The 72,089-nt window shown below is 25.9% G+C and overlaps 1 protein-coding gene across 1 annotated transcript; it reads left to right on the top strand.

Annotated features, from left to right (window-relative positions):
* The first annotated feature begins 22,479 nt into the window (after nt 1-22,479).
* On the top strand, nt 22,480-26,862 carry LOC124945781 (pectin acetylesterase 9-like). The gene is made up of 10 exons (XM_047486277.1): nt 22,480-22,502; nt 24,559-24,655; nt 25,117-25,203; nt 25,282-25,406; nt 25,495-25,555; nt 25,670-25,726; nt 25,798-25,875; nt 25,965-26,070; nt 26,142-26,290; nt 26,378-26,862. The coding sequence occupies exons 1-10, from the start codon at nt 22,480-22,482 to the stop codon at nt 26,480-26,482; spliced, it is 888 nt and encodes a 295-aa protein (XP_047342233.1). The 3' UTR covers nt 26,483-26,862.
* Nucleotides 26,863-72,089: the final 45,227 nt, after the last annotated feature.

Consider the following 72,089-nt stretch of genomic DNA (forward strand, 5'->3'; position numbering starts at 1 on the left):
ATGCAGTGCATTTCATCATCCTACTTTGTTGTTAGCGTCAATGGTGTCCACGAAGGCAATTTCAAGGGTGAAAATGGGGTAAGGCAAGGGGACCCCTCAATTCTTATCTTTTCGTATCTACCATGGAGAAAGAATCATCCATACATCTTTCACCCATTTTGTGAGGTAGAGGAGGTAACCCATTTATACTTTGCTGAAGATTTGTTCATTCTAGAGCACGTAGAAGTTGATTCCATTAAAACTATTAGGGTTACACTAACATTCTTTTTTGAGGTATTTTATGGAGGCGTGAAGGACGAAACAAAACAGGACATCTTCAACATCATGGGCATTAAGGAAGGCAGTTTTCCCGTATGATACTTAAGAAATCCGTTAACCGCGAAACAGATCGAAATCTCACACTACAACCCGCTGATTGAAAATGTAAAAAATACGATATCTGGCTGGGCAGCAAAAAAACTTTCTTATACAGGGAGGATTGAACTTATCAAAATCGTGGTCATGGGCATAGTTGGCTATTGGGCGCAGCAGATGGTCATTCCGAAGAAGGTAATGAAGGAGCTCGACACGCTGATGAGGAACTTTATCTGGGGCAGTAGTAGAAGAGGAGGAAAGAAAGTCAAATGGACCGCTCTCTACAAACCGAAGGACGAGGGAGACATCAACTTGAAGAACTGTATCGAGTGGAACAAGGCTTTAACCTTCAAGCATTTGTGGGCTTTGGAGCGCAATCAGGAGTCATTATGGATCAAATGGGTGCATACGGGGTTTATGAAACAGGAAACCAGCATCTGGACCTGTAAAATTCACGAAGGTATGAGTTGGTCACTAAAAAAGATTCTTAAACTAAGAAGCGATATTGCAGATCTTTACAACATCCGTCTAGGGGACGGGAAATGCACTTTATTCTGGCACGACCCTTGGTTCGAAACCATCCTATCATCCACAATGAGGAGTTTTAAAATATCCGTATCAGAAGTGACTGCAAAAGTGAAAATCAGAGACATCAAAGACATGAATTGGAACTCGCTCCTAAGAAGAATTCCATAAGGAAAGAGGATACTTGATCATATAAGTAACATACAACTATACGACAGACCAGATATTCATGAATGGAAAGCTAAGGACAATGGGAAACTGGTATCGAAGAAAATATTGGAGGTAACCCGGGAAAAAGTATATAAAGTAGAATGAGCTCCTCTTGTATGGTCAACGAAGATTATCCCTCGATACAAGTTCATCCTATGGCTCGCCTTCTAGGAATGACTCAGCACTCGTGAACGTATCAACAAGTATATGAGCATCCCAGACGCGAGCTATCTTCTATACATATGAAATGAAGAAACCATAGATCACCTATTTGGGAGCTGCTGTATTGCTTCGGAGTTTTGGGACAGATTCTATAAAAACCTGGAGCTGATCAGTTTCCCGAGCGAAAGGAATGAAATCAAAGAAGCATCACTACTCAAAGCTAAGAGAAATAGATTTGCAACAAGATTGTTCAAGTGCGGTTTTGGAGTAGTGGTGTACAACATTTGACAAAAATGAAATGCAATGGTATATGACAGAACCCGCATGAGCGTTGAAGAGTTATGGAAAGATATTGTACCGGATTGTAACGCCCTCATGGGAACGTAGAGAAGAATCCCAAGTACAGAGTAGAACTGGAATATCTGTAGGAACTGGAATTTACCATTTTTTAAACTCACTAGAATTGAAAGTATTTTAATGAGATAATTCATTTACGTTTTTATCTTTTTAGCTTTTATTCAGAATGTTACGACTTCAAAATCATTCTAATCCTGTCTAGAATGATCTCTTAAACTCTTGGTTTTTTTCCCGTTTTGGGGAATTTTTAATGAAATGATGCTAAGTCGTTTTTCCCAAAAAAATATATAATATTATATATAAATATAAAAATTATGAAGGTAGTTGCATTTGTAACAACAAAAAAATTGTTTATATCTTGAATTAATATTTAATAATAAATTCAATTAATATAGATAATTTTTTTAGATGATATATGGTAAGGAAATATATATATATATATATATGGTAAGGTAAAAAAAATTAATGAAAAAAAGAGAGGAGAAGAGAGGAGAGAGAAAATAGATGTGGATTATACATGATAACGTGAATTATTGTGGTGTCTTATTGCCTTGTTAATTTTAAAAAAAAGATCGATGAAATGCGTAAGACGTTATTGCAACAGCTTGAAACGATTAAATTCTGAAAAGAAAGAAAAACAGTGAAAAACGGATTGTTAAAACATAAAATATAATACAAATTCAATTTATTGAAAACACGATATTGATAGAAAAAGTGAGAAGATCATACCGAGACTGAACGATTTTGGGTTGTAGCAATCTAGGATTATTTATACGTAGAAAATAGGTGGGTGGAGAAGAAGATGAAAACTCTAGTTGGTTTAATTATAGTTGTACATACCTACGTTGATGTTGTTGCAGGTTTTCATGATTAATATTTAGTATTAAATTCAATTTATGAGAATTCTTTAGGTTATTTAATTTAAAGTTAAATTTTATAATACGATAACTAAAAAACTTGAATTAATATTTAATAATAAACTCAATTAATATAGATCTTTTTTTTAATGAAAATTCATCAAGCTTATTTTATTTGAAGTTAAATTTCATAATTAATATTTGATAAATATGTTGGGTCAAATTATTTTGACTAAGGGTCAAATCACTTTGACTAATGAAATTTTGATGATGCGTTTGTATAAAACTTAAACTGAGTCGTCTAATTATTTTTGGTGCAGGTGTATCGAAAACATACTAAATTATACTAAGTCTGAATGAGATTCATTAGACTTATTGGCTATTAGACTCATTAAGTTAGACGTGCAGTTTAACAGATACGTAGTTAGACGTGCAGTCTAACAGAAACGTATTTAGACGTGCAGTCTAACAGATACGTAGTTAGACATGCAGTCTAACAGACGTAGTTAGATGTGCAGTCTAACAGAGACGTAGTTAGACGTGCAGTCTAATAGATACATAGTTAGACGTGCAGTCTAACATGAGTAGTTAGATGTGTAGTCTAACAGACGTAGTTAGACATGTAGTCTAACAAATACGTAATTACACGTGCAGTCTAATAGATACGTAGTTAGACGAGCAGTCTAACAGGCGTAGTTAGACGTGCGTGCAGTCTAATAGGCGTAGTTAGACGTGTAGTCTATTAGATATGCAGTTAGACGTGCAATCTAACAGACGTAGTTAGACGTGTAGTCTAACAGATACGTAGTTAGACGTGCAGTCTAACAGACGTAGTTAGACGTGTAGTCTAACAGATACGTAGTTAGACGTGCAGTCTAACAGACGTAGTTAGACGTGCAGTCTAATAGACGTAGTTAGACGTGCAGTCTAACATGTACGTAGTTAGACGTGCAGTCTAACAAGCGTAGTTAGACGTGTAGTCTAACAGGCGTAGTTAGACATGCAGTCTAACAGATACACAGTTAGACGTGCAGTCTAACAGATACGTAGTTAGACATGTAGTCTAACAAACGTAGTTAGACGTGCAGTCTAACAGATACGTGGTTAGACGTGCAGTCTAACAGGCATAGTTAGACGTATAATCTAACAGGAGTAGTTAGACGTGTAGTCTAACAGATGAAAGTTAGACGTGCGGTCTAACTCCTTCAGATTAGTCTGAAGGGACTCGTATTTAGACGTGCAGTCTAACAGATGAAAATTAGACGTGCAGTCTAACTCTTTCAGATTAGTCTAGAGGGACTCGTAGTTAGACGTGCAGTCTAATAAATGAAAGTTAGACGTGCAGTCTAACTCATTTAGATTAGTCTGAATGGATTCGTAATTAGACGTGTCGTCTAATTCCATTAGACCTGGTGGTCTAATGGATCCTGATATTAGACGGGGGCGTCTAACTTCATTAGACTTGTCAGTCTAATTGGAGCACGTCTAATGTCATGCTTAAATAGTTGCTTGAAGCTAGCATTCGTCTACCCACGATTAACTAGTTGTATGCTACTCCTACTCCACTATTCTGTGTAGATCAGTACAACAGTCAGTTACATCCAATGAATCAATACCACGTAAACAAATATTCTTCCCACTACTTGTTTCTTGCAGGAATATCCTAGAAGAATATTTGGTGCACTATAGATTGGTACGACCATGATCATGGTGCTTAGAGTCTGTTGTACCTGTGTACTATGGAGGCTTTCCAATAGGTGCTTGTCACGTGCCATTATAGAAGATTCGACCGTTGTTATCTGCTCTCTATTTAAGGATCCTCAAGGACAACGTACGAAGTGCCGGACACACACACGAACATACAAGTTGATACATGAATTACTGAGATTAATAAACGAACAAATTGCTTTCTTGCTTTATTGTGTGTACATCAATAGAGAGAGAGAATCAAAGTAGTCTAGATGAGTGATATTCTTCAATTTATTGTAAGTTGAACAGAGTCTGTTCTGTTCAATAGTGAGCTAGTCGTGCCATTGTATGTGATTCTAAGAAAAGTATAGTGAATCCTTCCGGTGGTTGGAAGAAGGAGTGACGTAGGAGAGTTTTGATTTGAACATCCATAAACAACACTTTGTGTCATTTACATTCTGTCATCTTCTCTTACTTTGGTTCTTAGCTTCAAACCTGAGCAAACGTTTCTGCACTTGACTCGTTCAAGAGTTTGCAAGAGTTTGTGAAGAATAGAAAGTAATTTAAATCCCTAACATGATTTTTATCAAACCGTTTTTGTACGAAGTTGTCATCAATCGCTAGACTCCCGTCTCTATTGATTACACTGATCCTATCAATTGGTATCAGAGCTCTGTTTTCTATTCTCAAGCATTCACCAAGAATGTCGACCATAACCAAAGACGCCAATGCTACCGCAATCCCCAAATTCTCAAGAGAAAACTATATCATGTGAAAGAAAAGAGTTTGTGCTCATCTTTTTTCTCTTCATGACGGCATGTGGAGCGTTATCACAAATGGTCCCATCAAGATGGATAAGGAGAAATCTGAATGGACCAGTGAAGATAAGAGGAAGAACAACTTCAACAAATTGGCACTAGATATTTTGTATAGATCTCTTGATGACAGCATGTTCAACTACATCATCGAGTGTAATATTGCCAACGAGATTTGGGACAGACTTACCCAACTGTGTGAGGGCAATGAGCAAACAAAGGAAAACAAGATTATGGTTGCCACTCAACAGTTCGACAGTTTCAAAATGCGTCCTGGAAAAACGAGGAACGTGTTTGATACAAGGTTCAGCCAAGTTGTCTCCACTTTATCTATTCTTGGCAAGACCTATAGCAACATGGAACTTGCTATCAAGGCCATGCGTGCTCTTCCAAGAGAATGGGACATGAAGACAATGACTACGAGGGAATCCAAAGATCTCAACAAGATCTCACTCTTTGATCTGTTTGCTGATCTCAAGGCCTATGAGTTCGAGTTGAACTCAAGGATCGAAGAAGATCAATCCACATCCATTATCATTGCCAAAGCGTTGGTGACTGCTGAAGAGTCATCTGCCGCTCCTGATGTGTAGGCAGCTGCCCAACAGCTTAACAGCGATGTTATGTCTCTCTTTGTGAAGAAGTTTGGCGACTTCATGTAGAAGAGAAACTCTAACTCAAGCTCTTCAAATTCTAATGATAATAAAAAATCCAAAGTTAATGTTAAATGTTATAACTATGGCATTCTAGGTCATTACCAATTGGAATATCGGAAGCCGAAGCATGATGAGAAGAAAAAGGACGATGAAAAGAAGCTAAAAGCTCTTATGGTAGGGGAAGGGAAGAACAAACGATATTATATTGACTCTTACTTCTAATCCAGTGACAGTGATGAAGACGAGGTTGCTTGTTTCATGGCAAGGAGGAGGAAAAACTCAGGAAACTGAGGGATTTGACTTCTCTTCTGAAAAATTTTCAAGGGAACAACTGGTAGCTGCACTAGATGACATGGTCATAGAGTACACAAAGATAGCAGAATCCTTAAATGAAATAAAAATCTTCATCTAAAGTATCTCAACCGATTTTGTCTCAAACTCAAGAATCAAATATTTTTGAAAAGAAAGTGGTAGAGATCTCATCTGAGAATGAGATGCTTAAGGAACAGATTCAAACTCCTTCTTCTGAAAATAGAAGGTTAAACTATGTTGTTAGTGTTTAGACAAGGTGTAAAGAAGCTGTCAAATATCATATTAGTCTGTTAAAACCTGCAGGATCTAGATCCGATTTAGGATTTGATGGAAATGACCCAAACCAGTCCTACAAAAAGTCAAACTCAACAACTGACAAGCTTAAGCCAATAAGTTTTGTCAAAGGCAGTGTGACTGATATTGAATCTGATCCAATTCATGAAGAGGTAACTTTGAAAAATGAAATACCTTATGTTCTGCCGACTGTTAGCTGAATGAAAAATAAGTTAGATGCATCCATCAAGTATGGCAATCTAAAACCTGACTCAAGGTCAAGGAGTTTTAAAAGAAAAAAATCATCTTCAAAAGCTAAGGGATTAGTGGCTAGCAGGAAGACGTCTGCTAAGTCAAAATCATACGCATTAATCACAACACAAAATTGGAAATCCATCAGAATAACTCAAATATGGATTCCTAAGGGACTGATTGATCGAGGACCCAATTGAATGTGGGTACCAAAGTTTGTAAATATTTTCTTGTGTAGGTGATACAGGAAAGCTGCAGGAAGGAAACATGGAGCATACTCTTCTGAGTATACATTTTAGGAGATCAACAATGCCCTTTGCCATTCTAGAGGACTAAGTCTTTTATGTTTTAAAAATATTTTTGGTCTTAAGGACCTCAAAACATTTGTTTATTCATTTTGTACATGCACAAAATGAGATGGAAAACTTATTATGAAAATAAAGATACACGCAGACAAAATGCTTTAATCGGTCTATTAGACGAGGTCGTCTAAAAGAAAAAGCATGTACTTAGACGTATTTTTACTTACACTCTATGCATCTAAGTCTATGTGTTTTGGTTAATAGTCTGCGCGGTTAGACGTGTACGTCTAATAGATGTTAAACATTTATAAGACAAGAGAAAATGAATGCTCACGTCTAACCAAACACACGTCTAATACGTGTTGTTCATACATAATTAGACAACAACAAGTTATAAAATATAAACTATAGTGTTATAAAATAATAAAATGATATACATTATAACAAAAACAAATTGTTTATATATATATATATATATATATATAAATAAATATAAATAAAATAAATATAAAATATATATGAAGGTATGTGTATTTATAACAAAAATAAAATTATATATATATAAATAAAATAAATATAAAAATTATGAAGGTAGTTGCATTTATAACACTGAAATTATATATATATATATATATATATATATATATATATATATATATATATATGTAATATTATATATAAATAGATAAATTATAAAGGTAGATTCATTTAGAAAAAAGATTGTTTATATATATATAAATAAAATAAATATAAAAATTATGAAGGTAGATGTATTTCTAACAAAAAAAAAAAAAAATTATTTATATATAAAATGAATATTAAAATTATGTAGGTAGATGTATTAATAAAAATAAATTGTTTTTTATAAATATATATATAATAAATATAAAAATAATGAAGTTATGTGTATTTATAACAAAAAAATTATTTATATATATATATATATTTAATTAAAATAAATTAACAAAATTATGAAATTTGTATTTATAACTAAAATATAATTTATTTATGTCTTGAATTAATATTATATAGATAAATTATTAAATGAAATATAGTAAGTAAATTATATATATTATATATAGATAATATATATATATATATGGTAAGGAGAAAAACAAAATTTAATTAAGAAAGAAGAGTATAAGAGAGTAGAGAGAAAATTTCTGATGATTTAGTTTATTGTGGTCCTTATTGATTTTAAACATAATGATCATTATACAGAGACAACTCTTATATATAATTTATCTTTGTAAATCAAGTTTCTGCATTATACTGTTTTTTTTATTATTTCTGAAACCATTAAATTGTTGAATTAGTGAAATTAAGATTTTGTAATCTATTGTTTAAATTATAATTATTTTTTTGTAATCTATTGTTTAAATTTATAATTATTTTGTTTGATTTCTGTTTTGTTCGGATTGTTTAATTCCTAAAAGACTACATTATTTTATAAAATATTATTTAAAAATTAAAAATAATCTCTCACATTAAATATCTTAACTTAAAAATTAAAAATACTCTCTCAAACTAAATATTTTAATAAAAGTTTTGAATAAAAAATAATGTGTTGTATTTAATTATTAATTTATTTTTCTTTCATCCAACTAATTAATATCTCTTCAATTAAGTTACCTCTTTCATTTTTTATATTAATTTTTTTACTTTTCAATTAATTTGTTTACAAATATCTTATATAGAAATTATAAATAAAATTAAATATTTAAATATGTTTATCATAAATATTAAAAGTTTAAAGTTTGGTAATATGATACATTGATCGTCACTGGACTTAGAATAAAGGTTCTCCTAAAAAGGAAGAAGTCCTAGGAGATGATCTTAAAATTTTATAAGATTCGAAATATAAAATAATAAATCAATGAACAAACTACTCTTTTAATAGTTTAATCCAAAAATTAGATACTACAATGTCATTTTGATTGAGAAATAATATGAAGGATGAAGAGAGGATAAAAGAGAGAGAGGTTTAGCCGTTTAAAAAAGGAAGAAGAGAGGGGTTTGACCGTTTGGGAATAAAAGGAAAAGATATGTGAGTTTGGTTTGAGAATGGAAGGAGGAAAAAACAGGAATGGAAGGAGAAGAGAGAGATGAGTTTGGATTTTTGGGAATGAAAGGAGAAGATAGATAGAGGGTTTTATAATAGAAATTGTGCACGACACAAGAAAATTAGGGTTTGTTTTATTATATAATGAAAGATATATTTGTTCAATAAGGTTAGCCCTATTGATCTCTGGTAAAAAAATTTGTGGGTGTTTAAGATTCCTACTAATATCTCCCTTTTTGATTGGATTATTATTCACGACGAAATTCTTACTAAAGATAAATATATAAAAAAAACATGATTATTGTGAGTCGTATGCATTATAAATAGGTTAAGACAATTTCTCATCTACTTTTACATTGCCACGTTGTTTCAAGTATATGGAGTATTTTGAGGAATTTGATTAGAATACAATGAGTTATGCCGAAAATCGTTAGTGGCTATTGGGAGGCATGGATTGTGGCGACTAAAAATAAGAGACTTAAAAGATGGGTCTCCATCCCTATAATTTTCTTGTGGATTATTTGGTTGGAAAGAAATCGAAAAACTTGTAACAACGAAAGTATGTCGTTAAATATTATTTGCAATTCCATTATCGTGACGATGTCGGAGATTATATTCGAAAAACATGTGGATTCGTGTGAAGATCTTGTTGCCCTTTTTGAAGATCTTCGAATCAATTAATTATTTTAATTAATCAAATTGTACATAAATTTTTTCATGTCATACTATTATCGTAGTGCTTAAACGATTTTTTATTAAGTAAATTATTTTTAAAATTAATAACATAATATATATATATATATATTATCTAATATAAAATATAATATATAATATAATATATTATTATTATTATTATATTATTATTATTATTATTATTATTATTATTATTATTATTATTATTATTATTATTATTAGTCCTTCAATTCAAAAATTATTAATTACTAAATAATCTTTAGTTATATATATAAATACATTTTCTTTAATGATATTTTCAATAATTTTAATATTTATAAATACAATTTTAATAAATATATAAATATTTGTTAGGTACAATTACAATATTGGCATCTATGATGGATTTAGTGCAATAAAGTCAAATGGGGTGTCTACTAACTTTTCCTTTCAAGTGCATATTTCATATATCACTGTGTATTGATGGAATTTGCATTTGTGGTTAATACGTTTTGAATTGTCAAGATTGATCACATCAAAATAAATGAATCATAATTTGTAATAATAAATTATTTTGATGTTTAGAAATAATTGAGATTTTATGAGTGTTTGGTTATTTTATTAATAATAAAATAAAATATTTAACCATATATTTTATGTTTTAATCATTAGTAGGATTACAAACTTTAAAAATAAAAATCGTCAAGATCAAAAAAATAAAGAAAACCAAATAAATCCAAACACGATCAAACAAGATCGGGAAGGAAGGTATTTGAGTATAATAAAAAGGATTTTGAATGGAAGATTTAAGAGAGATAATAAATATTTATATTTCAAAATTTCTACCCTAAGGATTTCTTGGATTATTTTTGAAAACAGCGCACACCATTCTTTATACTATTAGTTTTAAATATATACCCTATGTTGTATAAGCAAAATATAAACTAAATTTTTATAGAATATTTAATTTAATTAAAGAGAATATATTTATATGAAGAGAAAATATAATATATATATATATATAATTAGATGGAAAATAAATAAAAAAATAATTAATTATTAGTAGTTGTTTCATAATATAAGTAAATTAATAAAAGTAAATTGTATGAAATATTTATACATAAATTATATATATATATATATATATATGAAATATATATATATATATTTATATATATATCAAAATAATTGTCAAAATAATCATGAATTTTTTATGTTTATGTATTTATAAAAAGATATGATCACTAACCGAACAAACAACTGTTAGAGAACAACTATTAGAAAAGTCCACTTATTTTATAAACATATATTCAAATATTGGACCTACAAAGAATTTGTTTGTAAACATGTCTTTAAATGTTGGACCTATAAAAAATTTGTATAAAAACCAAAGGAAAAAAAATGTACACATTCCCTCAAAAAAAAAAGATTTAACAAAAATTAATCCATAACAGTTGGTTCTGTAGGTGAGACAGAAATGTCCCCCGCAAAACTTTCATTAACATTATACCAATTGACATAGCAATTGGTTCAACAATAGAAGAGGCAACACTGTCGCTCGTAGGCCTCTCTTCAACAGTAATACAGTAGTACTAACTGACAAAATAGTTGGTGTTTTAATCGGTTCCACAACGGGAACTTTAGTAGGCACTACGCCATAGTAGATTCGGAGGTTACCTTAGGAGAAGCCTTTACCGTAGGAGTATCAGTAGTCTGGTCAGCAGGGTCAACTGATGTTGATTCTTCAATTTGTTTCAAATTAGAGACCTTAACAGGCACTACAGTTAGAAGCAAAACAGAGGCTACCACATGAGGCACTTCTGCAACAGGGAATTCCGCTAGTATGGCCTTCTTCGCATCGAATGCAACCTTAGTTGTTTCTCCGACAGAAGCACGCTTCAATTGGTGGAACTTGTAATCGACTCTTGCACCCTCAACTTTCTCCACTTTCCTGTGGTTGGGCGACTAGAGGCAGTAAAGAACTTGGACAGAGTGGTCGAATGACCACTTAACTGTTAGACGGATGAACCGCGACTGGACTAGGATACCTTAATCGCTTTCATCCTGAGAATGTAGTTGCCAACAGTGTTTCTGGTCATCACCCTGCTGGTATGGATATAATCACCCTTACCCAAGTTCACCTGCAGGTGCTCAAGCAACCTGATTAGTTGGACCGAGAAGCCAACATGTTGCTTTTTCGGCATCATTACCATCATTGTCAAAGTGGTGAAAAGAATTGATGACTAGTTGATGCCGTCTCCCTTGGATAGCCATAATGATTTCAAATCGCTCTTCGGTGTAGGCGTCAAACGACCCTACTTTCTCTTAGAGAGACATGTAGACGATGTCATTAAAGAGACAAAACTCCAATTTCAGAAATATTTTCTTCCCATGAGTCTCAATGGGACCTGAGACGTTAGAGAAGACGGTTTGCATTTTCGAGATATCCTCGGCCAGAATCTCGTGGAAGGTGGAAAGCCCTTCCGTCAGAAGCCCAAAAAGATGGGCAAATAGATCTTCGGAGATAGAGACCTTTATGCACTTCACCGTCGCCGAAACGGTGTCTCCGACCAACCTAGCAATAAAAAAGAACTCACGAACCTCTTATTTGTGAACAATGAACAAACCTCCAAGAAACTTCCTTAGACTAGAAGCTTCTAGGGTTTTTAACATGGCGATCATCGTCGGCAACCTTGAAGCATAAACATATTCAAAATCTACTTGCATCATATTTTGAGCAAACGAAATCATCTTTAGCAGTTCGGGTTTAGATGAAGAAGAAGACGAATGATTTTCTAGAGAGAAGGCAGAGAGTTTTTAAGGTTTTGAAAACGTAAAGGAATAGTGAGACGTCTTAGACAGATCACCCTTTAGAGATACACTGACTGACACGTGTTGGTAATTAAATAAATAATCATTATTTAATTAATTATGCTTGTAAAACTCAATTAACAGAGCGTTTTCGTCATATCTTAAGAACATGACAGACACGTGTCTTCATGTTATTCATTTTTGAAGATATATTTATAAGATAAGATAAAATCAAGTCAAATAAATATTTTCCCTCAAATTATTTTGAAATGTGATCGTTCACTATCTGAAGAGGAATAAAACGACAGTGTATTGATAAGATTAAGATAATTGTCCCACTCTAGTTAAGACGAGTCATGTGAAGTACACATTAGACAGACGTCTGACTGTGCTATATGCATGCCTTGCATTTAAGCTTAGTGAGACGTCTTTTCTGAAGGCGTCTGCTGACTCACAACAAAAGTGGTGTTAGTAACTGTGAGTCTAATAACTTAGTGTCTGACTATGCTGAAATTACAAGCTTCTTAAGCATAAACCATCTGAAGTATAATGTCATTAGACGACTGTTCTGTTCAGCACGAATTCAAACATCTATCTTAACACGTCTGTCTTATCAGCTTATCAACAAATTCCTCCTCAATTTGTGCATATTAAATTAAATTAATTTAAATATAAAAGACCCAAAATATTTCTAAAATAAGGAAACTTAGTCTCGAGGAGTTGTCTTGTGAAGATGTCGACCACTTGTTGATCCATTGGTACATATTCCAGCCGAATATGCTTCTACGCCACGTGATCCCAGATGAAATAATGTCGGAAGTTGATAAACTTCGTTTTGGAATGCAACACTGGATTGTATGTGATCGCGATAATGTTGTAACTAAAGATAGAAGACTTGTCTTTCTAGATGCCAAAGTCCCTCAAATGTTGTTTAACCCACAACAACTGAGCACAGTAGCTGCCTGCGGTAAGATATTCTGCTTCTACTGTAGATGTGGCGATAGACGTCTACTTCTTGCTAAACCAGGAGATTAGATTATCACCAAGAAACTGAAACGTTCCACTAGTGCTCTTTCGATCGATCTTGCATCATGCATAGTCTGCATCAGAGTAACTGATTAAGTTGAAACTGTAATACTTCGGATACCACAATCCAACATTTTGAGTTCCCTTTAAATAGTTCAAAATACGCTTAACAACTATGTAATGAGATTGTTTAGGATTATCCTAGAATCTTCCATAGACGCCGACCTCAAACAAGATGTCTGGTTGTTAGATATAGAAGAGATATGATGATTCCTCGGTAGGCTGTGATGTTGACATTCTGGCCACCTTCATCCTTATCCAGCTTGCTAGATGAGTTCATGGGTGTAGAGGCAGCTTAGCAGTTCTCTATGCTGAATTTCTTCAGCAATTCTCTGGTATACTTCGCATGATTGATGAAGATGTCAGCTTCAAGTTGAAGAACTTGAAGACCAAGGAAAAATGTCTGCTCACCCATCATACTCATTTCAAACTTATCTTGCATTAGCTTAGAAACTTCTCTAATTTGGGGTTAGTTGACCCAAATATGACATCATCCACATAGATTTGAATAAATAATATATGTGAATCTTTAATAAATTTGAAAAGTGTTTTATCTACTATGCCAATAATAAAGTCATGCTCAAACAAGAATTTAGTCAAAATATCATATCAAGCTTTATGAGCTTGCATAAGACCATATAAGGATTTTTCTAATTTGAAAACATGATTAGGCAGAGAATGATTTTGAAATCCATGAGGCAGTTCAACATAAACATCCTCATTCAATAAACCATTAAGAAAAAGCGCTTTTAGCATCCACTTGATATACTTTAAAGTTTTTAAAAGCTACATAAGCTAGGAATATTCTAATAGCTTCAAGTCTAGCTATAGGGGAGAATGACTCCTCAAATTCAATTCCCTTCTCATGGCTATAATCTTGAGCTACCATTTCTCACAACTAAGACATTTTTACTTAGCTTATTTTTAAAAACCAATCTAGTTCCAATAACATATTGATCATCCAGTCTTGGAGTTAGTTGCCTCACTTTGTTTCTTTCAAATTGATTTAGATCTTCTTGTGTTAGGAAATGAGTAAACAATAACAGGAGGTTAACCAAGTATTGTTAACCATGAAAAACCTTCGTTTGATATTAACTCTGTTAGAAGAAAATATATGTTTTAATTCTTCACAAGTCTTCACAAACTCTTGAACGAAGTCAAGTGTGGAACTGTTTGTTTAGACTTGAAGCGGCGGATAAAGAGTATAAAGATTCGGAATGAAAAGAACACAAGACATAAAGTTTGTTTATGGATGTTCAGAGCAAACTCTCCTACATCACCCTTATTCTCAACCTTGAGAAGGATATTCATTATAAGATTTGGTTTGAATACAACACTAACACAAACCTAGTCGGACAACCAGGACTTATACAATGTTTGTTTCCGAACTTCTAGAAAAACACACTATGTTAAACAAAACAACCTCTGTTTAACTTATAATACTAAAATCTCACACAGAAATAACAGTAGATGTAATAATACATTATGATCTAGCAAACTTGTAAACTTTTAGAACTTGAGCGCTTGAGAGAAGGTTCATAAAATTGCTTAAGACTCGTAAAAACTGTAGCGAAAAGTTCAATTCAAATTGTCCTCCAAATTGTCCTTAAATAGATGACTCCTCAACAGACAAATTTACTTCAGCTGACACATGTCCTATTTCAGTTGGATGTGTGCCAGGGTAGTACATCAGAGGATATGCATTTGAGCGTGAGTGTACTAGATGATGGTAGTGCGCTGAACATTCTTTAAGAGATTGTGGTGTACAGGGAACGTACAACACATGAATTTTGAATTAGTTTGGCACGTGGAAATCTTATATAGGATTAGCTTAGTGGCTGTGTTAGACTGTCAATAATGGATTTGATCAAGAACCGGAAGTGCTTCACAAAAGCCAAGTACCGAGTTTAATCAAATACCAGAAGCGCTTCAAAACCCGAACTTAATCAAATACCGAAAGCGCTTTATATAAAACCAAACTAGTTAAATACCGGAAGCGCCTTATATAAAACTGAACTAGTTAAATACTAGAAGAGCTTTATATAAAACCGAACTAGTTAAATACCGGAAGCTCTTCATATAAAACCAAATTGGTTAAATACCAGAAGCTCCTTATATAAAACTAAACTAGTTAAATACCAGAAACGCCTTATATAAAACTGAACTAGTTAAATACCGGAAGCGCCTTATATAAAACGGAACTAGTTAAATACTGGAAGCGCCTTATATAAAACTGAATTGGTTAAATACCAGAAATATTTCATATAAAACCGAACTAGTTAAATTCTAGAAGCGCCTTATATAAAAAACCAAACTGGTTAAATACCGGAAGTGCTTCATATAAAACCGAACTAGTTAAATACCAAAGGCGCGTCATATAAAACCGAACTAGTTAAAATACCGGAAGCGCTTCTCTAAGAACCAAGCCGATCAAAATACCAGACGCGCTCTTCAAAGAACCGAGCCGGTCAAAATACCGGATGCGCTCTTCAAAGAATTAAGCTAATCAAAATATCGGACGCGCTTCTCCAAAAACTGAATTGAACATAATACCAGAAGCGCTTCTCCTAAAACCGCATTGATACTAATATCTGAAACGCTTCTCCAAAAACCGAATTGATCATAAAGCCGGAAGTGCTTCTCCAAAAACCGATTTGGATAAAATACTGGACGCGCTTCTTATTTCTCTTTTCTTCTCTTTGAACCCTACACATAATTAATAACACAACTTAGTCTTATTATATACACTTAAAATTAATAAAAGACTTTAACCTAATAATTTATTCCTTTTGATTATTTAAGCTAAATTATCAAAACTCAGTAGAATCATTATATTAAATATCCTAAATTAATTTAATCCAACAATTTCTCATTTTTTTTATTATTTAAACTAAATTATCAAAACTCGGTAACTTTATAACGTCGATTAATTATTCTAAGTTAATTAAAGATTTTAATCTAACAATTTCTCCCTCTTTGATTGTTTAGAATAAATTATCAAAGTCAATGATATATATATAGCAATTTCTCCCTTTTTGATTATTTATCCTAAAAATGATGAAAACCAGTAAATGATTATATCTTAAACATATATCAGTCAATTTTCCTTGTTTGATAACCAAGTCAAGAAATGCAGCCAATTAGTTGCACATAGTTCAACAAAATTAAGATTGTTTGTAAAATAAAGAAACATAAGATGAAAGGAGTTCAAGAGCCCTCCCTTTGTGATCTATCTTCGATATCCTCCAACAATTTGGAAACAAAGTTTCCTCCAACACGACCACCAGAGTTTCGTCCATGTCCTCTTCCTCTTTGATCTTGAGAGCCGCCACCTTGGGGAGTAGAAACGAACCTGTTATGAGCAACCATCTGACCGCTTGAAGAGGGCTTGCTTTTAGAACGAGAGCTACGAGGGAAAGCATTCCCCTGGTTTTTCATTTCTTCCAAAGTAATATTGTTAGGATCATCAGCTTCAGAAAATTGTTTGGTAGCTTCAACAGCTACATTCTCCTCATCTTGAAATCTTTTGGCAGTTGCATTAGTCTCTTCCATTTTCTCCAATTCAGCAGCTCTTAGAGATTTGGAAATTTCCATCACTTGCGAACATAGAAGATCAACTGAAGATTTAGTCTCTCCATGAAGATTTCGATTCGTATTGAAGAGGGATTTCATCCTGGTTAGTTGATGTCTCATCTTCATTAGTTCTTGGTTATTGCCCACAACGTTTCTATCTGTTATCTTATGAGCCACGGCTAGCTCAACATGCGCAGCTGATGATGATGCAAAAAAGCTCTTCATGCGTTCCAACCTAGATTTAAATAATTGAAAGGCCTCCTGCCACGGAGCCAAAGTCTCCATGATGATTTGCCGCATGTCCATTATTGTTGAAGATTCTTCTTCGGAAGAAGAATAGGCTGAGAGGTGGGAACCAACCGAGACAAAACGAAGTGGTTTAGGAAGAGAACTGGCTTGAATGGATAGTTCTGGTTCTACGTTTTGGGGTGGATCTTGAGGATGAGGTGCATAAAATAATGCTTGAGAACCGACGTCATTACCAAGAACCACATGCTCAGATTACGAATAAGGTCCGAAATTTCTTTGGATTTGACAAACGTACCAAGAGGAGAGTTAGCAGGAGTCGGCTACTTGGACTTTTGAGGTTTAGACTCCTTCTCCTTAGTCGTCTTCTCTTCTGGAGAAGGTGATTCAGCACCTATCGGGGGAGTATTTTTAACTTGAGGAGAAGAAGAGGGAACTTCGTCAACTATGGACGTTGGTTTTGAACAAGCTTGATCTTCCTCATCATCTTTCTCACTTTCTTTGAATTTAGAAAGAGTAACACCTATTAACACTTTCTCATCAGAAAATAGTCCCGCATAGAGTCCCGATGGCGCTCTATCTCTTTCTTAGAAAAAGAGAATTGCTCTTTAATAGATGGCCACGAATGATCAGTCATGTGAAACATTTGAAAATGTCGTTCCTCAGTAGAAGACTTATCCTGCTCGATTAAATACTCCTTCAACGTTTCCACATCTCCCAAAAAGATCTATTTAGTTTTGAAGATAAAGCGAACATTGCCTTCAGGGAGTGTAATTTTGTCAAAGAAATCCATTGGCTCGTCCTCATTATAATAGTTTGATATTAACATTGATTCAATCTGGATCAAGTAATGCTTCATTTATTTTCTTACGCTCAATTTCAGAGATAAAAGTAGAGTTTTCAAATTCATCCATTAATTGGTTTCTGGTCCTACGAGGTGCATTAGGATTAGCTATGATTAGTTTATGTGGGTGATTTCTGTTCCATCTGAAGTTCGGTCCTAGAGGGTCAGACGTCTAGTTAGCTGGCTCCGCAACATCTGGACTGTCAGCAACCTACTAACTTATAGGCTGGTTGTTTGGTTGAGCAACCAATTCAGCTGGCTGATCAGATGAGCTGTTTTTATTGACCTGAACTTCATCATCGCTATTAGATCGAAGGTTAGCTGCTTCCAACCTGTTAGTAATTTCATTGATTTTGTTAGAATTATTTTCAACAGATTCATCAAAAACAATATGGGTAGATTCTTCAACAGTTAGAGTTTATTTATTAAAAACTCTATAAGCTTTATTAACTGAAGAATAGCCTAACATTATGTTAGCATCTACATTTACATCAAAAGCAGTCAAATGATTTTTGCCATTGTTATGAATAAAACACTCGCATCTAAATATCCAAAAATGTGAAATTTTAGGAACTTTACCATAAAATATTTCGTAGGGTATTTTATTGAAACATTTATTAATCATTGAACTATTTTGAGTATAACATGATGTGTTAATGGCTTCTGCCCAATGATTTTAAGAAACTCCAGATCAACTAACATTGACCTAGATGCTTCCTTCAGTGTTATGTTCCTTCTTTTAGCAACATCATTCTGTTGTGGAGTTCTAGCACTAGACAACTAGTGTCTAATACTAGATTCCTCAAGGAAAGAAGACAAACTTACAAACTTTTGTTTATAAATTTAGTTCATCTGTCACTTCTAATCTTTATGATACTTAAAAAATTTAATTTTGAAGTCTTCTAAGGATTTTAATCAAATTTCAGCAGTCTGATCTTTAGAAGCTAAAAATATAACCCATGTAAATCTAGAATAATCATCAATTATAACAATGGTATATCTCATTTTCCCTAAACTAGTTATTGGAATTGGACCAAATAGATCCATGTGCAATAATTTCAGGCACCTATCGGATTGGATATTCCCTTTATATTTTAAAAGTTGATCTGACCTGTTTTACCCATCTAACAAGCAGGACACACCTTATCTTTAGAAAACTTCAGTTTAGGTATACCATTTATTAAATCTTTTGAATAAATGTTGTTAATGATTTTAAAATTAAGATGATTTAGTTTTTTATGCCATAGCCATTTTTGATCATTTTTAGTTATCATGTAAACAGGATCAGACGTGTTATTCTTCCATCCTATAAAAATTTCCTACCCTACTTCTTGTTAATAAGGTGTTCCCCAATTGATCTTTAACTATGCAAGAATGTTTTTGAAAATCTATTGTATATCCATTATCACACATCTAGCTAATATTAATCAAGTTATCACATAGATTTTCTAATAGTAGCACGTTATTAATAGTAAGGTTATCATGGATAATTTTACCCTTACCCACAGTTCTACCTTTGTTGTTATCACCAAAAATGATCTTAGGTCCTGTACACTTTTTTATATCAGTTAGCAACCGACTGTTTCCTGAATTACCTACACATTTACATATTTACAGCTTTGGTACCCATATTTACTTGGTTCTGTGGTTAATCAATCCCTTGGGGATCCATATTTGAGTTATTTTTATGGATCTCCCGCTTTGTGTGGTTAAGAAAGTAAATGATTTAGATTTGGAAGACGTCTTCATACTTGTTGTTGATCCCTTGATTTTAGGAGATGAGTTTTGATAAGAACTTTTTGACTTTCTATCAATTTTTTTATTTACTAGACTAGCTGACTGCCCATTTCGTGGACTTTAGCCAGTTTGACTTTTGTTCAGTTGTCTTAACATACTTAAGTTCATCTTTTAAAATCAAGTTATCACAGTTGTGATTAGATCCACTTTCAGTTAAATTTCCCTTGAAAAAGCTTGTGGGTTTAAGCTCGCCTTTTACTGGGTTTAACTTTTGTTGGACTCATTTGGGTTTCCATTAACATATTCTAAACCGGACTTATATCCGATATGCCTTTGCTGACTAATCAGTTGTATGATGGCATCTCTAGATTTTGTCTAGGAACTAACCACGTAGTTTAACCTTTGGCAAGGTAAAAAAATTAATGAAGAAAAGAGAGTAGGAGAGAGGAGAGAGAAAATACATGTGGATTATACCTGATAACGTGAATTGTTGTGGTGCTTTGTTGCCTTATTAATTTTAAAAGAAGATCGATAAAATGCGTAAGATGTTGTTCCAGTTACTTGAAACGGTTAAATTCTGATTAGAAAAGCAAAACAGTGAACAACGTATTGTTCAAACATAACATAATACAAATTAAATTATTGTAAATATAATATTGATAGAGAAAGTGAGAAGATTATACCGAGACTGAACGATTTTGGGTTTTAGCAATTGTATAAAACACTCTTCTCTCTTCAATTGAACCTTGTTGATATAAGATTATTTATATGAACTCTCTTTCAATTGGACCTTATTGATCTAGGATTATTTATAGGAAGAAAATAGTTAGGTGGAGAAGAAAGTGTACTAATTTGATTGATTACAACTATGCATGTATGCATACATGAGTTGATGTTGTTGAAGTTTTCATAATTAATAGTTAATGCTAAATTCAATTAATGAGAATTCTTTTAGGTTATTTTATTTAATGTTAAATTTTATAACACGGTAACTAAAACCTTGAATTAATAATTAATAATAAATTAAATTAATATAGATAATTTTTTTTAATAATAATTCATCATGTTTATTTTATTTGAAGTTAAATTTTATAATTAATATTTGATAAATATATATGTTAAATTGGTTATTTTTCAGAAATAAATATAATATTTAATGTACAACTCAATTAATATATATATATATATATATATATATATATATATATAATTAATATAAAATATATGAAGATAGGTGCATTTATATGAAAAAAAATTGTATATATATATATATATATAAAATAAATATAAAAATTATGTAGGTAGGTGTATTTATAAAAAAAAATTGTTTATATATATAATAAATATAAAATTAATGAAGGTATGTGTATTTATAATAAAAATAAATTATATATATATATATATATATATATATATAAATTATGAATGTATACACATTTATAACCAAAAAATGTTTATATCTTTAATTAATATAAATATAGATAATTTTTTAGATATTATACGATAAGGAAATATATATTATATATATAATATATATTTATTAAGAGGAAAATAAAATTTAAGAAAAAGAGGGATAGAGAGAATATGAGAAAGTTGACGTGGATTATTGTGTTACTTTTTTATATATATATATATATATATATATATATATATATATATATATATATATATATATATATATATATATATATATATATATATATATATATAGATAAGTCTTGTATATAATTTACTTTGTAAATCAAGATTCTGCAATATTTTTTTTTTTAATATTCTTGAAACCAATAAATTGTTGTATTAGTGAAACTAAGATTTTGTAATATATTGTTTAAATTTATTATTATTTTGTTCAATTTTTGTTTTGTTGTTGTTTAATTTCTAAAAAATTATATTATTTTATAAAAATAAATTAAAAATTAAATATAAACTCTCACATTAAATATCATAACTCAAAAATTAAAAATAATATCTCAAATTAAATATTTTAATAATATTTTTGAATAAAAAATAATAGGTTGTATTTACTAATTAATTTATTTTTCTTTCTTCCAACTAATTAATATCTCTCCTCCATGCAATTGAATTGTGATTTTTTCTCTTTTGTTTTCTCTATTATTTTTTTACTTTTCAATTAATTTATTTATCAAATATTTATTTCGCCCTCTTTTTACTCATTTTTTTAACTTTGAACATATAAATGTTTATTTAATTTTTATCATTTTCTATTTCTCAATTATCAACATATTAAGCATATTACTAATGAGATAATCTTGATTTTATTTTGGGTTAATTTTTTAATAATTGCATCGTAGTTTTAATAATTGCAATCTGGTCTCGCAAATATCTCATTTAGAAATTAAGAACGAAATTAAATTATAAAATATGTTAATCAAAAATATTAAAAGAATGATAATATTATACAATGATCCTATAGTGATCTTAAACTTTTATAAGATTCAAAATATAAACTATAAATAAATGAACAAACTACTATGTTAATAGTTTAATCCAAAAAATAAATACTTTAAGAAATTTTAATGGAGAAAAAATATGAAAGATGGAGAGAAGATAGAGGGAGGGGTTTAGCAGTTTGAAAAAGGAATAAGAATAGAGGGGTTTGGCCGTTTGCGAATAGAAGGAGAAGAGAGGTGAGTTTGGTTTGAAAATGGAAGGAGGAGAAAACAGGAATGGAAAGAGAAGGAGAAGAGAGGTGAGTTTGGTTTGAAAATGGAAGGAGGAGAAAACAGGAATGGAAAGAGAATAGAGAGACGAGTTTGGATGTTTGGAAATGAAAGGATAAGATATATAGAGGGTTTTATAATGGAAATGGTGCGCGACACAAGAAAAATAGGGTTTGATTTATTATATAATAAAAGATATAATTGTTGAAGGTTAGCACAATTGATCTTTTTTGGGAAATTTTATGGGAGTCTAAGTTGGCTACTAAGATCTCATTTTTTGGTTAGAGTGTTATTTACGGCAAAATTTTCACTAACAATAGATATATGTAAAAAGAATGATTATTGTCTTGTCAACATGTGCTAGCTAGTTTGAATCCAGCTCAATAGATTAGTTTGATTTGTTAATTTTTGTATGATATAGAGAAAAAATATCATTATAGTTGTTTATTCACAATCACAACTTAGACCTTGTTCGTTTCAGGTTATTTAAATAACCTAAAGGGAGAAAATAATAATTATGAGTGATGATTTTGAGAAAATGATGATGTTTTTTTAATAAAAAGACCTAAAAGGTACTCACATATATAAATAAAATAAATAATAATAATTTAAAACAGAAGGTATTTTAATATTTTGGTTAATGAATTAATTGATTTGATGGATGAAAGAAAGAGTGATGTAATAATTGATTTTATTGGGTTAAAAATCTGAATAGAAATAATGCCTTAATTATACACAGAGAATACATTTAATCAAATGAGCATGATATTTGTTTTTAACCAAAACAAAACTTAGGTCATGCTATTTTTATAATTATTTGAGATTATTAAATAATTTATCATCTATTTAAAATATATTTATATATTTTTTCCCAAAAAAATCAACTTTTCAATAACTCAAATCAATAATATTACTTAAAAATAAGCTCAAATAATTCATAAATGATTTTAAGAGGTTTGTTTGATCTTGGGTTAATCCAAAAATGTTTGATCTTTGTTTAAGAATTAGATTATTTAAGTTCATTTATTATTTTACTAGTACCTTAAATTTATAATAAATCAAGTTTTTAAAAGACCCGGAAGATATTTAGTTTAATTGATGAACTGAAAAGTATTGTTGATGGCAACATGGCTTATTATAATATCAATTAAGCTCATTTGAAATTATTTTTGTATAAGTTATTGAAAATTTAGTTATTCAAGTAAATAGATATTAAGATATAAATATATTAAAAATTATTTTTATTTTCTAAAAATTAAAAAATACAAAAATTAAATATTTCTCAGTCAGTACTAACACTCAATTAACATAACCCATTCTGAGCTTATACTTATATTTTCTATTTCTACTAAATACAAATACTTATAATTTATTCTATGTAATTTGTATTTTTATCCAGCTTATAACTCCTGGTACTTTTGTACCTTCATTCTAGTTAAGAATTGCTTTTTTTACATATTGATTTTATAAGATTGATTTTATAAGTAGTACAAAGTTATGAATTAAAAATGGAGTTGCTCCAATAAAACTTGGATAGAGTTGTGCCAGAAGATTCCGATTCAAAATAAAATGCATAGGAAAAGAAAGTAAAATTCATTAATTATTCATTAAAATCTCATTTATAGAATAGTAAGAAACTCATAAATTTAGATTTTAAATTTCGAATATATTTCCATTGGCAATTCAAATATTTTAGAACAACAAGTCTTCATATTTGGATAAAAAAAAATGATTAACACTCAATGATATCAGGCTTATCAGTATTTATAACTAACTAGATGTAATGTAATGAGAATAACTTGCTTTCAAATAATAATTAAAATATTAAATATATTGCCTTACATAATAGACATATTTTTATTTAGAAGATTTCAGAATCTAAATAATTAGCTTTTATATATGAATATTGCCTAATTTCTTCCCACATCCTACCCCAAACATCAAAATCAGAAAAGCAGAACATCCATTTGTGAGCATCATAAACTAGTTTATGAGATAATCAAAACCAACACTATCAAAGGACAATCAGAAAAACAGTTTTTATGCTGATTGAGATGATTCTTACAGGATACTGCAATAACAAAGCTATAATTTGATTGCAGATTTTTACAACTGGAACCGTGTGAAGATAAGATATTGTGATGGAGCATCATTTGCTGGGGATTCCAAGTTTGATAATGGGGTAAGTGGAAACATCAATATTCTACCAGTTAGACTATTTGGAAACTGATATTTTTGTTACAACTAGAAGAATCGTATTGAAAAATTGTCAAAGATTTTTTTTAATCATGATCCAAAGTTTCATTTGGTGTATAAATTATCTTTTATATCATGATCCAAATTATAGTATACTTTTTTTGGATCATCATCAAATTATTTATTAGGTCATAATATAGGTTATTTTTAAAATCATTCTAATTTTTGACAACATAAGAAGTATAAAATTTTCAATATCTGATAAAAGTGTGACTAAACAATCCAGTATTCTTTAACTCCAACAAGTGTAAAGGATTAAATAAAAATCACTTTCTTTCATATCCATAGAAGCTAAACTTACTAATCTCTGAAATAGTCAAGAGTTGTTTGTAATAATGAAGTATTTACCTTTAGCCCAACACTATTTTAACTTATAATGAGAAACAGACATCATTACTTTACTTCAGAGGGCAAAGGATATGGAAAGCAATTATCCATCATCTTCTTCCCAAGGGCTTAGGGATTGCAAAAAAGGTATTATCTTTGTACTTATGATTTCTTTTTTAGTAATCATTAATATTTTCAACAAATTATGATGATTTTTCTCTGCAGGCTTTGCTTTCAGGGTGCTCAGCAGGGGGTTTGGCTGTTTTTCTGCAATGTGACAATTTCACCAGTTACTTACCAAGAAATGCAACTGTTAAATGCCTAAGTGATGCCGGTTTTTTCTTGGACGAGTTATAATCTTTTACTCAATTCAATCTCTTTTTCTCCTTTATCTAAACAAATAAAAGTAAATTGATTTCTTTTCTCCTTAATTTGCAGGAGAGACATTAGTTTGAACCACACAATTAGATCCTTTTATGAAGATCTTGTTTCATTACAGGTACATAATCCCAGTAATTCATATAAGTCTTCAAAACTCACTCATGAAACTTGAATCCCAATCAGTTCCACATTTATATGATATAATGATGACAATTGAAAGGTTTCTTTACAGGGGATAGAGCAGTTTCTGGACAAGAACTGTACAAGCTCCCTCTTCTTTCCAAAACTAGTATGATCTCCATCTAAAGTAATTCATACAAATTTTACACTTATGTGATGATCTATGCTATTTTTTTTCAGTGTTTTTTCCCTCAATATGTGCTACCATATATCAAATCACCATTTTTCATCTTAAACTCTGCTTATGATGTCTACCAAGTAAGATTCCTTTCATATCTTATATCAAATGTCATTTTCAGAATGAGGTTTACTCACTTACAATAGATTTCCTTTAAATGTAACACCAGTTCCATCACAATTTAGTTCCCCCTTCAGCTGATCCAAAAGGACATTGGTACCACTGCAAGGTTAATCCGGAACAATGTAATATCAATCAGATAAATATCTTGCAAGGTTAGCTTTTCACCCTTCAAAATAAAATCATCATATTTTTCTTCACAATATATATTTTTTTTTTAATTTAGGATTCAGGCATGACATGATTGATGCGTTGAAGTCATTCTACGAAGAATCAAGGAGAGACGGGATGTACATAAATTCGTGTTTCGCTCATTGCCAGAGCGAGTCACAAGACACATGGTTAGCTGTGGATTCTCCTAGAGTACATAATAAGGTTAACATTTAAAAAATTTCTTACTATTTATTTGTTCTTAACATTGTTATTTTTTGTGACGTGTAATGAAAAATTGAATCTTGTTAGACAATTTCCGAAGCGGTTGGCGATTGGTACTATGGGAGGAGGATTACAAAGGAAATCGATTGCGCATATCCTTGTGATAAAACATGTCACAATATAATTGGATGAGAAAATGAAGAATTTCAGGTATAATATATTTATATAAATATATTGGCTTATCTTATGTTATGCTAATTAGTTGAAATGCTTAAAGATGTTAAATTGGGAAACATAAAAGAGAGGCCTAACAGAAAGAAAATTGAATTTGGTAAGGGTAAAGGAGATAATGATGCAAAATAGACAGCAACATAGAGCTTAGAAATCATTCTTTCATACACACATTACAAATGGTGTGTATGCCATTGAACTTTGAGAATTATTTATACCAAAATATTTTCCTTATTATGTATATGGGATTAAGAATTGTATAATGTTGTTGACAAACATAAATTTGTTTACTTAGATTTGATTTTATTTGAAAACACAAAATTGAAAGAGGTTGTTATGACAATGCATTTTGTGTTAATATCCTTTATAGACTAATTTGAGATGTGCAAATGATTAACAAGCTTATCTTATCAATAAAAAAAAATAAAAATAGTTAGAGCCCTATATTTACAAATCAATACAAATTATTTGTAACCCACCAAAGACCAGTGGTAAAAGTCGGCTTAAAAGATCAAAATATCACGAGTTTGATTATTTATAAAGCGCTTTGAGTTGAAGCGGAGATATTGACGGTAGTGTATCATACTAGTCTTCTTAATTAAAAGAAAATTAAAATTATTGAAATAACATGAAATCCTACTTACTTTTAAAAGACATTTTAATTTCCAGAAGTTTTTTAAATTTAAATTCAAAATTTTCAATTAGAATATTCTCTCTTTAATTTTATCTTTAATATTTAAATGTAATTTTTACTATTGAACTACATTTATTTTTATGAAAATTGTGGAATAAATTACCACTACAATAGTCTACCCAAACTAATCCAGCCTATTCGTAAACATAATTTTTCACTCCAGAAACTGTTTTTCCTTTTATTTGGGGTCAAATTTGTATTATATTTTTTTTTGAAAACAAATACAAATAACACTAATAAAAATGATCAATAAATAAATAGCAAATAAACCACAAACATACATAAGTGGTACAGTGTTGATTAATAAGCCTCAAGAATAGATGAGATTTTCAATGAAACTTTTCTGACATGATCTAAAAACTGATAAAAATTATTATCTTTACTTATTTTTTAAAATTTAATTCAATCGTACTTTTTATATTAACAAAATTAAAATATCTTTCAATTTGTTTTTTTATTATCAGTTTGTAAAAACAATTATAATAGTAAAAAATCAGTTTTAAAAAACTCATGATAATTCAAATTATAAAAATAGCATCCCAAATTTCATACTTTGGAAAAAAAATGGTTTCATCATTTCAAAACATATGCTAATATGGCTTGAGCTCTTATTCCCTAGTGCATCAATCCCCTCCCTCATTTAATAAGAACACACATTTTAATTTTAATTTTTTAATAACTAGTGAGAAAAAAATTCATATTTTTAAAATAACTATTATTGTTAGGGATATTATTGTTAGGGATATATTTTGTTAGTTAAGTTGAATAAATTATATATAGTTAAATTTAATTAGGAAGGAATAAGTTAAATATTTTTTAATTTGTAAGTGATAGATTATATATTATTCAGTGAGTTATTTATTTAGGAATTAATATTTTTTTTTAATTATGAATAAATATATTATATAATTTATTAGTATACTTTTTTATTTATTTATTTAAAAGTTAACAAATTAGATTTAGATGGTTTAAATATAATAAATATATTATAGAATATATTAGCTAGATTTGGGACATATATATATATATATATATTTATTTATTAAGTATGGTGGGCCTTCGACTGTTGTGTAGAAATTAATAAAGTAAGTATTTATATGAATATAATATAATATAATATAATATAATATAATATAATATAATATAATATAATATAATATAATATAATATAATATAATATAATATAATATAATAGTAATAGTGACATAAGTCACTCCGGACTGTAGACCTCCATGAAGCTATTGATTTACGGGCATTAGGCAATGACCTACAAAGTCACCAGCATAATTATGTCATTTTAAGTGCACATCTATACAATTTTATCATCCAGCACAATTATGTCATTTTAAGTGCACAACCATACAAATTTACCATCCACAAGAAAGATATAAAAATCTAAAGTCAACAAATTAATTAAAAAAAGAAATAAATATATGAAACATCAATGAACAATGATGAAAAAGTATGATTATATCCATTGACAACAACATGCTCTATCAAAAGTTACCAATAAAGGATAGAATATATAAAATAAAATAATAGTAATAAACATAGGATTAAAGACATTATAAAATAAATAAATAAAATAAAGAATATAGTCATAACTTTGTTTGGTGATTGATTAGTTCGATGTTTCAAAATTCATTTGCTTTGTAAAACTCAGAAAATAGAAACAATAACAATTGAATATTTAGAATACCAAAAAGGAAATATAACGTTAATATCATAACGTCAATAAACATGATGAAAATAAAACTCAAATTTTATAAAGATCTTTATCCAAGTGTGTTTGATTTTTACTTAAAATAAGAGAGAAATAATTACTAAACTTATAAATTAATAATCTAATAGTTTTGAAATGTTTAATGAAGATTAATTCGAATATTAACGTCTTACCATTGACTTGTTTATAACTTTTGATGTGATATTTTGTGTGAAAACTTTAACTTATGAATTTGTAAACATGAGTTCTTCATAATATAACCAAAACAAAATAAAAAAAAATATCAATATCATTGTCCTTCAACTGAAATAATAACATTGGCATGTATATTTTTTAAACATAAAATTTGAGTACAATTAGAAATATTCAATTTAAATCTCCACTTTTGGCACACTAATTATTAATTCAAGGTGATTATTCCAATCAACTTATAATCGTTTAACATATACATATACACCTCTTCATAATATAATAATAATAATAATGTTTAAATTTAAAATATTTGGAGTGTTGGATTGAGACTTATGATTAATTTGGATATTTATATTTATCTGAGACTTAGTCAAATTTTTATCATAAACCCGATTGTAAGTTAATGAGTATATAATAATAATACTTAAATTTAATGTGTTCGGATTGCTTACTAAAGAGTCGAGACTTCTTTTAATTTGAATATTCATGTGAAGTAGGTCGGATTTTTTTTTATCATAACAGATATATAATAGATTTGGAATTTGAGTAAACTTATTAATGGAATATAATTAATTGTTTTAAAATAAATAAATAATTATAATAAATAATTAAACAGAAAATATTTTAAACTAAAATATGTATAAATAATTAAGAAAAATGATAGTGAGAGTGATGTTGGACTGCAACTCCCTAGTGACCTTCCACTTGGCAGCCATATTGAAAAAAAGAGAGCACGGTGGACTATAAAATTAAGGAAAAATAAAGAAAATATAAATTAATAATATTTTTTTTAATCCCTCTCCATTCCATCTCTTCCTCATTCTCTTCATTTTCGATTTATCCGTTTCCGTTCTTCTTCCTTCTTCCGCATTTTTAGCTGTCTTCTTTATTCTTCCGCGACTTCGACTTTCTTTTTCCATTTTTTGCGACTTTGAATTTCGGGGATTTGTTCTTTCTTTTGAGTATCTTCTTCAGTAAATTCTAAAATGATAAGTTTTCAATGGCGAATAACAATGTTACCGAACAGTTCAAACCCTAAAATCATTTACTTTTACTTTTCAGGAGAATCAATTTCTTTCCACTACATCCAAGTCGAATACTAATAGAAGGTAAGTTCCTGAACATTATCATCATGTAGTTAGGGTTATCCCGGACATGTCCATGTTCGGGAACTTAATTTAATGTTTGGAATTTATTTTTATTTCTATTTCTAGTTTCTGGATCTGTATTCATTTAAAAAAACTTTAGTCACACATTTAGAAACAAAACCTAAATATTAGAATAGACCTACTGATACTACACATTTTAAGCAAGTTAGGTTTTTGGATCTGTATCCATTTACAAAAACCTTAGTCGAGGGGCTACTGAAACTACTCTTAGTCACAAAAAATAAAACCTAAATATTAGAATAGACCTACTGATACTACTATTATTGTGCTACACATTTTAAGTAAGTTAGGTGTTTATTTTAATAATTACAAGTTAATGATAATAACTCTTAATATTCGGTTAAAGATAATAACAAATTTGAGTTACAATATAGAATCTTAAACTAATTGTAATTCTAGCCAAATTTTTATTTTTAGTTATATAGGTCCTGAGTTTTAATTTTATTGGCCAAAGTTATATAGATTTATAAATCTGCCCAAATTTTTATTTTCAGTTATATAGATCTATAATGGCACCAACATTGAATTTACAATTCTAGACATTTTCAGAAAGGTTACATTTTAAGTTATATAGGTCTAGAAATGACACCAATATTGAATTTGTAGGATAAAATATGTTGTGGGGATCCTGAAGTCAAAAGTGAACAATGTTAGGATCCAATTTCCTGGAAAATCAAATAAATTTGTTGCATTATATATGAAATGAGTTGTAAATTAATACCATTTGTAGCATTGTAACATTGTTTGGTTGATATATTATATATGAAATGAATTGTAAATTAATACCATTTTCTTATTATAACCCCCAAGAATTGCTTCCCTCCGTAGTTTAGCACGTGTCGTAGACACGTGGCAATACAGGGTAATATTGTGGGGAGGCTCGATGTTCGGATGAGTTTCAACCTTGATTTGCGTGGTAGGATTCTTTTAAAAAAATTATTATTTTAAAAGATTTTTAAAATAATTCTTGAGAGCTTTTGGAATTAATTATGTAAAATTAATTAATTTTATTCAATTTTTTATAATCTGGGGCCAACTGATAATTTGGCCAAAACCTAGTTTAAATTAATTAAACATAACTAATTAAAAAGTTTATTGATTTAAAATTAGTGTTGCCTATTGATTTTATGAAAATCAATAAAATAATACGTGTATAAACGTATTTATACCAGAATTTTTGTAAGGGGTTCGTATTTTGGTAACGCTCGGGAAATGGCTTTCGCACTATGTCATTCGCATTCGTCAAAATACGTTTTATTTAAATAAACAAAGTTTGGCTACTTAAAATTTATTTATAACATTTATTTTCTTTAATTAGTAGTCTAGTGGTCCTAAACAAGGATAGGTTTAGATTGCATAAATAATTGTACAAAATTATTTAGACGGCCGTAAATGCGATTGTGTGGATAAAATACAAAGTAAATACCCTGAAAAATATCATAAAAGTGTTAGAATTTAAAAATAAATTCCAAACAAGATTTTAGCCAAAATATCGATTTAGGAAATATCCTGAAAATATTGAAATATTATTTTCTGACCTTTCGAGATTATTTGAAAATGGTTTTGGGTTCCAAAATTACAAAAATAATTTTGGATTTTGAAAAGTAGAACCAAACATGCTTTAGGACTCGAATCCTAGGGTTTGAGTTTGGTTTTGGTGATCTGGGATCGGACAAGCTCACTCTAGACCGGGGTGGTCTAGACCATGGCTTAGGCGCATGAGTCAAGGGACCGGAAGGCTCGATCTAGAGTTCGAGAGACTTGGTCTCGAACTCAGGCTGCTCGGTCCTTAACTCATTCTTCTCGGTCCTAGGTCTGGGAGACTCGGTCCTAGGTCTAGGTTTCTTCGGTCGTGGACCTGAGAGGATCGGTCCCAGATCAAACTTCTCGGTCCGAAGTTTGAAACCTCGATTGAGTCTCAAGATTTTTCCTCATTTTTGGCCACCATTTTTTCCACATTTTCGGCTGTTTCTTTGGCCTTGGCATCATCATCTATCCGATCAGCTTCATCAGTCTGACCGGTCTCAAGAATTTTACTTGTTACTTCGGTTTCCGTAACCCGATTGACAACATCCACAACGTCATTAATTTTATCTGAAGTCCTCTACTGGACTTCTTCAACCGCACTCCAACAGTTTGTATAGGGGAGTTCCTAAGTTCAGGAATATGAGTTAGGATAGGGGTACTTACCTCATGGGTCAAAACCCCCTTAGATGTAGATTTGTTGGCTTTGCTTGCCGATAATTCTGCAGGATTTGGTGGAGGAACTTGTTAGGCTACGTTCTGCTCATCATCCGGATTAGCCGTAGTTGGTTGAGGAGAAGCCGTGCGGTTGGAGTCAGATGGTCGTGCAGAAGAACTTCCTTTCAGAGTCAAACTCTAATCACTACAAAACAAAATGAAAAACAATATTTCTTTAACTTTGACTTTCTTGTTAATTATTATTATGACAGGTTAGTCCTTCAATTAAAAAATTATTAATTACTAAATAATCTTTAGTTATATATATAAATACATTTTATTTAATGATATTTTCAATAATTTTCAATATTTATAAATATATTTTTTTGTAAATATATAAATATTTGTTAGGTACAATTACAATATTGACATCTGAGGATGGATTTAGAGCAATAAAGAAAAGTCAATTGGAGTGTCAACTAACTTGTCCTTTCAAGTGCGGATTAAATCATATGTCAAAGTGTATGGATGGAACTTGCATTTGTGGTTAATACATTGAATTGTCAAGTTTGATCAGATCAAAATAAATGAATCATAATTTGTAATAATAAATTATTGTGATGTTAAGAAATAATTGAAATGTTATGGGTAATTAGTTATTTTATTAATAATAAAATAAAATATTTAACCACATATTTTATTTTTTAATCATTAGTAGGATGGGTGAATATAAAAAATCTAAAAACTTTAAAAATAAAAATTTGTCAAGATCAAACGAATAAAGGCATACCAAATAAATCCAAACACGATACAAAAAAATCTGGAAGGAAGGTATTAATTGGACGGTGAGAAGATATGAAGATTTTTAGAGATAATAAATATTTGTACTTCAAAATTTCTGCTTAAGTATTTCTCGGATTTTTTTGGAAACAGTGCACACTATTCTTTATACTATTAGTATATTTAATATACTAATAGGTAGCGTTTGGTTGGTGGTACAAATTATATAAGGTATACGTTGTATAGATGTATAAATTGTAACTAGGTATAAAGGTATAAATAATATAGGGTAGTATAAATTGTATAGGTTATTAATGTTTGGTATGAATTATAATAAATGATATAAGTTGTATATGGTTTATAATTTTGTGTTTGGTATATAGTATAAGAATGTAGTATAAGTTATATAAATATTAATTTAAAATGTTAATTATTATTATTATTATTTTATATTTATTTATATTATAAATAATATTTTTTATTATTATAAATTATTGTACTATTATTTAATAATTAATATAAATTTAATTAACATATAAAAAATTAATTATAATATAAACGATAAATTATTATGTTTATTTAATTTAAATATTATTAATAATTGTAATAAAATAAAAATATTATTTAAAATATAAGTAAATATAGAAAATAATAATTAATTAAATTATAGTTATAAAAATAAATAAATATTTTTTAATTAAAAAAATTGAATTATTTAAAAAATAGCAATATTAAAAATAATTATATATATAATAATAGTATTATTAAAATTAAATAAAATATATTATATATATTATATAATAATATAGTATTAATAAAGAGTATAATGAGAAATTAAAAATTAAATGAAATAAGAATAGTGTTATACCTAGGGGACTAGTTACTATTTTATATCAAATATGAGGTACAAATTATATAGGGGTATAAATTTATACCAATAGTAAAAATGTAAAAAACACCGTATTAAAACACTATTGGTATAGTTTATATTATACCAATAATGTTGTACCTACTTATACTGTCAACCAAACATAGCCATAGGATATCCTACGTTGTATAAGCAAAATATAAACTAAGTTTTTATAAAATATTTAATTTAATTAAAGAGAATATATTTATATGAAGAGAAAATATAATATATATATATATATATAATTAGAAGAAAAATAAAAAAGAAATTAATTATTAGTAGTTGTTTCATAATATAAGTAAATTGTATGAAATATTTATACATAAATTATATATATATATATATATATATATATATATATATATATATCAAAATAATTGTCAAAATAATCATGAATTTTTTATGTTTATGTATTTATAAAAAGACATAATCAATAACCAAATAAACAACGGTTAGAGAACAACTATTAGAGTAGTCTACTTATTTTATAAACATATCTTCAAATATTAGACCTACAAAGAATTTTTAGGTAAACATATCTTTAAATGTTGGACCTATAAAAAAATTGTATAAACATATATGATCATTATAAACCAAAGGAAAAAAATGTACACATTCAAAAAAAAAAAAATTAAAATATAACAAAAATTAACCCCATAAAAGAGAAAAAAAACTACTATTAAATTATGGAAAACTAGATCTAAAATATTAAAATATTTTTAACAATAGTTACAAGAACATACACTTAAAATAAATCTATATATATATATATATATATATATATATATATATATATATATATATATATATATATATATATTGATTTCATTATATATAAAATGTACATTAAATTATAACGCTCCACATAAAAGTTATGCAAAATATAAGAGTTTAGAGGTAGCCACCAAAATGCTAGAGTCTTGTTTTCATGCGAAATATCTCCATCAGTTTTTAGATTTACGAAAAATTTCCAAACCCTAGCCATCTAGTGTCCTAACCAATGAAGGTAAAAAATATCCTCTTTAACGGACCAGGTAAACAGTTCCCTTGATGAGCATAAGGCGAAATTTCTTCCTATACCTCCTCAACTTTGCAATTCCTTCAAGTGCGAAATTCTACACATATCTACTACATATATGAAGAACTTCTTAGAATGGACAAGAAAGGCTTCACAAGCTTAATAGGCCACAAATCTCGCAAACCAAGTTTGATGATTATATCAAAATCGTGAAAAAATCCAGTATACCGATACATTAAATTTAAGAAATATCTTTCAGAAGAGTTGAGAAATATTAGCTCCTTGTACATAGCTAAAATATTATTTCGAGTCGCATAATCCACCAAGAAAAAATAATCGAAATAGAGACCAAATGCATTTACAACAAAATATTGTTTATATATATATAAATAAATATGTAATATTATATATAAATATAAAAATTATGAAGGTAATTGCATTTATCAATGTGAGAAAAATTACCGATATTAAAGGTATATATCAAAAATATCGTACCGTAATATATCGAAAATATCGATTTTTAAGGTATACCGAAAAATAATAAGGTATGATACTGATACCGAAATTATTGTTACAGTAAAGGTATGAGATTTTTAAAATTTTGGTATATCGAGATATATACCAAAATACTAAAATAGTATTTATAAGTTAATATATATATATATAATAATTATAAGAAAATAATTAAATAGATTTGATATTAATTTAATTATAGAAATATAATTTTTGAATAATATCAAAATATAATTATAATGAAAATTATTCAATATATGCAATATCTACCTTACCGAGGAGTTTAATTTTTTTTAGGTTAATATGTTTTTTAGGTATCAAAGGTATAATATTGATACCGTACCGAAATTAAGGTATGTCGAAATCAAGGTAAGGTAAATGTAGGTATATCGAAATCAAGGTAAGGAAAAGATATGCATTTTTGTATACTAAAATTTTAGGTAAGGTATAAGGTATGGATAAAACATTAAGGTATACCGTACCGACCCACTCCTAGCATTTATAACAAAAAAAAATTGTTTATATCTTGAATTAATATTTAATAATAAACTCAATTAATATAGATAATTTTTTAGATGATATATGTTAAGGTAAAAAAAAATTAATAAAGAAAAGAGAGTAGGAGAGAGAAAATATATATGGATTATACCTGATAACATGAATTATTGTGGTGCCTTTTTGCCTTGTTGATTTTAAATGAATATCGATAAAATGTGTAAGATTTTGTTGCAATTGTTAAATTCTGAAAAAAAACAGTGAACAACGGATTGTTGAAACATAACGTAATACAAATTCAATTATCGAAAATATGATATTGATAGAGAAAATGAGAAGATCATACCGAGACTAAACGATTTGAGGTTATAACAATTGTATATGACACTCTTCTCTCTTCAATTGGACATTTTTTTTTTTAAATTGGACCTTGTTGATCTAAGATTATTTATTGGAACTCTCTTTTAATTGGACCTTGTTGATTAAGGATTATTTATAGGTAGAAAATAGTTGGGTGAGAAGAAATATGAAAAGTCTAGTTGGTTTAATTACAATTATACATACATATGTTGGATGTTGTTGCAGATTTCATAATTAATATTTAGTGTTAAATTCAATTAATTAGAAGTTTTTAGGTTATTTAATTTAAAGTTAAATTTTATAATAAGATAACTGAAACCTTGAATTAATATTTAATAATAAACTCAATTAAAATACATCATTTTTTTAATGAGAATTCATCAAGTTTATTTTATTTAAGGATAAATTTTATAATTAATATTGGATAAATATATAAGTTAAATTGGTGATTTTTAATAAATAAATTTTATATTAAATGTACAACTCAATTAATATATATATATATATATATATATATATAATTATTTTGATAGAATTCATAAGGTTTATTTGATTTGAAAATATCTAATTTGAAGTATTAAGATATTTAATAATAAAAAAAAAGAATATATATATATATATATATATATATAATATGTGATTTTTTAAATATAAAATTTATGATTTCTCTCATAATACATATATTTTATTTATAAGGTAGGTGCATTTATAAAAAAAAAAATTATTTATATATATATATATATATATAATTTATTAAGGTATGTGTATTTATAACTAAAAAAATAATTGTTTATATATATATATAAATAAAATAATTTTGTAATATTATATATAAATATAAAAATTATAAAGGAATATATATATTTAAATAAAATAAATATAATATATATATATATATAAATGTGCATTTATAAATCAAAAAAATTGTATATATATATATAAATAAAATAAATATAAAAATGATGAAGGTAGTTGCATTTATAAAAATAAAAAATAAAAAAATAAAATAATAGTTTATATATGGTAAGTCTCATATATAATTTCCTTTATAAAACAAGATTCTACAATATATTTTTTTAAATATTTTTGAAACCAAAAAATTGTTAAATTAGTGAAACTAAAATTTTGTAATTTATTGTTTAAATTTATTATTATTTTGTTCGATTTCTATTTTGTTCGGGTTGTTTATTTCCTATAAGACTACATTAATTTATAAAATATTAATTAAAAATAAAAATAATCTCTCACCTTAAATATCCTAACTTAAAAATTAAAAATAATCTCATTACAATGCATTTAATTCTAGTGATTTCTGAAAAGGTAGATTCCAATTTCTGCATATGTTATAGTTCTGCTCATTGCTTGGAATTCTCCTCCATGTTCCCACGAGGGCGCCATAATCCGATACAATTTCTCTCCACATCTCTTCAATGCTCCTACGGATTCTGTCATAAACTTTTGCGTTTTTCTCCATCCATATGTTGTAGACCACTACTCCAAAGCCACATTTGAATATGTATGTTGTGAATCTGTTTCCTTTGGATTTGAGTACTACTATCTCCGTAATTTCTTTCCATTCTTTCGGGAAACTAATCAGTTACAAACTCTTTACAAAATAATCCCAAAGCTCCATAACAATATTACAACTTCCAAATAGGTGATTAGTAGTTTCCTCGTTTCCGTTGCATAGTAGACAGTTCACGTCTGGGGTCTGGAGTGTTGAGTCTTTCTTAGAAGAAAAGTCATAGGATGAATGGGTATCGTGGAATGATCTTGGCTGACCATACAAGAGCAGCCTAATCTACTTTCTATGCTTTTTCTTGAGTTACCTCTCATATTCTCTTTAAAACTAACTTCCCATTGTCTTCGACTTTCCATTCATGAACGTCGGGTCTGTCGTGAAGTTGTATGCTGCTTATGTGATCCAGTATCATCTGCCTTTCTGGACTCTTCTCAGGAGTGAGTCCCAATTCCTTTCTTTGATATCTTTGATTTTCGCCACTACACGGTCTCTTCTAATGCATATATTCTTGAACTCCTCCTTGTGAATGATAGCCTGATTTTCAAACTAGGTGTTGTGCCAAAATAGAATGCCTTTCCCGTCCCTTAGCCGAATGTCATAGAAATCTGCTATATCGTTTCTTAGTTTAAGAATTTTCTTGAGTGACTAGCTCATACCTTCGTTGATTCTTAAAGTCTAGATACTGGTTTCCTATTTCATAAACCTCATGTGTACCCATTTGATCCATAATGATTCCTAGTTGTATTTCAATGTCCACATATGCTTGAAGATTAGAGCTTTGTTCCACTCGACACAGTTCTTAAGTCTGATGCCTCTCTCCTCCTTCGATTTGCAGAGAGCGGTCCATTTAACTTTCTTTCCTACTCTTCCGCTACTGCCCTAGATGAAATTCCGCATTAACGTATCGAGTTCCTTCATTATCTTCTTCAGAATGACCATCTGATGCGCCCAGTATCCAATTATGCCCATGACTACACTCTTGATAAGCTCAATCTTCCATGCATAAGAAAGTTTCTTCGCTGCTCAGCCAGAAACCATGTTTCTTACCTTTTAAATCAGTGACTTGGAGTGTGAGATCTCAATCAATTTTGCGGTTAACGGAATCATAAGTAACTTAGAGGAAAGCTTCCTTCCTCAATGCCCATAATGTTGAAGATGTCCTGCTTTGTTTCGTCATTCACTCATCCGTAAAAGCCACACGTTTGCATTCATTAATAGTAAGACATGTAACCTCAGAAAAAAATGTTAGTGCAGCCCTAATAGTTTTAATAGAGTCAACATCAGTGTGTGCAAAAACGAACAAATCGTCAGCAAAGTATAAATGAGTTACCTCCTCTACCTCACAGAACGAGTGAAAGACGTGAAGTTTCTCTCAAAGATCTCCATGATAGCTACGAAAAGGTAAGAAGAGAGGGGGTCCCCTTGTCTTACTCCGTTTTCACCCTTTAAGTAGCCACCGTGGACTCCATTGCCGCTAACAACAAAACATGTTGAAAAAACGCATTGCATAATCCAATCAATAAAAATCTTAGGAAAAGAATAAACAACCAGAAAGTCCTGAATGACTTCCCATCTAACAGAGTCAAATCTTTCTTGATGTCTTTTTTGAAAGCCACTTTCGGGGATATTTTGTTTTTCCCGTTGCCTTTGAGAAGGCTCGGCATGAGAAGAATATTATGAGAAAATGTTCTACCTGGATTGTATGTAGACTGATTAAGATTTATAATTTTTTCTATGACTTTTTTAATACGTTTAGAAATTATTTTTAAAATTATTTTATAAACCACATTGCAAAAGAAAACTAGTCTGAAATCTTGTACTTTTTCAGACACCGTAGTTTTGGGGATCAAGGTCAGGACAACCGTGTTCCATTGCTTCAACATCTTCCTATTCTTGAAAAAATCCAGAACCCCATCTGTAACATCATTACTCACAACCAACCAATTATCCTTGAAGAACTGTGCGTTGAACCCATTTGGATCCGGACTCTTATTCCCATCCATACTGAACAGAGCCTCTTTAACCTCAATTCTCGTGACTACTCTTATTAACTCGCGACTATCTTCAGTTGAGATTTTCCTATCGATGATCTAATATAGAGTATTCAGGTGACTTTGATGTTGTTTTCTAGCACCCATTAACTTTTCATAGAACTCAATAGCCAGATCTTGCACACCCTTTTGACTCTGAACATATTCTCTTTCATCGTTATTTCGGCCTATACACATTGTTTCTCATATTTATGGCATTGCATTTTCTGTTGAAGTAAGCCGTATTTTTATCACCCAACGAGAGCCAGTTTTGTCTTGACTTTTGTCTAATAAAGTTCTATTCAAGGAGACTCATCTTCCTAATGTTTTCAAGTGAATCCCTCTCATCCTCGTTGAGTTGTTCATCACTATCCCTATTTAATTACATTTTCTGTACCTCATTCAGTTTCTCTCTTTCAACTAGAACTCCGTTGGAGATATTATTGAACATTTCTTGTCAAAGTGTTGGAGATGATTCTTCAGGAACTTTAATTTCTAAGAAAATCTGTACATACTAGAGCCCGTGATTTGAGACTGAACGATTTTGGGTTGTAGCAATTGTATAACACTTCTCTCTTCAATTGGACATTCTCTTTTAAATTGGACCTAGTTGATTTAAGAATATTTATAGGAACTCTCTTTCAATTGGACCTTGTTGATCTAGGATTATTTATAGGTAGAAAATAGTTGGGTGGAGAAGAAGATGAAAAGTCTAGTTGGTTTAATTACAGTTATACATACATACATTGATGTTGTTGCAGGTTTTATAATTAATATTTAGTGCTAAATTCAATTAATGAGAAGTCTTTAGGTTATTTAATTAAAAGTTAAATTTTTATAATATGATAACTAAAACCTTGAATTAATATTTAATAATAATTTTAATTAATATAGATATTTTTTTAATGAGAATTCATCAAGTTTATTTTATTTAAAGTTAAGTTTTATTCTTATTATTTGATAAATATATAAGTTAAATTGGTGATTTTTAAGAAATAAATTTTATATTAGATGTACAATTCAATTAATATATATATAATTTTTTAATAGAATTGATAAGGTTTATTTTATTTGAAAATATCTAATTTGAAGTATTAAGATATTTATTAAAAAATATGAATTTATATATATATATATAAAATATATAATATATATATATAAAATAAATAATATATATTTTAATTTGAAGTATTAAAATACTTAATAAAAAAAAAGAATATATATATATAATATATAAAATATGCCATTTTTTAAATATAAAATTTACGAGTTCTCTCCTATTACATCTATATTTATAAGATAGGTACATTTATATCAAAAATTTATTTATATATATATATAAATAAACATAAATATAAAATTTATAAAGGTAAGTGTATTTATAACAAAAAAAAATAAATTTATATATATATATATAATAATTTTTTAATATTATATATAAATATAAAAATTATGATGGAATATACATTTATAACAAAAAAAATTTATTTATGTATAAATATATATATATATATATATATATAAATTAAATATAATATATATATATATACGAAGGTATATGTATTTATAACAAAAATAAAATTATATATATATATATATATATATATATATATAATAAATATAAAAATTATGAAGGTAGTTGAATTTATAACAAAATTAATAGTTTACATATATAAAAAAATGTAATATTATATATAAATAGATAAATTATAAAAGTAGGTTCATTTATAAATAAAAAAAATTGTTTATATATATAAATAAAATAAATATGAAAATTATAAAGGTAGATGCATTTATAACCAAAATAAAAATTGTTTATATATATATAAATAAAATAAATATAAAATTGATGAAGGCAGGTGTATTTATAATAATAAATTGTTTATATATATATATATAATAATAAATATAAAAAATAAGTTATGTGCATTTATAAAAAAATAATTATTTATATATATATATTTAAATAAAATAAATTTATAAAATTATAAATGTATTTACATTAATAATCAAAAAAAATTGTTTATATCTTGAACTAATAAAATATGAACTAATATTATATAGATAATTTGTTAGATGATATATGAGAAGTAAGAAAGAGTAGAGAGAAAATACATGATGACTTAGTTTATTGTAGTTTATTGTGGTCCTGGTTGACTTTAAACATTAGTGAAACTAAGATCGTTTAAATTTATTATTATTTTGTTATATTTATGTTTTGTTCGGGAAAACTATATTATTTAATAAATATAAATTAAATATTAAAAATAATCTCTCACCTTAAATATCCTAACTTAAAATTTAAAAATAATCTCTCAAACTAAATATTTTAATAAAAATTTTGAATAAAAAATAATGTGTTGTATTTACTAATTAATTTAATTTTCTTTCTTCCAACTAATTAATCTCTCTTCCATGAATTTATCTCTTCTATTTACTCTATTAATTTTATGACTTTTCAATTAATTTGTTTATCAAATATTTATTTCTCCCTCTTTTTACTTATTTTTTTTTACTTTAATGACATTTAAATGTTTATTTAATATTTATCATTTTTTATTTCTCAATTATCAATATATTAGTAATGAATTAATCTTTTTTATTTTGATCATTAATGTGGTTAATTTTCTAAAAATTGCATTGTATTTTTAATAATTGCAATCATAAATATGTGCATCATAAATATTAAAAGTTTGATAATATGATATATTGAGCATATATTGATCTTAAAATTTTATAAGATTCGAAATATAACATAATAAAGCAATGAACAAACTACTTCAGGACCTTTTGATTAAGAAATAATATGAAAGATGATAAAAGAGAGAGGGGTTTAGTCATTTAAAAAAGGAAGAAAAAGAGAGGGGTTTGACCGTTTGGGAATAAAAGGAGAAGAGAGGTGGGCTTGGTTTGAGAATGGAAGGAGGAGAAAACAGGAATGGAAAGAAAAGAGAGAGAGATGAGTTTGTATGTTTAGGAATAAAATGAGAAGATATATAGAGGGTTTTATAATGGAAACAGTATATCTTTATTTAGTTTGACATAGAACTTAGGAGAAGGAAGCTTCGCTCTATACGTTATTTAGACATTCCGTTAATCACGTTTGGGTTAAACCCGGAATGAAATCCGGGTTCCGGATTCACTCTCCCTTCTTTCAACCCAGGTATAATTTATTATTATAATAATGCTCTTTCATTTTAATTGGTCCGTAAGAACACCTTATTCCGTAGCAGAAGACTTGATTTATAATGAAAACAAAATTGTATATGTATATAAATATAATAAATATAAAAATTATCAAGGTGGTTACATTTATAACAAAATAATAGTTTATATATATATATAATAAATATGTAATATTATATATAAATAGATAAATTATAAATGTAGGTTCATTTATAAAAAAAAAAACATTAATTAAATATATAAATAAAATAAATATAATAATTATGATAGTAGTTGTATTCATAAAAAAAAAAGTTGTTTATATATATAAATAAAATTAATATAAAAATTATGAAGGTAGGTGTATTTATAAAAATAAATTGTTTATATATATTTATATATATATATATATATAATAAATTTAAAAATAATGAAGTTATGTGTATTTATAACAAAACATAAATTGTTTATAAATATATTTAAATAAAATAAATTTACAAAATTAAGATGGTATTTGCATTTATAATATAAAAAATTTATTTATATCTTGAATTAATATTATATAGATTATTTTTTAGATAATATATGGTAAGTAAATATATATATTATATATATATATATATATATATATATATATATATATATATATATATATATATATATATATATATATATGGGGTAAGTTTCATATATATAATTCCCTTTGTAAATCAAAATTCTCCAATATATTTGTTTTTAATATTCTTGAAACAAACAAATTATCGAATTAGTGAAACTAAGATTTTGTAATATATTATTTAAATTTATTATTATTTTGTTCGGGTTGTTTAATTCCTACGAGAATACTTTATTTTATAAAATATAAATTAAATATTAAAAATAATCTCTCACATTAAATATCGAAACTTAAAAATTAAAAATAATCTCTCAAACTAAATATTTTAATAAAATCTTTGAATAAAAAATAATGGGTTGTATTTATTAATTAATTTATTTCTTTTTCTTCCAACTAATTAATCTCTCTCTTCCATTAACTTATCAATTTTCTATATTAATTTTATGACTTTACAATTAATTTGTTTATCAAATATTTATTTCTCCCTCTTTTTACTCATTTTTGTACTTTGATGACATATAAATATTTATTTAATATTTGTCATTTTCTATTTCTCAATTATCAACATATTAGTAATAAGATAATCTTTTTTATTTTGATCAATAATATGGCTAATTTTCTAATAATTGCATTATATTTTTAATAATTGTAATCTAAGCTCACAAATATCTTATCTAAAAATTATAAACAAAATCAAATATTTAAATATGTTCATCATAAATATTACAATCATAAATATTACAAGTTTGATAATAGGATGATCATAATGATCTTAAAATTCTATAAGATTCAAAATATAAAATAATAAAGCAATGAACAAACTACTATGTTAATAGTTTAATCTAAAAAATAGATACTTCAAGACCTTTTGATTTTGATTGAGAAATAATATAAAAGATGAAGAGAGGATAAAAGAGAGAGGGGTTTAGCCGTTTAAAAAAGAAAGAAGAAGAGAGGGGTTTGTTTGTTTGGGAATAAAAGGAGAAGAGATGTGAGTTTGGTTTGTGAATGGAAGGAGGAGAAAACATAAATAGAAGGAGAAGAGAGAAATGAGTTTGGATGTTTGGGAATGAAAGGAGAAGATAGATAGAGGGTTTTATAATAAAAATTGTGCACGAAACAAGAAAATTAGTGTTTGATTTATTATATAATGAAAGATATATTTGTTCAATAAGGTTAGCCGGTTGATCTTTATTGGGAAAATTTATGGGAGTCTAAAATTCCTACTAAGATCTCCTTTTTAGGTTGGATTGTTACTAAAGATATATGTATGAAAAAATTATGATTATTGTGAGTCGTTGTCGTATGTGTTATAAAGATGTTGAGACAGTTTCTCATCTACTTTTACATTGTCACGTTGTTTAATGTATATGGAGTCTTTTGAAGAATTTGAATGGAATATAATGGGTTATGCCGGAACCAGTTAGTGGCTATTGGGAGGCATGGATTGAGGCGACTAAAATTGCGAGACTTAGAAGATGGATTTCCATCCCTATAATTTTTTATGGATTATTTGGTTGGAAAAAAATTCGAGAACTTGTAACAACGAAAGTAGGCCGTTAAGGATTATTCACAATTCCATTATCATGACGATATCGGAGATTAGATCCGAAAACCTATAGATTCGTGTGAAGATTTTATTGCCCTTCTAAAAGATTTTCGAGTCAATTAATATTTTAATGTAATTAATTTGTACATAACTTTTTTCATATCATACATTTATCGTTGTACTTAAACAATTTTTTATTAAGTAGATTATTTTAAAAAATAATAATATCTTTAAGAAGAGTTGAGAAATGTTAGCTCCTTGTACATAGCTAATATATTATTTTGAGTTAAATAATCCACCAAGAAAAAATAATCGAAAAATATTGTTTATATATATATATAATAATAATAAAATGTAATATTATATATAATTATAAAAATTATGAAGGTAATTGTATTTATAAAAAATATTGTTTATATCTTAAATTAATATTTAATAATAAACTCAATTAATATTGATAATTTTTTATATGATATATATTTATGGTAATGTAAAAAAAATTAATGAAGAAAAGAGAGTAGGAGAGAGGAGAGAGAAATTAAATGTGGATTATACCTAATAACTAATAACTTGAATTATTGTGGTGTTTTTTTGCCTTGTTAATTTTAAAAAATATCGATAAAATGCGCAATAATTTTTTGCAACTTCTTGAATTGGTTAAATTCTGAAAAGAAAGGTAAAACAGTGAATAACGGATTGTTGAAACATAATATAATACAAATTCAATTATTGAAAACATGATTTTGATAGAGAAAGTGAGAAGATCGTACCGAGACTGAATAATTTTGGGTTGTAGTAATTGTATATCACACTTAGAGGTGAACAAATTACCGATATTAAAGGTATATCAAAAATTCCATACCACAATATATCGAAAATATCGAATTTTAAGGTATGCCGAAAAAATGTAAGTTATGATACCGATACCGCAATTATTGGTACGGTAAATGTATGAGATTTTTAAAATTTTGATATATCCAGATATACCAAAATACCGAAATAGTATTTATAAGTTAAAATATATATAATTATATATAATACTTATAAGAAAATAATTAAATATATTTGATATTAATTTAATTATTAAGATATAATTTTTGAATAATATAAAATATAATTATACTGAAATATTATTTAATATATGCAATATCTATTTTATTGATGAGATTAATTTTTTTTAAGTTAATATGTTTTTTATGTAACAAATGTATAATACTGATACTGTAACGAAATTAAGGTATATCGAAATTAAGGTAAGGTAAATGTATGAATTTTTGTATACCAAAATTAAGGTATGTTGAAATTAAGGTATACCAAAATCAAGGTAAGGTAAATGTATGTATTTTTTGCATATCAAAATTTTAGGTAAGGTACAAGGTATGGATAAAACATTAATGTATATTGTACCGACCTACCCCTAATCACACTCTTCTCTCTTCAATTGGACATTCTCTTTTGAATTGAACATTGTTGATCTAAAATTATTTATAGGAACTCTCTTTCAATTGGACTGTGTTGATCTAAGATTATTTATAGGTAGAAAATAGTTGGGTTAAGAAGAAGATGAAAAGTTTAGTTGGTTTAATTACAACTATATATACATTCGTTGATGTTGTTGCAGGTTTTATAATTAATATTTAGTGTTAAATTAAATTAATGAGAAGTCTTTAGGTTATTTAATTTAAATTTAAATTTTATAATACGATAACTGAAACATTGAATTAATATTTAATTGTAAACTTAATTAATATAAATATTTTTTTTAATGAGAATTTATCAAGTTTATTTTATTTAAAGTTAAATTTTATAAATTAATATTTGATAAATATATAAGTTAAATTGGTGATTTTTAAGAACTAAATTATATATTAAATGTGCAACTCAATTAATATATAAATAATTTTTTAATTAGAATTCATTAGGTTTATTTGATTTGAAAATATCTAATTTGAAGTATTAAGATATTACATAAAAAAAAATATATGAATATATATATATATATATATATATATATATATATATATATATATATATATATATATGTAAAATATGTGTTTTTTTAAATATAAAATTTATGATTTGTTACATATATATTTATAAACCAGGTGCATTTATAAAAAAAATTATTTATATATATATATATATATATATAAATAAAATAAATATAAAATTTATGAAGGTAAATGTATTTATAAACAAAAAATAATTGTATATATATATAAAATTATTTTGTAATATTATATATAAATATAAAAATTACGAAGGAATATACATTTATAACAAAAAAATTTTAGTTGATATATATATATATATACAAAAAAAAATTTTAGTTGATATATATATATGAAGGTATGTGTATTTATAACAAAAAAAAACAAAATTATATATATATATATATATATAATAAATATAAAAATTATGAAGGTAGTTGTATTTATAATAAAAATAATAGTTTATATATATATATATATATATATAATATGAAATATTATATATAAATAGATAAATTATAAAGGTAGGTTTATGTATAACAAAAAAATTATTTATATATATTTAAATAAAATAAATATAAAAATTATGAAGGTAGGTACATTCATAACCAAACAAAAGTTATTTATATATATATATATATATATATATATATATATATAAATAAAATGAATATTAAAATTATGAAGATAGGTGTATTAATAAAAATAAATTATATATATTTAAATAAAATAAATTTATAAAACTATGAAGGTATTTGCATTTTTATGTCTTGAATTAATATTATATAGATAATTTTTAGATGATATATAGTAAGTAAATATATAAATTATATATAGATAATATATATAATAAAGAAAAAATAAAATTTAATTAAGAAAGAGAGAAAATGAGAGAGTAGAGAGAAAATAGTGATGATTTAGTTTATTGTGGTCCTTAACTTTAAACATCATTATATATATAGAGATATTTTATATAATTCTCTTTGTAAATCAAGTTTCTGCTTGAAGCCATCAAATTGTTAAATTAGAGAAACTAAGATTTTGTAATATATTATTTAAATTTATAATTATTTTGTACAATTTCTGTTTTGTTCGGGTTGTTTAATTCCTAGAAGACTATATTATTTTATAAAATATTATTTAAAAATTAAAAATAATCTCTCAAACTGAATATTTTAATAATATTTTTAAATAAAAAAAATGTGTTTTATTTAATAATTTATTTATTTTTCTTCCAACTAATTAATATCTCTTCCATTAATTTATCTCTTTTATTTTTTCTATTAATTTTATGAGTTTTAAATTAATTTGTTTATCAAATATATATTTTCCCTCTTTTTACTCATTTTTTTACATTGATGACATATAAATATTTATTTAATATGGATTATTTTTTATTTCTCAATTATCAGAATATTAGTAATGATTTTATTTTGATCAATAACATGACTAATTTTCTAATAATTGCATTGTATTTTTAAGAATTGAAATTTGTGCTCAAAAATATCTTATCTAAAAATTATAAACGAAATTAAATATTTAAATATGTTTATTTTAAATATTAAAGTTTGATAATATGATACATTAATCATATGATATGATGATCTTAAAATTTTATAAGATTCGAAATATAAAATAATAAAGCAATGAACAAACTACTCTATTAATAATTTAATCCAAAAAATAAATGCTTCAAGGACTTTTGATTGAGAAATAATATGAAAGATTGAGATAGGATAAAGAGAGAGGGGTTTAGCAGTTAAAAAAAAGAAGAAGATAGGGGTTTGACCATTTGGGAATAGAAGGAGAATATATGTGAGTTTGGTTTGAGAATGGAAGGAGGAGAAAATAGGAATGGAAGGAGAAGAGAGAAATGAGTTTGGATTTTTAGGAATGAAAGGGGAAGATAGATAGAAGGTTTTATAATGGAAATTGTGCACGACACAAGAAAATTAGGGTTTGATTTATTATATATTGAAAGATATATTTGTTCAATAAGGTTAGCCCGATTGATCTCTGTTGAGAAAATTTGTGGGAGTTTAAGATTCCTACTAAGATCTCCTTTTTTGACTGGATTGTTATCACGGTGAAATTCTTACTAAAGATAGATGTATGAAAAAATCATGATTATTGTGTGTCGTATGGGTTATAAAGAGATTAAGACAATTTCTCATCTACTTTTTTATTGACACGTTTATTCAAATATAAGGAGTCTTTTGAGGATTTTGACTAGAATACAATGGGTTATACCAAAAACCGTTAGTGGCTATTGGGAGGCATAAATTGTGGCGACTAAATATGCGAGACTTAGAAGATGGGTCTCCCTCCCTATAATTTTCTTGTGGATTATTTGGTTGGAAAGAAATCGAAAAATTTGTAATAACGAAAGTATGTCGTTAAAGATTATTCACAATTTCATTATAATGATGATGTCGGAGATTAGATCTAAAAAACATGTAGATTCGTGTGAAGATTTTATTGCCCGAGTAAATTAATTATTTTAATTAATCAAATTATACATAACTTTTTTCATGTCATATATTTATCATTGTGCTTAAAGCAATTTTTTATTAAATAATATTTAAAAAAAATAATAATATAATAATATAAAATATAATATAATATAATATAATATAATATAATATAATATAATATAATAATATAATATAATAATATAATAATATAATAATATAATAATATAATAATATAATAATATAATAATATAATAATATAATAATATAATAATATAATAATATAATAATATAATAATATAATAATATAATAATATAATAATATAATAATATAATAATATAATATAATATAATAATATAATATAATATAATAATATAATAATATAATATAATATAATATAATAATATAATATAATATAATATAATATAATATAATATAATATAATATAATATAATATAATATAATATAATATAATATAATATAATATAATATAATATAATATAATATAATATAATATAATATATATATATATAATATAATATAATATAATATAATATAATATAAATTTATATATATATATAATATAAATTTATATATATATAATATAAATTTATATATATATATATATAACAAATCAAACCCTAATCACTGCAAAACAAAATGACAAACAATATTTCTTTAACTTTGACTTTCTTGTTTATTATTATTATGACAGGTTAGTCCTTCAATTTAAAAATTATGAATTACTAAATAATCTTTAATTAGTTATATATATAAATACATTTTATTTAATGATATTTTCAATATATTTTAATATATATAAATATTTTTTTTTTGTAAATATATAAATATTTGTTAGGTACAATTACAATATTGGCATCTGACGATGGATTTAGAGCAATAAAGAAAAGTCAATTGGAGTGTCAACTAATTTGTCCTTTCAAGTGCGGATTAAATCATATGTCAAAGTGTATTGATGGAACTTGCATTTGTGGTTAATACGATTGAATTGTCAAGTTTGATCACATCAAAATAAATGAATCATAATTTATAATAATAAATTATTTTGATGTTAAGAAATAATTGAGATGATACAGGTAATTATTAGTTATTTTATTAATAATAAAATAAAATATTTAACCAATATTTTATTTTTTAATCATTAGTAAGATGGGTGAATATAAAAAATCCAAAAACTTTAAAAATAAAAAATTGTCAAGTTCAAACGAATAAAGGCAAACCAAATAAATCCAAACACGATAAAAAAAAATCTGGAAGGAAGGTATTCATTAGTAAAAAAATCATTAATATATAGTAAAAAAAAATAGAAATCGCTCTTGATTTAATATAAAAGGGGTCAATATCTACCGCTCTAAACGGTTGATATTAAGTGATCTATATTAACTAAATTTTTAAAGGTTAATATTGATCCACTCTATATCAACCGTTTTAAAAACCATTGATATTGACCACATCTATATCAACCACTCTAAAAATTTGGTATATATTTATATAATTACTTTGGGATTTAGGATATCTTTAATTATAAATATTTGCAACTAATATTATTAATTTATTATATTTTTTATATGAATATATATTTATATAATTAGTTTAAGATTTAGGATATAAGACTATGTTTTTTTTATAAGAATATATATTTATATAATTAGTTTAGAGTTTAAGATATATGATTTAGGATTTATGATTTATGATATTATAAGACTAATTATGATATGTATTATTTTAATTTTTTTTTTAATTTTGAATAATTTATCACTGAAACTTTTGTATAGATTTTGTTATATTATATTTTATTATTGCAGCAAAATGTTTGAATAAATTTTCTTCTTTTAGCAAAAAAAAATAAATTATTTAATATTTTTATTAAAAGTTGTTATTATAATTTAATTGTAATTTTTGAGTTATTTTTATTTATTTTATATAAGTAATAAAAGTGAGATAAGATAATAAAAAAAAGAATATATATTAAGGAATATTTTTTTCTATAGTATAGGGAGAGTAAAAATAAAAATATTAATAAGATTTAGTGTTTATGAAAAATTTAAAATATTAACAAATTTTAAGATTTAGTAGGAACAAAAAAAATACTATTAAAAAGGAGAAATTAAAATTTAAAATTTAAAATTTAAAGAAAAACATTAATAAGTTAAAAAGAAGAAAATAAAATTTAAAATTTAAAGAAAAAAATTAATAAGTGGAGAGAGATTAGAGAGAAACTATAACAGTTATATAATCATATTATCTCTCATTAATCATAATATATATTATTATAATAGTTTATATAATTTGTAAATGATTTTTATTAAATTTAATATATAATTAATAATTATTTATATATATATATATATATGAATTTATTAATAATTAATTATATGAATTTAATTATATATATGAATTTAATTAATAATTAATTTTTATAATATATATTTTAAATTTAATCAATTAACTCAAACGGTTATATATTATCTCTTTTTATATTAATATATTGTATTAATTCTTATTATATTAAAGTGTGTTTTTTATTTAGGTTCAATAGTAATAGTGGATAATTTAAGTTATATTTATTTTAAATATTAGTACATAAGATTTCAGTTAGATGTAATAATTTTTTATTTTTTTATTATAACTTATTTTAAAAACAACAAATTCTTTTTTTTATTATAATTTATTTTAAAAACAACAAATTCTTTTTTTTATTATAACTTATTTTAAAAATAAATAAATAAATAAATAAATTATTAATATATATATATATATATTAATAGAGAAGAGAAATAATTAATTAAAAAAATTAAGAATTTTTATATTTATTTTTATTATTCTCTTAAATATATATTTATCAAATATAATATATATATTTGAAAATATATATTTATTTTGTTATTTATTTATTTGATATATAGTCACCCTTCCACGTCGCTACATTACAAAACTTTCGCTCCCCTATCATTACTATATATATATATATTACCATTTTAAAAATAGTTGATATTAAATATTTTTAATTTAATAATATATATATTTAAATATAATATTTAATAGTTAATAAATATATATATAATATTTAAGTAATTAAATTTATTAAAATATAATATATATATATATATATATTTAAAAGAAATAAATAACATATCATTAAAATCGTGTAGGTTGTTATACAAAATAATTAATTAAATAATTATCCATAAATCTGATAACTATCTTCCACCTCGATAACTTTTTTTCTCCTCAATCACCTCTCTTCCCACAACCTTTATTTTTATGAGTGATAACTTCTTTTCTCCTCATGCTCTCAAATTTTTTTCAATCGATTACTTATTCTCTCATTAATCTCTCTCATCCCTCAACCTATGCTCTCAAATCCTAATTAAAAGTTATTAAATAGATTAAACAAATTCTTCCAACAATGTTTATATTACTAACTTTAATTTTTAATTATTTATGTTGTAAATGTCTTTATATGTAGGTATACTAAATTTGGACAGAGTTAAAGAAAAGGAGGTTTATGCTGAAGAAGGAAGAAGAAATAGAAGATAGAAGATGAAGATCAAATTATTATTTTTTATTTTTTCGTATTATGAATTTTTTATTTTAATTTTTTGTATTATAAATTTTTTATATATTTAAATGTAGTATTTGTATGTATTGAAAATGTAGTATTTGTATTAATGGAGTTAAATTGGTTTAATGTTAATTTTGGAATTATATTTAAAAATTATCTTGTCATTTGAAATTTTGTATAAAATAATTAAATTTATTTTAAAGTGATTTTTAATTAAATAATTGAAATATTTTTTTTTTATAAATATTTTTTTTTATAAACACTTTTATAGTTTCTTAATAACAACTGTCTACAAAATGGTTGTTATTGATTAATAACAACATGCTTTATGTCCATTAATATTGAGTAATGAAAACACTTTTTAAAAAAAAGTTTATATTTCTTAATAACAATTGCATGTAAAACGGTTGCAATTGTTTATTAATAAAAGTCCTTAGAATAGTTGATATTGCTTAATAACAATCACTCACAAAACCGTTTTTATTGAGTAATAACAACCGCCTCAAAAATGGTTGATATTTAATGTTTGAGCAATGCATACGGAGGCTCTAGTAACAGATGTCAACCGCCTTTTGAGCTGTTGTTATATTCAATACTAACTATTTTTTTGTTCAATATCAACCGTAAAAACCATTGATATTAACATTTTTTTACTAGTGATTTGAGTATAACAAAAAGGATTTTGGACGGTGAGAAGATATGAAGATTTTAGAAAGATAATAAATATTTGTACTTCGAAATTTCTACCATAAGTATTTCTCGGATTTTTTTGGAAAACACAGCACACCATTATTTATACTATTAGTTTTAAATATACTAATAGGATATCCTCCGTTTTATAAGCAAAATATAAACTAAGTTTTTATAGAATATTTAATTTAATTAAAAAGAATATATTTATATGAAGAGAAAATATAATATATATATATATATAATTAGAAGAAAAATAAAAAAAGAAATTAATTATTAGTAGTTGTTTCATAATATAAGTAAACTTAATATAAGTAAATTGTATGATATATATATATATATATATATATATATATATATATATATATATATCGAAATAATTGTCAAAATAATCATGAATTTTTTATGTTTATGTATTTATAAAAAGACATAATCAATAACCAAATAAACAACGGTTAGAGAACAACTATTAGAGAAGTCTACTTATTTTATAAACATATCTTCAAATATTAGACCTATAAAGAATTTTTAGGTAAACATATCTTTAAATGTTGGACCTATAAAAAAATTGTATGAACATATATGATCATTATAAACCAAAGAAAAAAAAAATGTACACATTCCAAAAAAAAAAAAAATTAACCCCAGAGAAAAAAAAACTACTATTAAATTATGGAAAACCAGATCTAAAATATTAAAATATTTTTAACAATAGTTACAAGAACATACACTTAAAATAAATAACTATATATATATATATATATTGATTTCATTATATATAAAATATACATTAAATTATAACGTTCCACATAAAAGTTATGCAAAATATAAAAGTTTAGAGGTAACCACCAAAATACTAGAGTCTTGTTCTGATAAGATCGACTTTATCAATAGAGACAGGGGTCTGGCGATTGATGAAGGCTTATGAAAAACGGTTTGAAAGAAATCTTGTTATGGATTTAATTTACTTTCTATTCTACGCAAACTCTTGTAAATACTTGAAACAGAATCATGTGCGGAAATGTTTACTTAGGTTTGAAGCTTAGGATCAAGAATGAGAAAATGACAGAAATGAACAACAAAGCAGTTTGTTTATGGATGTTCGGAGCAAACTCTCCTACATCACCCTTTCTTCCAACCACCGGAAGAATTCACTATAATATGATTTGAATCAAATACAGTTTGCGCGAATAGCTCACTGTTGAACAGAACAGACTCTGTTCAACTTACAATATGATGAATATCACTCAGCTAAAACAGTGCTTTAATTCTCACTTTTTTTTTATTAACACACAGTACAATAAGGAAAGCAGCTAACAGTTTGAATGGAATGAATAGATCGCTTAATTTCTCTCTCTGTAATTCCAGTAAGCAAGATTAGGCAGACAGACTCTTCTTCTGTTGTCCTTAAGAATCTTTAAATATGAACAGGTACCAACGGTCGAATCTTCACAATGATACGTGGCAAGCTTCCATTGGAACGCCTCCATAGTACACAACAGGCTCTGAGTATAAGGAACGTGGCCGTACACAACAGGTAGTGCGCCGAATATTCTTCAGAAATGTACCTGCAAAACAAGTAGTGGGAAGGATATTCGCTTACGTGTCATTGGTTGATTGGTTGCATCTGGCTGTCGTACTGATCTTCACTAGAAAGTGGAGCAGGAGTAGCGTACAACTATAGCACGTGGGTAGGCGGGTGCTAGCTTCAAGCAACTGCTTAAGCAAGGAATTAGACGTATTTAGATTAGACGACCTCGTCTAATGAAATCAGACGTCCCCGTCTAATAACAGGATCCCATTAGATCACCTGGTCCAATGGGATTAGACTTACGTCTAATTACAATCACTTCAGACTAATCTAAAGGAGTTAGACTACACGTCTAACTTTCACCAGTTAGACTGCACGTCTAACTTTCTCTTTCCATTCGACTACACGTCTAACTCCACGAGTTAGACTGCACGTCTAATTACGGTTCTACTTCAGACTAGTCTGAAGGAGTTAGACTGCACGTCTAACTTTCATAATCCATTAGACTACACGTCTAACTCCACGAGTTAGACTACACGTCTAATTACGGTTCTATTAGACTTGCACGTCTAACTCCACGAGTTAGACTACACGTCTAATTACGAGTCCAATAGAATGCATGTCTAACTCCACGAGTTAGACTGCACGTCTAATTACGATTCTATTAGACTGCACATCTAACTCTACGAGTTAGACTGCTCCTCCTATTACGATTCTATTATACTTGCACGTCTAACTCCATGAGTTAGACTGCACGTCTAATTTCCACTAGTTAGACTGCACGTCTAACACCGCTTAGTTAGATTACACGTCTAACTTCGCTAGTTAGACTACACGTCTAACTTCGCTAGTTAGACTACACGTCTAACACCATGCATCTAATACTAAATCGGTTTAATAAACCTCATTAGAACCAAGTCTAATGAAATTTAATTTCGATACACCTGCATCAAAAAAAATTAGACAGCACGATTGATCTTTATTGGGAAAACTTGTGAGAGTCTAAGATTCCTACAAAGATCTCCTTTTTAGGGTGAATTGTTATTCACAAGAGGAATTCTTACTAAAGATAGATGTATGAAAAAAAACATGATTATTGTGAGTCGTTGTCGTATGTGTTATAAAGAGGTTGAGATAATTTCTCATATACTTTTACATTGTCATGTTGTTTCAAGTATATAGAGTCTTATGAAGAATTTGACTAGAAAACAATGAGTTATGCAGGAAATCGTTAGTGGCTATTAGGATGTATGGATTGGGTGACTAAAAATGCGAAACATAGAAGATGGGTCTCTATCCCTATAATTTTCTTGTGAATTATTTGGTTGGAAAGAAATCGGAAAACTTGTAACAACGAAAGTAGGCCGTTAAAGATTACTCACAATTCCATTATCATGATGATATTATAGATTAGATCTGAAAAATATGTGGATTCGAAAAACATGTGGATTCGTGTGAAGATCTTATTGTCCTTCTTAAAGATTTTCGAGTTAATTAATTATTCTAACATAATCAATTTGTACATAACTTTTTATCATGTAATTAATTTTTTCATTAAAGATTTTTGATTAAGTAAATTATTTTAAAAATGAATAATATAATATATATTATCTAATATATAATATAAAATATAATATAATATATTATTAATATTATATAATATAATATATTATATATAATATAATATAATATAAATTATAATATAGTATAATATATATATATAATATAATATAATATAAATTATAATATATATATATATATATATATATATATATATATATATATATATATATATATAACAAATCAAACCCTAAACACACACACCAAAAAACAAAAAAAAATCAAACCCTAATCACAACAAAAAAAATAAAAACAAAATGACAAACAATATTTATTTAACTTTTGACTTTCTTGTTTATTATTATTATTATTATTATTATTATTATTATTATTATTATTATTATTATTATTATTATTATTATTATTATTACATGTTAGTCCTCAATTCAAAAATGATTAATTACTAAATAATCTTTAGCTTTTTATATATATATATATATATATATACATTTTTTTAATGATATTTTCAATCATTTTAAATATTTATAAATACTTTTTTTTTTTATAAATATATAAATATTTGTTAGGTACAATTACAATATTAGAATCTAATGATGGACTAAGAGCAATAAAGAGAAGTTAAATTGTGGGTAAACTTATTTGTCCTTTTAAGTGCGGATTTTAGATGTCACAGTGTATCGATGGAACTTGCATTTGTGGTTAATATGTTGAATTGTCAAGTTTGATCACAACAAAGTAAATGAATCATCATTTTTAATAATAAGTTAGATGATGTTTAAAAATAATTGAGATTTTATGGGTGTTCGGTTATTTTATTAATAATAAAATAAAATATTTAACCACATTTTATTTTTTTAATCATTAATAGCATGGGTGAATATAAAAAAATTACAAACTTTAAAAATAAAAAATTGTCAAGATCAAACAAATAAAGGCAAACCAAATAAATCCAAACATGATTAAACAAGGTCTAGAAGGAAGGTATTTGATTATAAAAAAAGGATTTTGGATATGAAGGTTTTAGAGCGATAATAAATATTTGTACTTCAAAATTTCTACCCTAAAGATTTCTCGGTTTTTTGGAAAACAACGCACAATATTCTTTATACTAGTAGTTTTAAATATACTGGTAGGATACCCTAAGTTGTACATGCAAATTATAAACCAAGTTTTTATAGAATATTTAATTTAATTAAAGAGAATATATTTATATGAATAGAAAATATAATATATATATATATATATATAATTAGAGAAAAATGAAAAAAAAGAAATTAATTATTAGTAGTTGTTTCATAATATAAATAAATTAATATAAGTAAATTGTATGAAATATTTATACATAAATTATATATATATATATATATAAATATGAAATATTACTATTTATAAAAACATTATATATATATATATATATATTCAAATAATTTTTAAAATAATCTTGAATTTTTTGTGTTTATGTATTTATAAAAAGACATAATCACTAACCATACCAACAATGATTAGAGGACAATTATTAAAAAATCCACTTATTTTATAAATATATCTTTAAATATTGGACCTACAAAGAATTTATTGATAAACATGTCTTTAAATATTAGACCTATAATTTTTTTTTTTGTATAAACATATATGGTCAATATAAACCAAAGGAAAAAATGTACACATTCTTAAAAAAAAATAAAGATTTAACAAAAATTAACACCATAAAAGAGAAAAAACATACTATAAATTATGAAAAAACCAGATCTAAAATGTTTAAATATTTTTAACAATGGTTACAAAACATACACTTAAAATAAAATATATATATATATATATATATATATATATATATTGATTTTATTATATATAAAATAGACATTAAATTATAACGCTCCACATAAAGGTTATGCGGAATATAAAAATTTAAAGGTAACTACAAAAATGCTATAGTCTTGTTCTTATGCGAAATATCACCATATAAGTTTTTTGATTTGAAATTTTTTTTCCAAACTCAAGCCATTTAGTGTTCTCACTAAGGAGGGTACAATATATCCACTTCAACGGAACCAAGCAAACTGTTCCTTTGACAAGCATAAGGCCAAATTTATTCCTATACTCAGAGGCAGAGCCACACTAAGCTTGACCCGGGGAGGAACTTACTCCCTTAGTACTAGAATAATATATAGTATATAATTATATAGCTATTTGATATATTAAATTATATCTCAAAATTCAACAATTTTTAATGTCAAATTTATAGAGAAAGAGAAATAGAAAAAAACAATATTTTATCTTTTTTAAGCCAAAAATTGATAATCCTTCATTAATAGAGTAAATCGAACCAAATACAGTAATTTCCGATGAGAATTTAGAATCTCCTTCTAAATCTCAAAGAGTTGAGTTTGATGAAACTACTTTTAAACGAGATCCTGGATTGCGTATTTCTATGTGGCGACATCATGTAAATCATCACGATGAAATTAGACGAACTTACATTAAAATGGGACCATATTAACCTATGTTGTCGGATTATCTGAGATCCGAATTTGGAAAGTAACAACGTCGATTTCAATATTCTTGGCTTAAAAAGTTCCCATAATTGGAGTACTCTCCTTCGAAGGATGCTGTATTTTGTTTTCCATGTTATCTCATTGAATCAGGTAAATTCCAACCATTTGTATTTACAGTTGAAGGTTTTAAAAGTTGGAAACGTGTTAATGATAGAGGTAAGTGTGCATTTTTGTCTCACGAGGAGGGTTCTAACTCACTGCACAATACATCTTCAAATTTTTTTTTGTTGATTTAATGAATGTAACTCGATATATAGATAAAGTTATGAATCGAGAATCTTTTGAACAAATTCAAAAGAATCGATTAAGGCTTACAACAACAATTGAGTGTGTTCTTTGGCTAAGTTTGCAAACATGTGTATTAAGAGGTCATGATGAATCTTTAGATTCCCAAAATCAAGGTAATTTTATTGAGATGTTAAAGCTCTTGGGAAAATGGAATGATAGTATTGGTAATGTTATCATAGATAAAGCTCTAGGAAATGCAAAGTATACGTCACACGAAGTTCAAAAGGAAATCCTACATATTATTGGTAACAGGTCAGAAATAAAATACGTGATGAAATTGGCGATTCCAAATTTTATATTTTGGTGGATGAAGCGAAGGATATATCTAACAAGTAACAAATGGCTATATATGGCTTTTCTTTTCGAATCTAACGAATATTATCAATCTTGATACATCTTCTTCAAAACGCAATACTAAGTTACAGTCAGCTCAAGCTAATGAAATTGCTCGTTCTATTACTGATGATGAACGTGAGATTGGACAAGGAGCTAACTAGATTAGTACTTTACACCGACTAGGAACTACTCGTTGGAGTTCCCATATTGATTTTATTTGCAGATTGATAGATATGTATGATAAACTGTTAATGTGCTTGAAAACATTATCAAAGATGGTTCCTCTATTTCGATGCGTGGGGAAGCTGGTGGATCTTTAATAGTGATGAAGTCTTTTGATTTCATTTTTATTTTTCACTTAATACAAAAAATTATGGGGATCACAAATTTGCTTAGTCGTGACTTACAAAGAAAGTCTATTGATATATTAAAAGCAATGAATTTGATATCTATGACTAAAGCACTTCTTTTGAAATTAAGAAATGATGGGTTTGACATTCTTCTTTCGAATGTCATATCATTTTGCACAAGATTAGATGTTGATATACCATATATGAGTGCTCGTTATAAGAAATATAGTCTTTCACGTGGACAAAAGGATATCATCACAGTTGAGCATCACTTTCATTATGATATATTCAATGATGCGATAGATTTTCAGTTGGAAGAGTTAAACTTCAGATTCAGTGATGAGACAGTCGAGCTTCTTTCTCTTAGTTCTACTTTGGACCCCAATGATAATTTAAAAAGTTCAACATCGACAAAATTTTGACTATCGCGGAGAAGTATTCTCCTAAGGATTTCACCAAACAAGAAATGCATCATTTGAGTAGTCAACTACACCATTTTGAGATTGATTTAGTTTTTCATGATAATTTCTAAAATATATCCACTATCTCAGAATTGTGCCGAGGTTTATTTGAAACAAAAAAAGTTGGAACAATATTATTTGATTGATAGGTTGATCCAATTAGTTTTAACTCTACCTGTTTCAACGACGACTACTAAACGAGTATTTTCTTCTGTAAAATATATTAAAAATGTTTATCGTAATAAAATGGGAGAAGATTTTCTCATAGATTTCATGATCATCTATACTGAGAGGTAATTTGTTTCAAGTATAAACACAGATTCAATTATCGATGACTATTATTTCAAAAATCGTAAATCCCAACTTCAATAGTAATGTCATTATTGTTTGGTTTTTGTACCTTTAGTCTAGGATATTTATTTTTCCCTCTTTTGTATTTTTTATTTTTCAAATGTCATGCTTTGTTTCGTTGTGCTTAAACGATTCATATGTTTTAATATATAATGAAATATTAAAAAAAATTGTGTTATATAAGCTTTTATGAAAATGATTTTATCCCGGGTAGACTTGAAATTCTAGCTTCCACCCTGCCTATACCTCCTCAACTTTGCAATTCCTCTAAGTATGTAATTCTACATATATCTACAAATATATGAATAACTCTTTAGAATTCACAAGAAATGCTTCACAAGCTTCATAGGTCTCAAATCTCGCAACCCAAGTTTAATGATCATATCAAAATTGTAGAAAAATCCAGCATACCGGCATATTCAATTTAAGAAACATCTTTGAGAAATGTTGAGAAATATTGGCTCCTTGTACATAGCTAAAAGATTATTTTGAGTCAAATAATCCACCAAGAAAAAATAATCGAAATAAAGACCAAGTACATTTATAGAAAAAATATTGTTTATATATATATATATAATAAATAGGTAATATTATATATAATTATAAAATTTATGAAGATAATTTCATTTATAACAAAAAAAAATTGTTTTTATCTTGAATTAATATTTAATAATAAACTCAATTAATATTGATAATTTTTTAGATGATATATCGTAAGAAAATATATATATGGTAATGTTAAAATAAATTAAAGAAAAAAAGTGAGTAGGAGAGGGAAATTACACGTGAATTATACTTGATAACGTGAATTATTGTGGTGCTTTTTACCTTGTTAATTTTAAAAAACTATCGATAAGATGCGCAAGATTTTGTTGCAACTATTGAATTGGTTAAATTCTGAAAAGAAAGGCAAAACAGTGAACAATAGATTGTTAAAACATAACATAATACAAATTAAATTATTAAAAACATGACATTGATAGAGAAAGTGAGAAGATTGTACGGAGACTCAACGATTTTTGGTTGTAGCAATAATATATCACACTATTCTCTCTTCAATTGGACATTCTTTTTTAAATTGGACATGGTTGATCTAATATTATTTATAAGAACTCTCTTTCAATTGGATCCAATTGATCTAGGATTATTTGTAGGTAGAAAATAGTTGGGTGGAGAAGAATATGAAAAGTCTAGTTGATTTAATTACAACTCTCTATATATATATATCCATGGATGTTGTTCATGGATGTTGTTGCAGGTTTTATAATTAATATTTAGTGCTAAATTTAATTAATGAAAAGTCTTAAGGTTATTTAATTTAAATTTAAATTTTATAATAAATGTAAAATAGTTAATATAGATCATTTTTTTTTAATGAGAATTCATCAAGTTTATTATTTTTAAAGTTAAATTTTATAAATTAATATTTGATAAACATATAATTTAAATTGGTGATTTTTAAGAAATAAATTTTATATTTAATGTAAAACTCAATTAATATAAAAATAATTCTTTAGATAGTATTCATAAGTTTTATTTGATTTGAAAATATCTAATTTAAAGTATTAAGATATTTAATAAAAAAATATGAATATATATATATATATATAATATGGAATTTTTTAAATAAAAATTTATGATTTATCTCATATTACATATATATTTATAAAGGTAGGTGCATTTATAACAAAAATTTATTTATATATATATAAATAAAATAAATAAATATAAAACTTATGAAATAACCAAAAATAATTGTATATATATATATAAATAAAATTATTTTGTAATATTATATATAAATATAAAAATTATAAAGGAATATACATTTATAAAGAATTTTACATCTATAACAAAAAAGTAGACCGTTAAGGATTATTCCCAATTCCATTATCATGACGATGTCGAAGACTTGATCCAAAAAATATGTGGATTTGTGTGAAGATCTTATTGTCATTTTTGAAGATGTTCGAGTCAATTATTATTCTAATTAATTAAATTGTACATAACTTTTTTCATGTTATATTATTATTGTTGTGTTTAAACTATTTTTTATTGAGTATATTATTTTAAAAAATAATAATATAATATAATATATATATTATCTAATATAAAATGAATATAATATATATTATTATTATTATGACAGGTTAGTCCTTCAATTCAAAAATTATTAATTACTAAATAATCTTTAGTTATATACATAAATACTTTTTTTTAATGATATTTTCAGTAATTTTAAATACTTATAAATATATTTTATATAAATATATAAATATTTGTTAGCTACAATTAGCATCTGATGATGAATTTTAGAGAGATAATAAATATTTGTACTTCGAAATTTCTATCCTCTCGGATTTTTTTGGAAAATAGGGCACACCATTCTTTATAATATTAGTTTTAAATATACTAATAGGATAGTCTATTAGTATAAGAAAAATATAAACTAAGTTTTTTTATAGAATATTTAATATAATTAAAGAGAATATATTTATATGAAGAGAAAATAATATATATATATATATATATATAATTAGAGAAAAATAAAATAAGAAATTAATTATTAGTAGTTGTTTCATAATATAATTAAATTGTATGAAATAATTATACATAAATTATATATATATATATATATATGAAATATTACTATTTATAAAAACATTATATATATATATATTGAAATAATTGTCAAAATAATATTGAATTTTTTTATATTTATGTATTTATAAAAAGACATGATCACTAACCACACAAACAACCATTAGATTAGAGAAGAATTATTTGAAAAGTCCTCTTATTTTATAATTATATTTTCAAATATTGGACCTACAAAGAATTTATTGGTAAACATGTCTTTAAATATTGGACCTATACAAATTTTTGTATAAACATATATTGTAATTATAAACCAAAGGAAAAAAATGTACACATTCCCAAAAAAAAAAAAAAAAAAAAAATTAACAAAAATTAATCCCATAAAAGAGAAAAAAACAAATTATTAAATTATGGAAAATCATATCTAAAATGTTTAAATGCTTTTAACAATTGTTACAAGAAAACACACTTAAAAAATATATATATATATTAATTTTATTATTTATAAAATAGACATTAAATTATAACGCTCCACATAAAAGTTATGCAAAATATAAAAGTTTAGAGGTAGCCACCAAAATGCTAGAGTCTTGTTCTCATGCGAAATATCTCCATATCAGTTTTTTATTGCAAAAAATTTCTAAACCCTAGCCATCTAGTGTCCTCACCAATGAGGGTACAAAATATCCTCTTCAACGAGACCATGTGAATAGTTCCTTTGACTAGCATAATGCGAAATTTCTTTTTATATCTCCTCAACTTTGCAATTCCTCCAAGTATGTACACATATCTACAAATATATGAATAACTCTTTAGAATTCACAAGAAATGCCTTCACAAGCTTCAGGTCTCAAATCTTGTAACCCGAGTTTAATGATCATATCAAAATCGTAGAAAAATTCAACATACCGACACATTAAATTTAAGAAACAACTTTGAGAAATGTTAGCTCCTTGTACATAGCTAATAGATTATTTTGAGTCAAATAATCCACCAAGAAAAAATAATCGAAATAAAGACCAAGTACATTCATAGAAAAAATATTGTATATATATATATATATATAATAAATATGGAATATTATATATAATTATAAAATTTATGAAGGTAATTTCATTTATAAAAAAAAAAAGTTTTTATTTTGAATTAATATATAATAATAAACTCAAGTAATATTGATAATTTTTTATATGATATATGGTAAGGAAATATATATGGTAATGTAAAAAAAATTAAAGAAGAAAAGTGAGTAAGAGAGAGAAATTACACGTGAATTATACCTGATAACGTGAATTATTGTGATACTTTTTACCTTGTTTATTTTAAAAAACTATCGATAAGATGCGCAAAATTTTGTTGCAACTATTGAATTGGTTAAATTCTGAAAAGAAAGGAAAAACAGTGAACAATAGATTGTTAAAACATAACATAATACAAATTAAATTATTAAAAACATGACATTAATAGAGAAAGTGAGAAGATCGTACGTAGACTCAACGATTTTTGGTTGTAGCAATAATATATCACACTATTCTCTCTTCAATTGGACATTCTCTTTTAAATTGGACATGATTGATCTAATATTATTTATAAGAACTCTCTTTCAATTGGATCCAAATGATCTAGGATTATTTATAAGTAGAAAATAGTTGGGTGGAGAAGAATATGAAAAGTCTAGTTAATTTAATTACAACTAATATCCATGGATGTTGTTGCAGGTTTTATAATTAATATTTAGTGCTAAATTTAATTAATGAAAAGTCTTAAGGTTATTTAATTTAAATTTAAATTTTATAATAAATGTAAAATAGTTAATATAGATCATTTTTTTTAATGAGAATTCATCAAGTTTATTATTTTTAAAGTTAAATTTTATAAATTAATATTTGATAAACATATATTTAAATTGGTGATTTTTAAGAAATAAATTTTATATTTAATGTAAAATTCAATTAATATAAAAGTAATTCTTTAGATAGTATTCATAAGTTTTATTTGATTTGAAAATATCTAATTTAAAGTATTAAGATATTTAATAAAAAATATGAATATATATATATATATATATATATAAAATATGGAATTTTTTTAAATAAAAATTTATGATTTATCTCATATTACATATATATTTATAAAGGTAGGTGCATTTATAATAAAAATTTATTTATATATATATAAATAAAATAAATAAATATAAAACTTATGAAATAACCAAAAATAATTGTATATATATATATATAAATAAAATTATTTTGTAATATTATATATAAATATAAAAATTATAAAGGAATATACATTTATAAAGAATTATACATTTATAACAAAAAAGTAGGCCGTTCAGGATTATTCCCAATTCCATTATCATGACGATGTCGAAGACTTGATCCAAAAAATATGTGGATTTGTGTGAAGATCTTATTGTCATTTTTGAAGATCTTCGAGTCAATTATTATTCTAATTAATTAAATTGTACATAACTTTTTTCATGTTATATTATTATTGTTGTGTTTAAACTATTTTTTATTGAGTATATTATTTTAAAAAATAATAATATAATATAATATATATATTATCTAATATAAAATGAATATAATATATATTATTATCATTATGACAGGTTAGTCCTTCAATTCAAAAATTATTAATTACTAAATAATCTTTAGTTATATACATAAATACTTTTTTTTTAATGATATTTTCAGTAATTTTAAATACTTATAAATATATTTTATATAAATATATAAATATTTGTTAGGTACAATTAACATCTGATGATGAATTTTAGAGAGATAATAAATATTTGTACTTAGAAATTTCTATCCTATGGATTTCTCGGATTTTTTTGGAAAATAGGGCACACCATTCTTTATACTATTAGTTTTAAATATACTAATAGGATAGTCTATTAGTATAAGAAAAATATAAACTAAGTTTTTTATAGAATATTTAATATAATTAAAGAGAATATATTTATATGAAGAGAAAATAATATATATATATATATAATTAGAGAAAAATAAAATAAAAAATTAATCATTAGTAGTTGTTTCATAATATAAGTAAATTGTATGAAATAATTATACATAAATTATATATATATATATATATATATATATATATATATATGAAATATTACTATTTATAAAAACATTATATATATATATATATATTGAAATAATTGTCAAAATAATCTTGAATTTTTTTATATTTATGTATTTATAAAAAGACATGATCACTAACCACACAAACAACCATTAGATTAGAGAAGAATTATTAGAAAAGTCCTCTTATTTTATAATTATATTTTCAAATATTGGACCCACAAAGAATTTATTGGTAAACATGTCTTTAAATATTGGACCTATACAAATTTTTGTATAAACATATATGGTAATTATAAACCAAAGGAAAAAAATGTACACATTCTCAAAAAAAAAAAAAAAAAAAAAAATTTAACAAAAATTAACCCCATAAAAGAGAAAAAAACAAATTATTAAATTATGGAAAATCATATCTAAAATGTTTAAATGCTTTTAACAATGGTTACAAGAAAACACACTTAAAATATATATATATATATATATATATATATATATTAATTTTATTATTTATAAAATAGACATTAAATTATAACGCTCCACATAAAAGTTATGTAAAATATAAAAGTTTAGAGGTAGCCACCAAAATGCTAGAGTCTTGTTCTCATGCGAAATATCTCCATATCAGTTTTTTTATTACAAAAAATTTCTAAACCCTAGCCATCTAGTGTCCTCACCAATGAGGGTACAAAATATCCTCTTCAACGAGACCATGTGAACAGTTCCTTTGACTAGCATAATGCGAAATTTCTTCCTATATCTCCTCAACTTTGCAATTCCTCCAAGTATGTACACATATCTACAAATATATGAATAACTCTTTAGAATTCACAAGAAATGCCTTCTCAAGCTTCAGGTCTCAAATCTTGAAACCCGAGTTTAATGATCATATCAAAATCGTAGAAAAATTCAACATACCGACACATTAAATTTAAGAAACAACTTTGAGAAATGTTGAGAAATGTTAGCTCCTTGTACATAGCCAATAGATTATTTTGAGTCAAATAATCCACCAAGAAAAAATAATCGAAATAAAGACCAAGTACATTCATAGAAAAAATATTATATATATATATATATATATATAATAAATATGGAATATTATATATAATTATAAAATTTATGAAGGTAATTTCATTTATAAAAAAATAGTTTTTATTTTGAATTAATATATAATAATAAACTCAAGTAATATTGATAATTTTTTATATGATATATGGTAAGGAAATATATATGGTAATGTAAAAAAAATTAAAGAAGAAAAGTGAGTAAGAGAGAGAAATTACACGTGAATTATACCTGATAACGTGAATTATTGTGGTACTTTTTACCTTGTTTATTTTAAAAAACTATCGATAAGATGCGCAAAGTTTTGTTGCAACTATTGAATTGGTTAAATTCTGAAAAGAAAGGCAAAACAGTGAAAATGGATTGTTAAAACATAACATAATACAAATTCAATTATTAAAAATTATTAAAAACATGACATTGATAGAGAAAGTGAGAAGATCGTACGGAGACGGAACGATTTTTGGCTGTAGCAATAATATATCACATTATTCTCTCTTCAATTGGACATTCTATTTTAAATTGGACATTGTTGATCTAAGATTATTTATAGGAACTCTTTTTCAATTGGACCCAATTGATTTGAGATTATTTATAGGTAGAAAATAGTTGGGTGGAAAAGAAGATGAAAAGTCTAGTTGGTTTAATTACAACTATATATATTCGTTGATGTTGTTGCAAGTTTTATAATTAATATTTAGTGCTAAATTTAAGTAATGAGAATTCTTAAGGTTATTTAATTTAAATTTTATAATAAATGTAAAATAGTTAATATAGATCATTTTTTTTAATGAGAATTCATGAAGTTTATTATTTTTAAAGTTAATTTTTATAAATTAATATTTCATAAATATATAATTTAAATTGGTGATTTTAAAAAAATAAATTTTATATTAAATGTACAACTCAATTAATATAAAATTAATTCTTTAGATAGAATTTATAAGTTTTATTTGATTTGAAAATTTCTAATTTGAAGTATTAAGATATTTAATAAAACAAAATATGTATATATATATATATATATATATATATATATATATATATATATATATATATATATATGAAGAGTGATAGAGTGAGAGAATTTAGTGAGGGACATTGGTTGGAAAATGTAAAAGTGGGAGGAAAGAGAGAAAATAGAGAAATTATTTGATTTTTTCATCGAATAAGATTATGCCATGTCATTCCCTCACCAAATTCCCTCACCTAATCATTTTTCTCTCAATATATATATATATATATATGTGTAAAATATGGGATTTTTTAAATATAAAATTTATGATTTCTTTCTTATTACATATATATTTATAAAGGTAGGTGCATTTATAACAAAAATTTATTTATATATATATAAATAAAATAAATATAAAATTGATGAAATAACAAAACAAATAAATATATATATATATATTTATAAATTAAATTATTTTGTAATATTATATATAAATATAAAAATTATAAAAGAATATACATTTATAACAAAAACAAATTGTTTATATATATATATAAATATATATAAATAAAATAAATATAAAATATATATGAAGGAATGTGTATTTATAACAAAAATAAAATTATATATATATAAATAAAATAAATATAAAAATTATGAAGGTAGTTGCATTTATTACACAGAAATTATATATATATATATATATATATAATATTATATATAAATAGATAAATTATAAAGGTAGATTCATTTAGAAAAAAGATTGTTTATATATATATAAATAAAATAAATATAAAAATTATGAAGGTAGGTGCATTTCTAACAAAAAAAAAAAAAAACAAAAATTATTTATATATGAAATGAATATTAAAATTATGTAGGTAGATGTATTAATAAAAATAAATTGTTATATATATATATATATATATAATAAATATAAAAATAATGAAATTATGTGTATTTATAACAAAAAAAATTATTTATATATATATATATATATTTAATTAAAATAAATTTACAAAATTATGAAATTTGTATTTATAACTAAAATATAATTTATTTATGTCTTGAATTAATATTATATAGATAAATTTTTAAATGAAATATAGTAAGTAAATTATATATATTATATGTGAAATGATTAAGTGAGGAAATTTATTAAGGGAATTTGGTGAGGGAATGACGTGGCATACTGAAAAAATCAAATAATTTCTCTCTTTTCTCTCTTTCCTCCCACTTTTACATTTTCCAACCACGTCATTCCCTCACCAAATTCCCTTACTAAATTCCCTCCCTCTATCATTCCTCATAAATATATATATATGGTAAGGAGAAAAACAAAATTTAATTAAGAGAGAAGAGTATAAGAGAGTAGAGAGAAAATTTCTGATGATATAGTTTATTGTGGTCCTTAACTTTAAACATCATTATATAGAGATAACTCTTATATATAATTTATCTTTGTAAATCAAGTTTCTGCATTATACTGTTTTTTTATTATTCTTGAAACCATTAAATTTTCGAATTAGTGAAATTAAGATTTTGTAATCTATTGTTTAAATTATAATTATTTTTTTGTAATCTATTGTTTAAATTTATAATTATTTTGTTTGATTTCTGTTTTGTTCGGGTTGTTTAATTCCTAAAAGACTACATTATTTTATAAAATATTATTTAAAAATTAAAATAATCTCTCACATTAAATATCTTAACTTAAAAATTAAAAATACTCTCTCAAACTAAATATTTTAATAAAAGTTTTGAATAAAAAATAATGTATTGTATTTAATTATTAATTTATTTTTCTTTCATCCAACTAATTAATATCTCTTCAATTAAGTTATCTCTTTCATTTTTTCTATTAATTTTTTTACTTTTCAATTAATTTGTTTATAAAATATTTATTTCTCCCTCTTTTTACTCATTTTTTTTTTACTTTGATGACATATAAATGTTTATTTAATATTTATCATTTTCTATTTCTCAATTACAACATATTAGTTATGAGGTAATCTTTTTTAATTTGATCAATGATATGGCTAATTTTCTAATAATTACATTGTATTTTTAATAATTGCAATATGGACTCACAAATATCTTATTTAGAAATTATAAATAAAATTAAATATTTAAATATGTTTATCATAAATATTAAAAGTTTAAAGTTGGTAATATGATACATTGATCATATGACGATCTTAAAATTTTATAAGATTCGAAATATAAAATACTAAATCAATGAACAAACTACTCTTTTAATAGTTTAATCCAAAAATTAGATACTACAATGTCATTTTGATTGAGAAATAATATGAAAGATGAAGAGAGGATAAAAGAGAGAGGGGTTTAGCCATTTAAAAAAGGAAGAAGAGAGGGGTTTGACCGTTTGGGAATAAAAGGAAAAGATATGTGAGTTTGGTTTGAGAATGGAAGGAGGAGAAAACAGGAATGGAAGGAGAAGAGAGAGATGAGTTTGGATTTTTGGGAATGAAAGGAGAAGATAGATAGAGAGTTTTATAATAGAAATTGTGCATCACACAAGAAAATTAGGGTTTGATTTATTATATAATGAAAGATATATTTGTTCAATAAGGTTAGCCCTATTGATCTCTGTTAAGAAAATTTGTGGGTGTTTAAGATTCCTACTAATATCTCCCTTTTTGATTGGATTATTATTCACGACGAAATTCTTACTAAAGATAAATATATAAAAAAAAGCATGATTATTGTGAGTCGTATG

This window comes from Impatiens glandulifera, chromosome 1 (assembly GCF_907164915.1).
Source record: "Impatiens glandulifera chromosome 1, dImpGla2.1, whole genome shotgun sequence".
In the NCBI taxonomy this organism is placed as follows: Eukaryota; Viridiplantae; Streptophyta; class Magnoliopsida; order Ericales; family Balsaminaceae; genus Impatiens; species Impatiens glandulifera.

Excerpts from the sequence above, each read along its gene's own strand:
- LOC124945781 (XM_047486277.1), top strand. The coding sequence starts at position 22,480 with ATGGAAAGAGAAGGAGAAGAGAG. Across the intron at positions 25,407-25,494 it reads GCCGGTTTTTTCTTGGACGA|GAGAGACATTAGTTTGAACC; the intron begins GTTATAATCTTT and ends CTTAATTTGCAG. Across the intron at positions 26,291-26,377 it reads CTCCTAGAGTACATAATAAG|ACAATTTCCGAAGCGGTTGG; the intron begins GTTAACATTTAA and ends GAATCTTGTTAG.